This window comes from Pelophylax lessonae (assembly GCF_965119305.1).
Source record: "Pelophylax lessonae genome assembly, chromosome: 10".
Classification (NCBI taxonomy): Eukaryota; Metazoa; Chordata; class Amphibia; order Anura; family Ranidae; genus Pelophylax; species Pelophylax lessonae.
Window position 1 is genome coordinate 71,629,832 of NC_138777.1, and position 62,863 is coordinate 71,692,694.

General features: G+C 45.0%; 1 protein-coding gene across 1 annotated transcript; it reads left to right on the forward strand.

Annotated features, from left to right (window-relative positions):
* Positions 1–31,269: 31,269 nt before the first annotated feature.
* LOC309565740 (4-galactosyl-N-acetylglucosaminide 3-alpha-L-fucosyltransferase FUT6-like) lies at positions 31,270–54,674 on the forward strand (the record flags this gene model as incomplete). Its single annotated transcript, XM_082270720.1, has 2 exons — positions 31,270–31,375; positions 53,600–54,674. Exon 2 carries the CDS (start codon positions 53,607–53,609, stop codon positions 54,672–54,674), a length of 1,068 nt encoding a protein of 355 aa, XP_082126846.1. The 5' UTR covers positions 31,270–31,375; positions 53,600–53,606.
* Between the last annotated feature and the right edge of the window lie 8,189 nt (positions 54,675–62,863).

Sequence of the window (62,863 nt, forward strand, 5' to 3'; positions counted from 1 at the left end):
CCAATTTCTTTGTGGCCTCCAGGAAGTCTGTATTGCTTGAGACAGACTGGCTTCTCTGGTGGAGGAATAAAGACAGGTGTCCATTTTGCATGACCTCTGACCACAGCCTTCACCGCCCTGACCAGATACTGTACATTTTATCAGGATACCCGAATGTGAATGTACCTTGTTCAGTCTCAATAGACTGACCTTGAAGTACATCCATCCCAAGAATATTTTCAGGTAACTCTGATACCAAAACATTTGTCCAAAATCCTGGTCCCTTGCCAATAGCCAATTTCAACCGTGTCCTAACTGCTGGTGTGGTTTGCCCTCCCAAACCTTCTACCAGAGGCGTAACTAGAACCTTCAGGGCCCCGGTGCAAGAAACCATGAAGGGCCCCCCGGACCCCTGGACGGGGCCCTTTCCTTCAAGCCTGGGGCTCTTCCCACTGATCCTGGGGCCCTTTACTCTCGTTGCGGGGCCCTTTATTACAGTCCCGCAGCGGGTCCCATTCACAAGTTCTGCAGTGGGCCCCCTTCCTGCCATCTTGGGGCTTCCCTACGGTGGTGGATTGCCAGGGCCCGGTCGCAAGTGTGACCTTGGCGATCCTGGAAGTTCACCCACTGGTGTCAGTAGTTTTTATTTTTTGGTATTTTAATTGTATTTTTTATCATTTTATTTTATTTTTTACGATGTCACTGACTATGACTATGTCCATTCAGAAAAGGAAGGAGCTCCCGCAGCTACAGAAGGAAAAAGGTGGACAGTAGTTTCTCTACATGCTGCCCCGGCCGGCGCTGCCCCTCCTATACAGGTGTACAGGGGAGCCGCACAGGCCCCCTTGGAGCATGGGGCCCGGTTGCAATCGCAACCCCTGCAACCCCTGTAGTTACGCCCCTGCCTTCTACATAAATCACTTCTCCTTTGTGATGGGAATGATTTCCTTGCAAAGTGTAATTTCAGCTCCAGTATCCACTAAAGCCATGACATGTGTAGGAGAAGACGACTTTCCCCACCATACAGTGGCAGGTGCATATGGGCGCCGGTCTCCTGCTGTCACTGTACTTACTGCTATTACAGGAGACCTAACTTCCCTTCATAAAGGATAAGGAACCTCCCAATCCCCTTTTCTGATTCTCTCTAACTCCTCCCCAGGATAAAGGGATTTGGGTTTGGGTTCATGTGAAGTTTTGGGAATGGGTTTGTGGCTAACAGGAGGGATCTTTTCTGTTGTCTCTAAATCTAGGCTGATGTTATCTTCACTAGGAGTAGTGTTTCTAACCCTGGCAGTTTTCCCCACTAAATGTTTCCACCTCTTCAACATTTCTGGAGTAGAGATCCCATCTATCTAATTTTTAGGTACTCCTGCCTTTAATAGGTCCACCCACATTTGTTTCCTAGAGATAACTAGCCTGGTTTTCTCTTCACCTCCTGTCTTCTCTCCCACATTCCCTTTCTTCTCTTTAAAAGTTCTTTTCAGCCTGTTCTCTGCCTGTCTGACCTTATCTACTGCCCTGACAGGTTTTGTTTTAGTCTCCTCTAGCTCCCCCAACTGGCTTAAAAGGGTTGTTGCTTCATGTATCTTGCTGTTTAAACCCAGGCCTCCCAGCAAGGACAATAAAGGAGCCCTGAGATTAAATGGTGCGGACTTCATTAGCTTAGAGCACAGAGCAGACATGAAGGGTTCCATATCTGGACCCATCCATTCTGGAAATGTATTTAATCCGGTTATACAACCCATCTCATGTAACCTGGAAATACCCTCTCCTAATATTCTCCACGAGTAGGTATTTTCCAGGTCACTAGGACTAGCGTATACTCCCATCTCCACCTCTAGGACAAAGGGCATACCAGGATTGCAGACCAGAGCTGCAACCAAAGATCCAACAGGAATAAATAGTGATGAAAAAAGTCTGGTGCGCTAAAATGTTACCATCATGAACAAGTGATTTGTGATGACAAAAACTTGACCTTAATAAACAATGCTGATGATTAACAAAAAATATATAAATAGATTCACAGTGAATAAATATTCCTTAAAATTAGTGTGATTTTCACATAGAATAATAAAAGTCCTCCGGCTCTGGAATAGAAAGAAATGACGGGACAGAGTTTGGTGGCTCAGTATACCAGAAGGTGAACGATAAGCTGGAGACTGCAATAAATCTGGCTTTGACAGCAGGAAACAGCAACACCGCTTTGGAATTTCAGCCAAATATCAGATTGATTCAGATGCTTCTTTCTCTGCTAAAGTTAATAACTCAAGTCTGATCGGATTAGGTTATACCCAAACACTCAAACCAGGTCTTCGGATTGAGCTATATGCCAGGAGCGCCAGGAGTCCCTCTCTGTATACCACCTCAGGAAAGTCTGCAAATTAACCATGCGCCTGAAATAATTGGGATCTGGTAAGCAGCCCCTTTATATATAGGTGTTGGTCACAGCACTCCCTTTTGGTTTAAGAGGTAAGAAGCAAACCTGTAAGGTGGTGGGAAACCTTCACATCCCATTTGAAACACGGTTGTCATTACTTCTAATACCAGTTCACTCTTTCTTCATGTTCCAACTGTGGATTTTTAGTTGGACTTTATTTTGGGATTTATTGCACCTTTCACATTTGGACTTTTATTATTCTATGTGAAAATCGCACTAATTTTAAGGAATATTTATTCACTGTGAATCTATTTATATATTTTTTGTTAATCATCAGTATTGGTTATTAAGGTCAAGCTTTTGTCATCACAAATCACTTGTTCATGATGGTAACATTTTAGCGCACCAGACTTTTTTCATCAATATGGAGATATTGCTGGCAAATATGATCGTCCCATCTGAAGCAATTCAAACCATGAATTATCTGTTTTTAACTTCCAGTGACTGTGAATACTGACACAGGCAACAACAATAAATGCACAGCAAGAGTGAGGAGTGAAAACAGGAACAGCCGGGGTCACGTCCAGAAGCGGGTAGTCATCCAAGCCGGGATGAAGTCTAGAAGTGGGTAGTCATCCAAGCCGGGGTCAAGTCCAGAAGCAGGTAGTCTGCTGATGCCGGATCGTCTGCAGATGCGGAATTGAGAGCCAGGAAAGTAGTCAGCCAAGCCAGGTCATGCACAGAGGAACATAGAGAACAGAAGACTGCTAGCAGTGATGCACCTTAGATGACAAACACAAGGACAAGGACTTCAAGCCCTCAGGTGATATATATACAGTGCTTTGTGAAAGTATTCGGCCCCCTTGAACTTTTCAACCTTTTGCCACATTTCAGGCTTCAAACATAAAGATATAAAACTGTAATTTTTTGTGAAAAATCAACAAGTGGGACACAATCATGAAGTGGAACGAAATTTATTGGATATTTCAAACTTTGTTAACAAATAAAAAACTGAAAAATTGGGCATGCAAAATTATTCAGCCCCTTTACTTTCAGTGCAGCAAACTCTCTCCAGAAGTTCAGTGAGGATCTTTGAATGATCCAATGTTGACCTAAATGACTAATGATGATAAATAGAATCCACCTGTGTGTAATCAAGTCTCCCTATAAATGCACCTGCACTGTGATAGTCTCAGAGGTCCGTTTAAAGCGCAGAGAGCATCATGAAGAACGAGGAACGCACCAGGCAGGTCAGAGATACTGTTGTGGAGAAGTTTAAAGCCGGATTTGGATACAAAAAGATTTCCCAAGCTTTAAACATCCCAAGGAGCACTGTGCAAGCGATAATATTGAAATGGAAGGAGTATCAGACCACTGCAAATCTACGAAGACCTGGCCGTCCCTCTAAACTTTCAGCTCATACAAGGAGAAGACTGATCAGAGATGCAGCCAAGAGGCCCATGATCACTCTGGATGACTGCAGAGATCTACAGCTGAGGTGGGAGACTCTGTCCATAGGACAACAATCAGTCGTATACTGCACAAATCTGGCCTTTATGGAAGAGTGGCAAGAAGAAAGCCATTTCTTAAAGATATCCATAAAAAGAGTCGTTTAAAGTTTGCCACAAGCCACCTGGGAGACACACCAAACATGTGGAAGAAGGTGCTCTGGTCAAATGAAACCAAAATCGAACTTTTTGGCAACAATGCAGAACGTTATGTTTGGCGTAAAAGCAACACAGCTCATCACCCTGAACACACCATCCCCACTGTCAAACATGGTGGTGGCAGCATCATGGTTTGAGCCTGCCTTTCTTCAGCAGGGACAGGGAAGATGGTTAAAATTGATGGGAAGATGGATGGAGCCAAATACAGGTCCATTCTGGAAGAAAACCTGATGGAGTCTGCAAAAGACCTGAGACTGGGACGGAGATTTGTCTTCCAACAAGACAATGATCCAAAACATAAAGCAAAATCTACAATGGAATGGTTCACAAATAAACATATCCAGGTGTTAGAATGGCCAAGTCAAAGTCCAGACCTGAATCCAATCGAGAATCTGTGGAAAGAACTGAAAATTGCTGTTCACAAACGCTCTCCATCCAACCTCACTGAGCTTGAGCTGTTTTGCAAGGAGGAATGGGCAAAAATTTCAGTCTCTCGATGTGCAAAACTGATAGACACATACTCCAAGCGACTTACAGCTGTAATCGATGCAAAAGGTGGCGCTACAAAGTATTAACTTAATGGGGCTGAATAATTTTGCACGCCCAATTTTTCAGTTTTTTATTTGTTAAAAAAGTTTGAAATATCCAATAAATTTCGTTCCACTTCATGATTGTGTCCCACTTGTTGTTGATTCTTCACAAAAAATTACAGTTTTATATCTTTATGTTTGAAGCCTGAAATGTGGCAAAAGGTTGAAAAGTTCAAGGGGGCCGAATACTTTCGCAAAGCACTGTATACAGTATAGTCAGGTGTGCAACATCATCACTGAGCGACGCCCGGTCAGTAGGCAAGTGATGATGCAAACAGAGTTTATAAGAGACAGCAGTCTGCACATGTCCAAGATGGCTGCCAACAGGAAGGCAAGGTAAGACAAGGTAAGACCTTCTCCCAGACATGATAGCTGTAAGAAATACTGTTTCAGTGCCACTAATATGGAGGAAGTCTTTTTAGGCCTTTCGGGATTGGTTTACAAAGACTTGCGATGGTAACTGGATTTAAATAAGTGAGGACATGGCAAAGACTCGACTGCCAATTAATTCCCGATTATTCAATCATTAAAATTCATTAAAATTCTTTGAGGTTTCTCATGTTCTAGTATGCATGATTTGGAAGCAGGTGCCCTGGCTTCAACAGGGTTTCACATACTGAAGGTGAGACCCCTAGGTTGAGCCTTCATCTCTTGGTCTCCCAGCAGCTAGATCTAACTTGGCTTAATTTGGATGATACACTTGGTCACACTGTGTAAAGTCTCAAATCTCAGGAAGGAGAATAGGGGGTTCCCGGACCAACAACCATACTTGAGGATGCCACAGCCTGCAAGGCCACCTGAAAATGATTGCCCTCATCACAGATGGACGACTACGGATCCTGATGAGGAGCCTAGAGACCACTTATTCTGTTGAAAAAAAAAAAAAAAAAATATATATATATATATATATATATATATATATATATATATATATATATAGGCTAAACTGCTGACCAAACTGTATGTTAGCAGACTGGTGCTTCCACTTATGAGAAGCTCATTCTTGCAGGAATCACTTGCATTCATGTCCATAGGGGTTACTATCAGGTTGAGATCCACTGAACTGCTTGTTGGTTTAAAAACCAATCCTTGACCTTCAAGGCTTTGTATTTTAAGGGTCTGACAGGACGTTCTGGGAAGCCAGAAGGACTGGCAAAAATGAATGAGAGATATCTTTGACATAAATTGGATAATCTTGAATTCCTTTAATGAAAATAAAGATAGTAAATTACAATTGCTCAGTGGCGGCTGGTGGTCAAAATTTTTTTGGGGGGGGGGGCGCAAACAGAAAAATGTAATAGGCATTGCTTTGCGGCAAAAAACGCTGTAAAAAATTGCGTGACTTTGAGGTCGCAAAAGTGTAAAAGGGGCCTTCAGTAATTAAGGTATAGTTTGCCCCCTTTCAATGCAGAGAGACCAGCGTGCCCCCTTTCAATGCAGAGAGACCAGCGTGTCCCCTTTCAATGCAGAGAGACCAGCGTGTCCCCTTTCAATGCAGAGAGACCAGCATGCCCCCGTTCAACGCAGAGAGATCAGCATGCCCCCTTTCAATGCAGAGTGACCAGCGTGCCCCCTTTCAATGCAGAGAGACCAGCATGTCCCCTTTCAATGCAGAGAGACCAGCGTGCCCCCTTTCAATGCAGAGTGACCTGCGTGCCCCCTTTCAATGCATAGTGACCAGTGTGCCCCCTTTCGAAGCAGTGACCAGTGTACATGCCCCCCTCAATGCACAGTGACCAGCGTACATGCCCCCTTTCAATGCACAGTGAGCAGCGTGCCCCCTTTCAATGCAGTGACCAGCGTACATGCCCCCTTCAATGCAGTGACCAGCGTACATGCCCCCTTCAATGCAGTGACCAGTGTACATGCCCCCAATGCAGTGACCAGCATACATGCCCCCAATGCAGTGACCAGCAAACATGCCCCCAATGCAGTGACCAGCGTACATGCCCCCAATGCACTGACCAGCGTACATGTCCCCAATGCAGTGACCAGCATACATGCCCCCAATGCAGAGATCAGCGTGCGTGCCCCCTTCAATGCAGTGACCAGCATACATGCCCCCAATGCAGAGATCAGCGTGCGTGCCCCCTTACTTACCTGGAGCAGCAGCGGCGGCGTGCGGCTTCTGATCAGTGGCTTCTCCTCGGTCCCGGCGGGACGTCTCCTCCAGTCCTCCCGCTCCTGCCTCCTCCTCGGCCAATGGCATGGGGTTTGCCTTGCGGCCAATCAGCAAGTGCGTTTCGGATGCGCTTCCTGATTGGCCAGGAGGAGGATCGGTATGTCAATAGCGAATTTTCATTCACTATTGTCACACAATGGGTGGGCTGCTCTGCGCCCCGGGTCCACCTTTTGCATCACCCTATTAGAGCCTCTGGCTCTAATCAGGTGATGCCAAAAAAAAAAGCCTCATTGAACTCCATATGTCCGGCGCCGCTGCATGCAGATTAGGGGGCGACACCCCTGCGCCCACTGTACACCGGCCGCCACTGCAATTGCTGTCTATTTGGAGCATAACTGAGGCTCCCTAGTCTGTGTTGCCAAAACGTTTTAAGCACCTGGGAGTCACTGCAACTCTGATGCTGGACACTTTGTCCTCCATTGGTCATTGACCATGGACTAGAAGGTCATTGAGGAAAATACCAACAAAGTGAATAGATTGGTATGCCAGGTAGCTGATGAAGGCTGAAAAAATGAACTGGCTTAATCCACCACCCGAGGGACTTGTCTCATATGTGGGGTCACCTTTTCTGGTGCAGGAAGGAAATCTTCCATTACTATAGAAAACCTGGTTACAACGTTTTCAACCTTCCAGAGAGCACAACAGACTGTACGGATTACTGCAGACTACTTCTCTACCATTTCGAAACCATGGGATACAACAGATGGGATAGAGCTATGATTTGTCCCAAGCAAGATATTAATTCTGTCGCCTTCTCTGAGGGCAACTCTACAGTATTCACCTGAGTGTCCTGAACTGCTTTCAGAAATGTCATAATGCGATTAGATGACATTCTCCAGCTAATGACTTGTCCAGTTTTGATTAAAATCTGAATCAGAATTTGCCAGGACCTGGAGGATGTTAATCCACCCGTAGACTGTTGTCCAAATAAGGAACACCTGTAGTCCTTGCTTACGCAAGATGGCCCATCCTAGAAGTAATGGAAAATGTTTTGGGTATGTGGAAAGGCCAATGGTTGTTGAATGATCTTGAAATGAAATTTTCGAACAGCGAAGCAAAGATACTTGCCGAAGCATATATGTGTACACACATCTGCTAGATACAGAAACAACCTATCTGATGGTTAATCACATGGCATGAGTGATTGGTCGGAATCACTCCATACAAAGTTTTTGAAACCTAATCCTTCCTTTTGCATAATGCCGAAGTCTGCTTTCTTACTAAGAACAATGGAGAATATAATCCTTGACATCTTCTTTGGACAGATGGCTCACTGTTGAAGCGAGATTTGGTAACAATTAGAGATGGCCTTGCAGTTCGCCCGGCGGTCGGTTCGCGGCGAACTTTGCTTGTTCGCAGCCGCCAATTTTGCGAACATATGGTGTTGTTCGTGGCGGCCATATCAGTTTACATTGGGGAGAACTTTGACCCATGACACAGCCATCAGGTGGAACGGGACAGCCAATTGAAACATTTCAGCACATGGACATACCCCCTACCTTATAAATATACCTGACCTGGCGGCCATTTCACATTCTGCTTTTTCTCAGTGTAGGGAGAGGTTGGCTGTGTGCACCAGAGACAGACTCTCAGTGACAAAAATAACTCTGTATAGGTCTACAAAAGTCCTTTTAAGGGTTGGTATTTGGTATAGGTGTACTTTCTCTTTTGTCAGTGTAGGGAGAGGTTTGCTGTGTGCATCAGGGACAGATAGTCAGTGACACAAATCGCTCTGTTAAGGTCCACAAAAGTCCTTTTAAGGACTGGTCTTTGGTATAGGTGTACTGTCTCTTTTGTCAGTGTAGGGAGAGGTTTGCAGTGTGCAGCAGGGACAGATAGTCAGTGACACAAATCGCTCTGTTAAGGTCCACAAAAGTCCTTTTAAGGACTGGTATTTGGTATAGGTGTACTATTCTTTCTAATATAGAAAGCATATTATAGTGGATTTGTATTGTGCACTGTGCAGCATTGTGACTGGTATGTTGAGCGTTTCTGCAGCAATACTACAAAAAGTGACAAAAGCACTTTTAAAAAGGTATTATAACTGGTGTGATAGACCAGTGGCCCCCCAATACCACATATTGAAGTGGGGTGTTATCTGAGTATACTTTTATAAGTGTATTTGTGTCCTGCAATAATATTGCCTCTTTTGCTGAGTTAACTCTGCTACACACAGTGCCAAACTTATTGGCCAATTTTTTGTACAACTGGTGTGATAGACCAGTGGCCACCCAATACCACATATTGAAGTGGGTTGTTATTTAACAGTATACTTTTAAAACAGTGTATTTTAGTCCTGCAAAAATGTGGCCTCTTTTGCTGCGTTAACTGTGCTACACACAGTGCCAAACTCACTGGGCAAATTTTTTTACAACTGGTGTGATAGATCAGTGCCCCCCCCCCCCCGATACCACATATTGAAGTGGAGTGTTATTTAACAGTATACTTTTATAACAGTGTATTTTAGTTCTGCAAAAATTTGGCCTCTTTTGCTGCGTTAACTGTGCTACACACACAGTGACAAAAGTTACTGGCCAATTTTTTTGGAGAACTGGTGTGATAAACCAGTGGCCCCCACAATACCACAGATTGAAGCGGGGTGTTATATACCTTGTTCCACATATACTGTGCTTCTCTAGAGACTTTTGTCACAGGGTAATTTAAAAAATGACAGGCAGAGGAAGAGGCAGGACCTTACGCAGGAGTGGTAGGGGTAGGGCAGGAGCAGTAGGCCGGAGCCAAAGTGTAAAGTTTCAGAAGGTGCGTTCAATTATATTAAAGGACGCACCGGTCTTGGTTGAGTGGCTCACTCAGCCTTCCTCTTCTGCACCCTCCTCATCCTCTCTATTTGCACCCTCTTCACTCTCTGCTGTGTGCATCCCCAAAGACAACACCACCAACACCACCACCATATACACTCCTCTTGAGTCACTAGAACTATTTTCTGATCCATCAAAAGACATTTGCGATGCAGAGCCATTGTTGCCATCGGATCAGGAAGAGGAGGTAGCAACAGCCACCACTCAGCAGTCTGACAACAGTACCCAGATGAGCCCAAGGAGGTTGGTCCCCGCTGTTGCTGCCTACTCCGAGATCTCGAATGTTAGTGGTGGTGAAGGTGACGTGGATGATGACCTGTCCATGGACGTCACATGGGTGGCCACAAGAGAGGATGAGGAGGGGAGTACAGAGGGAGAGACGGACCAGCATATAGGGAGGAGAAGCAGGCGGAACTTGCATTGCACAGGAGGAACAAAGCAGACTGCAAATGTATCAGAAGTGAGCCATCAACCATGTACATCTGGTGCTCCCAGGACGCCGGCACATGGCTCCGCAGTGTGGGATTTTTTTAATGTGTCCGCTGCTGACAACAGTGTTGCCATCTGCAGCCTTTGCAGTCAACGCATAAGTCGCGGTAAGCCACTCCCCTAGGGACGACCGCCTTAAGAATTGTCCTCCACTCCACCTTCCATCATGCCGTCCTCACATTGTTCTGGAAAAAGGCAGGCTTCTGTGGCCCAAATGTTGGAGCGTAAAAAAATAATGATGCCAGATAACCCTCTTGCCCAACGTTTGACTGCTGGCTTGTCGGAACTGATAGCCCGCCAACTACTGCCATATCAACTGGTGGACTCGGAGGCCATTCGGAAATTTGTGGCCATTGGAACACCACAATGGAAGGTCCCAGGCAGGAAATATTTCTCGCAGAAGGGCATTCCAGAGCTGTATAGCCATGTTCAGTGGCAAGTGAATGTATCTCTGGCACACAGTGTCGGTGCCAAGATACAGTGCCTTGCGAAAGTATTTCGGCCCCCTTGAACTTTGACCTTTTGCCACATTTCAGGCTTCAAACATAAAGATATAAAACTGTAATTTTTTGTGAAGAATCAACAAGTGGGACACAATCATGAAGTGGAACGAAATTTATTGGATATTTCAAACTTTTTTAACAAATAAAAAACTGAAAAATTGGGCATGCAAAATTATTCAGCCCCCTTAAGTTAATACTTTGTAGCACCACCTTTTGCTGTGATTACAGCTGTAAGTCGCTTGGGGTATGTCTCTATCAGTTTTGCACATCGAGAGACTGAAATTTTTGCCCATTCCTCCTTGCAAAACAGCTCGGGCTCAGTGAGGTTGGATGGAGAGCATTTGTGAACAGCAGTTTTCAGTTCTTTCCACAGATTCTCGATTGGATTCAGGTCTGGACTTTGACTTGGCCATTCTAACGCCTGGATATGTTTATTTGTGAACCATTCCATTGTAGATTTTGCTTTATGTTTTGGATCATTGTCTTGTTGGAAGACAAATCTCCGTCCCAGTCTCAGGTCTTTTGCAGACTCCATCAGGTTTTCTTCCAGAATGGTCCTGTATTTGGCTCCATCCATCTTCCCATCAATTTTAACTATCTTCCCTGTCCCTGCTGAAGAAAAGCAGGCCCAAACCATGATGCTGCCACCACCATGTTTGACAGTGGGGATGGTGTGTTCAGGATGATGAGCTGTGTTGCTTTTACACCAAACATAACGTTCTGCATTGTTGCCAAAAAGTTTGTTTTTGGTTTAAGCTGACCAGAGCACCTTCTTCCACATGTTTGGTGTGTCTCCCAGGTGGCTTGTGGCAAACTTTAAACGACACTTTTTATGGATATCTTTAAGAAATGACTTTCTTCTTGGCACTCTTCCATAAAGGCCAGATTTGTGCAGTATACGACTGATTGTTGTCCTATGGACAGAGTCTCCCACCTCAGCTGTAGATCTCTGCAGTTCATCCAGAGTGATCATGGGCCTCTTTGCTGCATCTCTGATCAGTCTTCTCCTTGTATGAGCTGAAAGTTTAGAGGGACAGCCAGGTCTTCGTAGATTTGCAGTGGTCTGATACTCCTTCCATTTCAATATTATCGCTTGCACAGTGCTCCTTGGGATGTTTAAAGCTTGGGAAATCTTTTTGTATCCAAATCCGGCTTTAAACTTCTCCACAACAGTATCTCGGACCTGCCTGGTGCGTTCCTCGTTCTTCATGATGCTCTCTGCGCTTTAAACGGACCTCTGAGACTATCACAGTGCAGGTGCATTTATAGGGAGACTTGATTACACACAGGTGGATTCTATTTATCATCATTAGTCATTTAGGTCAACATTGGATAGTTCAGAGATCCTCACTGAACTTCTGGAGAGAGTTTGCTGCACTGAAAGTAAAGGGGCTGAATAATTTTGCATCCCCAATTTTTCAGTTTTTTTATTTGTTAACAAAGTTTGAAATATCCAATAAATTTCGTAATTGTGTCCCACTTGTTGTTGATTCTTCACAAAAAATTACAGTTTTATATCTTTAGGTTTGAAGCCTGAAATGTGGCAAAAGGTCAAAAAGTTCAAGGGGGCCGAATACTTTCGCAAGGCACTGTACATCTGACCACAGACACATAGTCTAGCAAACACGGGCAGGGAAGGTATATCACTTTTACTGCCCACTGGGTGAACCTTCTGACGGCCGTCAAGCATGTAAACCCTGGCACCCGTGTAGATTTGGTTTTACTGCCACAGATTGCATGCAGGCCTGCCTCTTCTTCTCCTCCTCCTACTCCATCCTCCCTCTCCCCCTCGGCTGACTCCTCCTTTTCCGCTGCTACCATCTCTTCCGCTGCGCCGCCCAAGATCCCCAGAACCTATTCCACATGCCAGGTGAGACATTACCATGCTGTGCTGCGTCTGTTGTGCCTGGAAGCCAAGAGCCACACTGGTCCTGCACTCCTTTCAGCTTTGCGTTCACAGGCAGATCAGTGGCTGACACTGCTCAATTTGACAGTTGGTAAAGTGGTGTGCAACAACGATGCCAATCTGCTGAGCGAGCTGAAACAGGGCAAAATGACACACGTGCCATGCATGGCACATGTTCTGAACTTGGTCGTGCAGAGATTCGTTGCCAAATACCCCAGGGTCCAGGACGTCTTGCGGCAGACCAGGAAAATCTCGGGCCATTTCAGAAGATCTTACACAGCCATGTCTTGCCTTGCTGACATTCAGCGGCGACACAACCTGCCCGTCAGGCGTCTTATTTGTGACTGCCCGATGTGATGGAACTCAACCTTGTATATTCTTGATAGGCTGCTCCAGCAGAAACGTGCAGTTAACGACTACCTGTACGAACTCTGTGGCAGGACAGGTTCTGGGGAGCTTGGGTTTTTTTCACCTCGCCAGTGGCTGCTCATGCGCAACACATGCAGACTTCTGCGGCTATTTGATGAGATCACCAAACTGGTCAGTCACGGCCAGGGCGCCATCAGTGACATCGTACCTTACGCCTTCTTTCTGGAGCGTGCATTGTGTCGTGTCATTGATCAAGCCGTCGAGGAGTAGGAGCAGGAAGATGAGGAAGTCGCAATGCTGGATGAATTCCCAGGGGGGGCTACTCCATCTGAGACAAGTCAACAACAGGAGTCTGAAGAGGAGTCAGAGAAGGATGGTGTCGGGGTGGATGAGGAGGAGCAAGAAGAGCATGCTTTAAGCCTGTCTGGGATCCCTGGTGTTGTCAGTGGATGGGGGGAGGAGAACGAGGATGACATTATCCTGGATGATGAGCTGGAGCCAGGCCACAACATTGCGTCCAGATTAGTGCGAATGGGGGCCTTCATGGTCCAGTGATTTAAGGGGGACCCCCGTATAAAAAGCATAAAGGGCAAGGACCAGTACTGGGTGGCAACGTACTTAGACCCCCGGTACAAACACAAAATGGCAGAAATGTTACCTCCATCACAGAGGGCATTCATAATGCAGCACTTCCAGGCCTTGCTGCGAGAAATGCTGCATTCTGCTTTTGCGTGCGCTGGCATAGGAATTTCCACTCACAGAGAAACAGTTGCGGGTAGCAATCCAACAGCGCCTGCATGAAGAGGGCGGTTTAAAGATGTGTTGGTCACTTCAGATATGAGATCCTTCTTTTAGCCGACCCATCGACAGCTGTACTCCGTATCCAGCTTCAGGGAACGCCTAGACCATCAGGTGTCCGACTACATCGGGTTAACGGCCGATGTGGACGCTCTGAGGAGTGATGAACCCCTGGACTACTGGGGGGGCAGGCTTGACCTCTGGCCAGAGCTTGCACAGTTTGCAATGGAACTGTTGGCTTGCCCTCCGTTCAGTGTCCTGTCCGAAAGGACGTTCAGAGCAGCAGGGGGGATCGTGACCGATAAGCGCACTCGCCTAGTTCATGACAGTGTTGACTACCTCACATTTATAAAAATGAATGAGGCATGGATCTCTGAGGAATTCAACACATGTGACCAGTAGACCATGTTTCATTTAAATTCCTCAACACAGGCCACAAATATCCGCCAGACCGCCATCCACCCACAACAATTCATGGTCCTTGTCTTCGGTAAATACAGCGGCATAAAAGGCATTTCATGTCCATTGAATGCCTAATTTTTGGGGCCTTTCATGGCCGACACTTATTTCTGTATCCTGTGAATGCCTAATGTACCTCCAGCCACAGAATACAACATTCTTAGCTCTCAGGTAAACCCATGTGGGCAAATTTTTGGGGCCTTTCATGGCTGACACTTACTTATTATCCTGTGAATGCCTAATGTACCTTCAGCCACAGAATACAACGTTCTTAGCTGTCAGGTAAATTCATGTGGGATAATTTTTGGGGCCAATACTGGCCGACACTTACTTCTGTATCCTGTGAATGCCTAATGTACCTTCAGCCACAGAATACAACATTGTTAGCTGTCAGGTAAACCCATGTGGGCAAATTTATGGGGCCTTTCATGGCCGACACTTACTTATTTATCCTGTGAATGCCTAATGTACCTTAAGCCACAGAATACAATGTTCTTAGCTGTCAGGTAAACCCATGTGGGCTAATTTTTGGGGCCTTTCATTGCTGATACTTACTTATCCCGTGAATGCCTAATGTACCTTCAGCCACAGAATACAACGTTCTTAGCTGTCAGGTAAACCCATGTGGGCTAATTTTTGGGGCCAATACTGGCCGACAATTATTTTTTCTGTCAATGCTTAATGTACCTCCAGCCACAGAATACAACTTTCTTAGCTGTCAGGTGAACGCATGTGGGCTAATTTGTGGGGCCTGTAATGGCCGGGCGACACTTACTTCTGTATCCTGTGAATGCCTAATGTACCTTCAGCCACAGAATACAACATTCTTAGCTGTCAGGTAAACGCATGTGGGCTAATTTTTGGGGCCTGGAATGCCCGACACTTACTTCTTTATCCTGTGAATACCTAATTTTTCAGACTGGAATTGAAAATCAATGGGTCTATAAACGTTCCGCCAAATTGTGGAATGGATGAGGACCCATTTTACAGATGTGTGAATGGACCCTATATGTATTTGACGTGTATTTACCGGCTGCTCTCAGTTCTGGCTTAGGAAAATAAAAAATATGTTTTTGCTGTAAAAAAAAATAAAACATTTTAGGGCAACTTTTCCAATTGCAATTCTTCTGTTATGACATTGTCCATGTGGTGGGACTATTTGTGCACAGCTAGTAAGTCTTTTGTGGCTGCAAATATGACCTAAAGGTTTTTAAATTTCGCCTCCCATTAAAGTCAATGGGGCCCGCCGCGAACTTGCGGTTCGCGGACATTTGAGAAAATTTGCGGCTGACGTTCGCGAACTGCCCCGGCCGATGTTCATCCATCGCTAGTAACAATTGCTTAAAGCTTGATAGCTTCTAAGGAACCATGGTGGGAATGAAATGAGTTTGAGGAGAGGAAAGAAAATTCCAAGGACTTCCTTATTGCACAGGACCCACAGGTCCCGAAGACCTAAAGATTTGCAATCCAACACCAACATCCACATAAAGATTTGCAATCCAACACCTACTGGACAAGCTTGGGTGAAGAGGAACTTTGCTGTTCCTAAGGAGGAGCAGACTTGGAATTAGGCAAACAAAGAAAGAAAATTATGGATTCTTTTGTTCTCTGCTATAGCTCTTCTCAGGTTTACCCTTTTACCAACTCTTCACCCTGGGCATTGGTGACTTAACCGAAGGGATTATTCTCCCTTCTAGATATCACTGAATCCAACTTTAACAGCAGTTAATTAGACTTAGAAAAGGTATATGCAGTCTGTGGGTTAAGCCATAGGGCTTGGCTGATGACAACAGAATACTAGAGGAACAGCATATTGTATCTACAGTGGCTGTACTTCATCATTGGCCACTTTAGTTTCACTCGGGGATCAAACCACGGAGACTTTATTAATGGTCAAGTTTTGCCTTCAACTTGTCTGAAATAGCCTTGGCTACTGAAGTGAACTCTAACAAAGGCCGCAAGTCACAACTTAATGATAGTATAAACCTTAATTTCCAAATCTATATTGCGGTTCCAAGGCCTCTGCAAAGGACATTGCTTCAACAATTGGCAGAATGACACATCTGGCTAGTCTGATGAAGATTCCTTTACCAACTGCCTCTGAAATAAAGGTGGGCTTTACAGAGAGAATTTTGCACCCTCTGCTAGCAGAAAGACACATCTGGCCAGTCTTATAAAGACTTCTTGGACAGTTGCTTCTGAAGCAGAGGTACACTTTAAATAAACATAGCCATTGGATTAGCCTAGTACCTGAGCATTAGCGACGTGAGCCACCCAGTCAGTTTGAACAGAGTCAAAGCATTTGTTTTTCTTGCTTCCTTGTCCACTGCTGCCTCTGATATGCAAACCTGGTATAGCAACTTCCCTTGAAAGCTATCTACGAATAACCGAGGGTGACACATTGGCCAGTCTGATGAAGACTCCTTGATCAATTGCTTCTGAGGCAATGTTGGACTTTAACCACTTTAATACAGGGCACTTCCCTCCCTTCCTGCCCAGGCCAATTTTCCCCTTTTAGCACTGTTGCATTTTGAATGACAATTGCGCGGTCATGCAACACTGTACCTACACCAAATTTATGTCATTTTCCTCCCACAAATAGAGCTTTCTTTTGGTGGTATTTGATCACCTGTGGGTTTTTTCCTTTTTGCTAAACAAATAAAAAAAGACGGGGGCGTGGCTTGGCGCGCAGACGGCATGGACGCTTAGAGAAGGAGCTCCGGGAGATCACTCGCTTCACGGCCGCAATTGAAGCTTTCTGTGAGCCTAAAATGGGAAGACCCTCTAAGCCTTCTACCAGCACAAAGCCACAGCGCCCTTCTGGCTCTGGCTCCCAACGGAATATACCCGATATCTTCCAAACTAAACAGACCCGCAGGAACACTATATCTGGAGGCAAGATGGCGACGGCGCGCCATGAGGAAGACTCGGGGGACGAATCACTAGCACCGTCGGAGGAACTGGTAAGAGACATTGACCGCTCCGAGACTCCACTTACCCTAACCGAGATGACACACATTGCTGCAGATCTTAAAAGATCGTTCACTTCAGCTATTACCGATCTGCGATCAGACCTGCTAGCACTGTCTGAACAAATGGCGGCCCATAAGAAGATAGGAGTGCAAAGGGACAGAGCCATATCCAGATTAGAGCAGGTTACTGAATCGCACTCTACCCACCTAATCACCCTTAACAGACACCTTGAGGACCTCGACAACAGAGGTAGAAGGCACAACATACGGGTCCGGGGATTACCCGAAAGTGTCAATGCTGAGCAAATAAGACCGGCCCTACAGTCTATCTTTAATAACTTACTAGAGAGGCCAGAGGACGCAGCCATTGAACTGGACAGAGCTCACAGAGCCCTTAAGCCTAGGTCGGCCGACAATGCCCCACCAAGGGATGTTATCTGCTGTGTCACCAGCTACACCCTAAAAGAAGAGATCCTCAGAAAGGCGAGACAAAATGAACTCATCACATTCAACGAGGAGACTATTTTCCTCTATCAAGATCTGTCACCGATCACTCTTAACAATAGGAGAGCCCTGCGCCCTCTCCTGAGTGCTCTCAAGGAAAAGGACATAATTTATCGCTGGCGCTTTCCATTCGCCTTACAAGCCACCTTTAAGGGTAGACAATACACCCTAAAAATGCCTAATGAATTAGCAGAGTTCTGCCACAATTTACAGATTCAGAATGTCGAGGTCCCGGAATGGTACGCAGAATTTAAGCTACCCGCACCAGCTTTAAGAGAGGCACTATCACCAGGGAAGATGACCACCCCTAAATCTACACGTAAAAAGGACAGACAAAATAGACAGCATAACAACAACCCGAGCTTCCTCTCTCCTAAATCCAAACAACCCAGATACAGGGATGATCAGGAGGACTTTTGATGAAGCTCTTGAACCCTCTACAATGTGCCGATACCCCTTCAGAATACTTTTTTCACCTCACTTTGCATTTACATGACTACCGACGCTAAGGATGACCCACCCAGAGGTCTCACTCTGCTTCCTCCCTGTGGTGCATAGCTTGCGACACAGAGAACTTGGACGCTACGTTCTCTGACTAAGGAGATTTGTGAGATCATCCGCCCCACACGAGGTCAACTGGGGAGCGGGCTCGGCACTTTGGGATGACTTGGGTGCTGACTGATCCAAGGGTCACTACGCACTCATCCAGAGATTCATCCTCAAAGTGTTAAGGAACTTCAGAGTCTAACCGAGCCTCTTAGTTGTTTGCACTCTCTCATAGTTTTTCCACATGTTGCTGACCGAACTTTACTGTTTGTTTGGAGTTGTTACACATGAGAAGAGTGCACGCATAAGAAAATGTGCGATCTAATGCAGAGTTTAGCTGGTTCACTTTGCCTTTACTAGAAGTTACTTCTTTCCCACAAGGTTCACTTTTTTTTTTACTGTTTTGGGCATACGTGAGGTTCATGAAAAGTTTTATTACTGCTCATATAATACAAGCATGTTGAACCGCTCACTGCCTTTTTCAACACTTGCGGCCGTGAGCGGGATAACATCCCGTGACTTATGTTGGTGTTCTTATAGTAGTTCCTCTATATAACCGTTGATCGGTTACCTGGTATGTGTTCATATTCATAGTTTTGTTATACGCCGTACCTGGGATCTACTAAGGTTTATACAATACACCTTCCTTGCTACTGTCACCTCCCACTAACCCCCCCTTTTCTGTGGTTTTGAACTACTTAACCATTGACACAGTTGGTCAAAGGTTGTGTTAATATAACTCCCTGACTTTTTCTTAGTCAACCCCTTCCAATCCCCCTCCTCCTCCCCTTCTTCTTCCTTAACTTCCTGCACCTCCCCTTGTCTATTCTCCTACGTTTACCCCCCCCCCCCCTCTCTTTTTTTTGTCTGTCTATCTGTCTCCTCGCCAACCCTGGTCCTACCCCTATTATCGCCATGGCCTACTCCACCTCTTTGGGCAGAGACCCTCTGCTAATTTCACATAACATTAGAGGTCTCAATATCCCAGAAAAGAGGTCACAGGTCCTGAGAGAACTCAGGAAAATCCGCCCCAGGATAGTGTTCTTGCAAGAGACACATTTTAAATCAAACAACATCCCTAACATCACAAATAATTATTTCACTAAAGCCTTTCACGCTACAAATCCCTTGGCTAAAACCAAGGGGGTCTCAATTCTGCTAAGTAGAGATGCAAATTTCATGATAACGGATCAACTGGTAGATCCAGATGGTCGCTACTTGTTTCTGAAGGGTTCATGGGCAGGCAAGCCTTTGACAGTGGCGAATGTATATTTTCCTAATAAGTCTCATATTTCTTTTTGTAACAGAGTGATTGACGAGCTGAAGGGGTTTGCCTCGGGGTGTGTAATTTTAGGCGGGGATTTTAATGTTCCATTGAGTCCCCTTCAGGACACATCAGATGGCAAAACGGCAATCGCATACAAGGTCCTTAAAAGAATCAAGCAGGCGTTGAGATCCCTTCTAATGGTGGACGCTTGGAGAATCCTTAATCCCTCCGGTAAGGATTTCACTTGTTTCTCCCCCTCACACAACAAATACTCACGTATTGATTATATCTTTATCACCCAAAAAGACCTCCCGGTTCTGCAAGACGCTCATATAGGCACCCAGACCCTATCTGACCACGCACCTACTTCATTACACATGAATTTAGATGAAAAGCAGGATAAAACTTACAACTGGAGACTCAACCCCGCACTTCTACTAAACCTCACATGGGAAACACATAAATGTGTTGTTAGAGGAGAAGTAATCAAATGGGGAGCTAGGAAAAAAAGGGAAAAACTTAAGAGAATTACGGATTTGTCCTCCACTATTGATGATCTCGAAGCCTCTCATAAACAATCCCTGGCCTCAATCAGTCTGTCGAAACTTAATGATGCAAGAAGGGAACTTCGCGACCTTCTTGACGCAGACTACAAGAGGGCCCTCTTTTTCAGGAAAAGAGTTTACTACGAGAAGGGAGACAAGAGTGGCAAATTGCTTGCCAGGGCTCTGAAGGAGGCCAAACTAGTGGAGAACATTTTCGGCATTAAAAATGAGAAAGGCGAAGTGGAACATGATACTCGCATAGCGAACATCTTCCACAAATTCTACACCAAACTTTACAACCTACCTGCACAACACAAACCTGCCCATGTCCCTCATGATAAACCGACTACCATCTCGGAATTCCTATCAAATAGCAGGCTACCACATCTCTCTGAATTGGAGACTCAATTGCTTGATAGACCCATTGAGACGCAAGAATTATTATGTGCCATCAAAAGTTTAAAACCAGGGAAGAGCCCGGGTCCTGACGGTCTAACGTCCCAGTATTTTAAATCTTTCAAAGACCTACTTTTGGTACCCTTATGTGACACCTTTAATTCCCTTTCCACACAACAGGATATACCTCCCTCCTTTCTCGGGGCTCATATAGCTGTGATCCCCAAGAAGGACATGGACCCATCTGACTGTTCTAATTACAGGCCGATTTCGCTGTTGAACGACGACGTGAAACTGTTTGCAAAAATCATAGCGAACAGGCTCCGCCCCTTATTGGCAAGAATTTTGGGTCCTGAACAGGTGGGATTTATGCCAGGCAGGGAGGCGAGGGACAATATTTCCAAAGCTCTTAACCTCATCTTCAAAGCACAACAGGGACACGTCAAGGGCCTTCTCCTCTCGACGGACGCGGAGAAGGCCTTTGACCGGGTATCTTGGGACTACATGCTATCGGTGTGTTCTCACATAGGACTTGGACCACACATGCTCGGCAGAATTTCCTCGCTATACCACCATCCCACCGCCAAAATTAAGGTAAATGGTTCGCTATCAGAAGACATCCACATTAAAAATGGCACGCGCCAGGGTTGCCCTCTTTCCCCTGTCCTTTTTATAATTTCCCTAGAACCCCTAATTAGAACAGTCAACTCCAACAGTTCTATACATGGCTTCAAGTTGAATGAAAAGGAATACAAAATTGCTGCTTATGCCGACGACCTATTATTCTTTTTGTCCGACCCACACATATCCATTCCAAATTTGCTATCAGACTTTAAGACATTTGCGTTTATATCCAATTTTAAGATAAATTATACTAAATCAGAAGCCATGAATATTTCTCTGCCAACTAAGGACAAAGACAGGGCACAAAAAAACTGTAAATTCCGTTGGGTCCACGATTCGCTTAAATACTTGGGCATATGGTTGACCCCACATTGGAAAGATTTATATAAGCAAAACTACACCCCGTTGCTAAACAAAATTGACTCAGATCTCAAGAGATGGAATGTAAAACATTTCTCCTGGTTCGGAAGGGCTGCCATTATAAAAATGGTAGTCCTCCCCAGACTTTTATACTGTATGAGTGCTCTCCCGATCAAACTTCCTCTTCTTTTCTTCAAAAAGCTCCAACAACTCCAAAGGTCCTTCATCTGGTCACACCAAAAACCTAGGATAAAATTCCAACTTATCACCCGCTCAAAAACTTCTGGCGGCATGGGCCTACCGGACTTTAAACGATACTACTACGCAATCGTACTCAGCAGGGTCATAGACTGGAATTGTCATGCTAACGACAAGGACTGGGTCAATTTAGAACACTCACACGCAGACCTACCCCTTTCCCTCTCACCTTGGATTACCAAATCCTTCTACTCGGACACAATGACAGGTCATCCACTTATTTCCAACACCTTGGAAATTTTTCATAAGTTGGCCAAACAATTTGACTTAGCCAATGTTCCTGGCCCATTATCCCCCATTTTCAAAAACCCTGAATTCCAACCAGGCCTATCCTCACCCCACCCGTTAAAAACGACTAATAACAAACCCTTACGGATAAAACACTGTCTGACGAATTCCAAAATTATCACTAAATCCGATTTGCAACTTATCTGTAATAACAATAATATCCCGTTTTGGACCTATTTACAGATACACAATTTCCTTACCACACATAAGAAAAAATCTCAATTTTCACAGGAACTCACTGCCCTTGAAAAGATTTGCCTGGCAGGTAATCCTATTAGAAAGACCACATCTCTTGCATATTCCTGGCTGCAAGCTAAACATGATGAATCTCCGGATAATTTTAAGAAGCGCTGGGAATCCGAGCTAAGCTTGACAATCTCTGACGAACAATGGAACACAGCCTGTGTCCTGGCACACAAATGTTCCATTAGTACAAAAATGCAGGAATCCTCCTATAAATTACTTACGCACTGGTATGCTACGCCAGATAAATTACAAAAATGGTTCCCGCAGACAAGCGACTTATGCTGGAGATGTGGTCAAGAGAAGGGAACACTACTACACATTTGGTGGACCTGCCCATTAATAGCTGATTATTGGACGCAAGTCTGCAATCTAATACAAGAAATCTCAGGTGCTCAGACTCACAACGACCCTGCTCGTTGCCTCCTCAATGTCCATTCCCACACTGTCTCACAATATAGGAACACCCTGACAAGACACCTATTAAATGCGGCAAAAATCCTAATTCCTAGGAAATGGAAGTCACAAGTCGTTCCTACCATAAAAGAGTGGTTAGTGGAAATCGGAAGAGTCCATGAAATGGAAAAAACCCTTACCATGTCAGACGACAGCCTTGCCAAATTCAGAAATGTATGGGCCAATTGGCAGTTGTTTACTTTATCTGACCGTTACTCGGAGCTGATGCCTGCTTGACTCTTGACTCATGAGATACTCTCTACTTGAACAGCCTATTTTACCTGTGTTGATACTATCCATGGTATGTAGAACTTTACCACTGAATGCATGACAAGTTTGAATAAGGAGCAACGTCCTACTGGGAGTTACTTTTACTGTTCAGCACTTTCCGCTCAATAACATCCCACTTTTTCCCTCTCCCTTTCCCTTCAACTTCCACATTCTACCCTTATATTCCCTCCTCAATCCACTCTCTACTTTTTCCTCTTCCTTTCTCGCCCTTCCCCCCCCCCCCCCCCTCTCATTCATACACTTTACTCGATATTAGCATCTTCTACTGCTCACTCTATTTTACTTAAGTTAACTTAATGGAACCAGTTTTGACATTATGACTTCGATGGTCACGTGGTACTGGTCGAGGTCTTCTCTATTCCTTTCATTCAGGACCGAGGACTTATATAGTTTCCTTGTTTTGCATTTTGCCATCTTCATCGCTAAATGTAATTTATTTGAATTTGCTATTTTTGTTACCTTGTTCTTGAATGGTTTACACTACAAAACTGTTTTTCATTGTACCACTTGACAATGTGCCTGTTCAACATTTATTCGTCCCTCTCTCCTAGAGGTACTGAAATGCTTTTGTTTTGTACTATTTTTGCTTTTCACTCAATAAAACCTAACTGTTTAAAAAAAAAAAAAAAAAAGACCGAAAAGTTTAAAAAAAAAATAAAAGTTTTTTTGTTTATGTTATACAATTTTGTAAATAAATACGTTTTTTCCTGCACTGATGAGCACTGATGAGACTGCACTGACAGGCACTGATGAGGAGGCACTGATGGGGTGGCACTGATGGGGTGGCACTGATAGGCGGCACTGATAGGCGGCACTGATATGCGGCACTGATAGGCACTGATAGGTAGCACAGATATGCAGCATTGGTGGGCACTGATAGGCGGCAATGCTGGGCACTGATAGGCGGCATTGATGGACACTGATAGGTGGCACTGATGGGCACTGATAGGTGGCACTGACGGGCACTAATGGGCACTGATAGGCGGCACTGGTGGGCACTGATGGGCACTTATGGGCGGCACTGATCGGCACTGACGGGCGGCACTGATGGGCACTAGTGGGCACTGATAGGCGGCACTGGTGGGCAATAATGGGCACTGGTGGGCTACACTAAAGGATGGCAATGATGGGCACTTGTGGGCAGCACTGATAAGGAGGACACTGGCGGGCAGCACTGATGGGGAGGGCAATGGGGGGGCTCCCTGAGCCCTGATTGCCATCCCTGGTGGCCATAGTGGGCATCCCTGGGGTCATAGTGGGCATCCCTGGGGTCATAGTGGGCATCCCTGGTGGATCTAGTGGCACCCCCCCCCCCCGAGGGTCTGCACTGGTAATCATTGATCTGATTACCAGTGCCGACCCCCCCCCCCCCCTGTCAGGGGAGCCGCCGATCGGCGCTCCTTTACTTGTGCCTGTCAGGCACGAACTAAGGAAAGCCGATCAACGGCTGTTCCTGTTTACAATGTGACCAGCTGTGATTGGACACGGCTGATCACATGTTAAAGAGCTATGTCAGTAGTCTCTTTACCGAGATCGGAGATGCAGGGTGTCAGACTGACACCTCGCATCACCGATCGCCGCTCTGCTCGCCCCCGGGGGGCGCCCAGAGCTGTGTTATCCTGCCGCCGTCATATGACGTCCGGTCAGGATAACACAACCACATTCCCGCCGTCATTTGCCTATAGGGCGGGCGGGAAGTGGTTAAGCAAACATATTTGTTTGAGTAGGCTTAGTATCTGACAATTAGTGACTATAGATCTTCGCAGTCAATCTGATCAAAGTCAAAATATCTGCCTTTTTTGCCTCCTTTTTTCTCTGACATGCAACTTGACATAGCATCTTGGCAGATAAGCCAGCTAACCACAAACCCAATACTGCCCAGGATAATCATGTATTGAGATTTACTTTAGCCTACCTCTCCTGGCAGTGCCTTGAAATGCATTGGTGGTTCCTTCAGGGCTAAAGAGGACTTGTCACTATTAAAGTAAACAAATTGCCTCCATTCCTATTGAGAAGTGGTGCTGATGTTGAGGGCTGGAGAGATTTGCAATCCCTTATGCCCATGCACTCTTTTTTAGGCTAGAATATACCTACCTGACCTTCACCTTAATAATTATGGCTGGTCTTTAGGTAAGCTCAAGGTTACTGGCTCAAAGCTGAGCTGAAGGATTGTAGTCATAATAAATACCTGGAAGTAATGATAAGGATATTAGCATTAAAGTGATTGTAAAGTCAATTTTTTTTCTCTTAAAATAACAAACATATTATACTTAACGCCTCGGTGCAGTGGTGTTGCACAGGGCAGCCCAGATCCTCCTTTTCTTTAGTCCGTCTTCGGCTCTCCTGGCCCCTCCCTCCTGTCGAGTGCCCCCACAACAAGCAGCTTGCTATGGGGGCACCCGAGCTGAGTCACAGCTCCCTGTGACCATTCAGACACAGGGCCCTGTTTCTGCCCCGCCCCCTGTCTTTCCTGATTGGCTAACTGACTTTGACTGAAAGCAGTGGGAGCCAATGTCACCACTGCTGTGTCTCAGCCAATCAGAACTAGAGTTCCGGACAGCCGAGGAACTCGTGGACATCGCTGGAGGAAGATGGGGATCAGGTAAGTCCTGGGGGGTGCTGGAGGATGGTTGCTGCACACAGGTTTTTTTGTTATCTTAATGCATAGAATGCATTAACCACTCTTGGACTGGAAGGTTTTGACCCATTAATGACCAGGCCAATTTTTGCAATTCGGCACTGCGTTACTTTAACTGACATTTGCGCAGTCGTTCGACTCTGTACACTAATAAATCGATGTCCTTTTTTTCCCCACAGCTTTCTTTTGGTGGTGATTGTGGCGGTGATTTTTATTTTTTGCGCTATAAACAAAAAAAGAGCAACAATTCAGAAAAAAAAAAACAATATTCTTCATTTTTTGCTATACTTTAATACCAGTCTAAACATACTTGGTGGGCGCTGGAAGCACCGGCAAAATATGAGTATCCATACTATTCTTTTTAATAAAGATATGCTTTTAAGGGTATAAGCATTATTGAATTCTTTCTGTGGCATTGCAATGGTGCTGTGGAGGAGTGAAGTAAGAAGACAAGTAGTATGTATTAGGGCTAATTGGATGCTCATCCCCAGGCTGGGGAGAGGCAAAAAGGCCTTATTAGACCGAGCTTAGATGCAAAGTCACATCATTTGAGGGGAGAACCCAACTTTAAGGGGGGGAGCACTCATCGTGGTGGCACATGGATGTGTTCATTTCACTGCACAAAAAGAGAAGGAAGAGTGAGCATCCTATACAACATGGATGTCGGTGGCAGGAAGGATCATCACAATATATTTACATAAAATTTGCATAGTTGTGGACTCTATGTTTTTAAAGAAGCATCTGATTATATCACAGGTATTAATAATTCACGTTATATATACAGTAGTATAGCACACTTTTGTCACAACTGAGGTTTTAGTAGTTGTTCTTATCTAATAATTTTTGATTGTTTTATATGACATTAGACAGAAGCATTCACGGATTGGCTAAGCAGAGCACTGAAATTTACTCTAATTACCACTAACATGTTAATGCATAGCAGTCATTAAAATCATAGCAATCATTAGTACTAAATAGTTAATATATCAGAGGCAAAGCAATGAAGGGTTAATAGATATCAGACAACTAGCACTGGCCTGTAGAGATGGGCTCAGGTGTGTTCGGGATCCCACCTGCCTGATCCCGCCAGGAAGCCAATACTGCACATGTGTCAAGGTCTTACCTTGCCTTCCTGTTGGCAGTCATCTTGGACATGGGCAGACTGCTGTCTTTTATAAACTCTGTTTTCATCAAACGACTTTCCTGGCTCTCGATTTCACATCAGCAGACGACCCCGCATCGGCAGACGATCCAGCATCGGCACACTACCCCCTACTGAAATCAACCCCGGGTTGGATGACTAACCGCTTCTGGACTTGACCCCGGCTGTTTCTGATTTTGCTTCTCACTCTTGCTGTGCATTTATTGTTGTTGCCCTAATAAACTGATTTATTTTACTTGCATCTTCATGTGGCTGGTTTCCTAGCACCTTGACAGTACACAAGGGCAATAAATCCTGATGATGCAGGTGCTCCTACGCTCCCCATGCTGGTTACTAGGCTCGATCAACAAGATCACCTTTTGGGTCACTTCTCTCAGGCGTTGCAGACGATGCTTGAACACACAGCACACCTTGCTCCTGGGGTTGCTAGGCCAGTGGTTACTCCTGCTGCTGCTCCTGTTGCCACTCCTGCCTCTGCAGCTGGAGTTGCTGTTACCAGAGGGATGAATGGTTCAGCCCTACTCCCACAGCGCTATGGGGTGAACCGAGTCAGTGTCGTGGCTTCCTAAACCAAGTGGGCATTTATTTTGACATGGTTCCTCAGGCGTTTCCCTCTGACAGTTCCAATGTGGGCTTCCTAATCTCGTTGCTCTCGGACAAGGCCTTGCCCTGGGCGAATCCCTTATGGGAGAAAGATAATCCTGTGATACTCGATTACCCGCGATTTGTTACCTCCTTTCGTAGGGTATTCGATGTGTCTGCTCACTCTGCCTCTGCTTCTCCTCTCCATTCAACAATGGATAATGAGGCTCTGATGGCTGTCTTCTCTCATGGTCTCCCCGATGCGTTGAAGGACGAGATTGTGGCCAAGGATCTCCCTGACGAGCTTGAGGCTCTCCTATCTTTCCTGATTTTGGTCAATACCAGGCTCAGGGAGAGACCATCATTTAAGGAGTGCCTGCTGAGGCCTCCTACCAGATTGGCTCCTATGTTTTCTTCCCCACCCATTCCTCCCTCACCTCCGACGCCTCCTGGGGATGGTGTGTCTGGCTGTGAACCCATGCAGCTGGGGTTCCACACTCTGTAAGGTGAACCCGGTGGCCTATGAAGGGTCCAGTTTAGGAGTGGGCACCCTTAGGTTGAGATTACGGGTCGACAACCACACCCTCTCCCTGACCTGGTACGAAGGAGCAGATAAACGTCTCTGGTCTGCCTGGAGCTTCTGACGCTGTGCAGAGACCCGTAAAGACTTGAATCTGCACCCAAGAGGAACAGAGGGCACGAAGATGATCCTCCACAGCCAGGATGTCCTGTGGCGAGAATGATTCAGGCAATACAAAGGGTTGGAACCCATAATTGGCCATGAATGGAGACATTCCTAAACTGGCACCCCATTTTGATGGACCTTTTCGCATCCTCCGTAAGGTGAACCCGGTGGCCTATGCCCTTGATCTTCCTCCTGGCATGCGTATCTAAAATGTCTTTCATGTGTCATTTTGAAGCCACTGGTTTGCAATTGCTAGATTTCTTCACTTCCTCGCCCTCGTCCCATTCCTGTGGGCAATCATGAGGAGTATGAGGTTGGCCGGATCTTGGATTTTTGTCTGTTCCGAGGTCAGGTTTAAAACCTGGTGCACTGGAAGGGTTATGGTCCTGAGAAGCGCTCCTGGGTTCCCTCCACTGATGTTCATCCTACCGCCCTTCTACGCGCTTTCCTAGTCAGGAAATTAGATTTGTAATTTTATGTCTCTAGCGCACCTAGCAGTGCTCCATGAATGTTGGGCCTCTGTATGTGGCCAGGCTGTGTAAAGGTTTCACACATGTGGTATCGCCATCTCGGGGGGAGTAGCAGCATATATTTTGGGGTATAAATTTTGCTTTGTACATGCTATGTGTTAAAAATATCCTATAAATGGATAATTTTGTGTAAAAATAAATGCGTTTTAATTTTCTTTACACATTTTCCAAAAACTTGCGGAAAAAAAATTAGATGTTCAAAAGACTCATTATGCCTCCTAGATTATGTGTTGGGTGTTTGCTTTCCAAAATTGGGTCATTTTGTGGGCGTTTCCATTGTTCTGGTGCTCCAGGGCCTTCAAACGTGTGATAGGTTGTCAGGAAATTATATGTGTAATTTATGCTGCTAGATCGCCTGGAGGTGCTACTTGGATTTTGGGGCCTCTGTATGTGGCCAGACTGTGTAAAAGTCTCTCACATGTGGTACTGCCATACTTGGGAGGAGTAGCAGAATGTATTTTGGGGTGTAGTTGCAAGTATACCTATACAGTGTGTGAGAAATAACTTGGTAAAATGACAATTTTGTGGGGAAAAAAATAAAAATAAATAAAAAAATGTTCATTTTGCAAAAAAATTCGGGAAAAAATTACTACTAAAAAACTCACCATGCCTCTCACTAAATACCTTGGAATGGCTACTTTCCAAAAAGGGGTCATTTGGGGGGTATTTGTACTTTCCTGGCTTGTTAATGTCTCAAGAAATGAGATAGGCCAGCAGTACATCAGGTGTGATCAATTTTCAATGATTGGCATTATAGATTTTAGACTCTATAACCTTCACAAAGACCAAATAATATGTACTTATTTGGGTTGTTTTTACCAATGATATGTAGCAATATAACTTTTGGCCAAAATATATGAAGAAAAATTACTAAATTTGCTACATTTTAAAACCGAAACAAAGAAAAATGCAATTTTTTTACAAAATTGTCAGCCTTTTTTCATTTATTGCGCAAAAAAAACAAAAAACCCAGTGATTATTAAATACCACCAAAAGAAATCTCTATTTGTGTGAAAAAAGGACAAAAAATGCATATGGGTACAGTAATGCATGATGTAAGAGCACTGAAAGCTGAAAATTGGTCTGGTTAGGAAGGAGGTATAAGTACCCTGTGGGTAAGTGGTTATAACTCCAGTCTGCTATGAAATCTTTGCCTTGGAGAGACCTGTCTGATGCAGTATAACTACCTTGTGTCTTGTTGCTGTGTTCAGTCTTGCCATGGTGTATGACCTGTGACATGAAACTTCTTCAACAACCTCACCTTAGTAGCAGAGTCTAGCTGTTCCTCATCCAGTTTTAAGCCTCCTACACAGCTGTGTCTTTTTCAGGTAATGAGTGTTAAACAGTGTATAACCCTTCATATGGAATTGATGATCATTAGCACCTGCTTGGTATAATTGGCTATTCATACACCTGACTCTAATCCTACAAAATCCCTGACTTTGTCAAAGTAAACAAAGTGTGCAAGTATAAAAATTGATGCTGGCTTGAAGCCAAAGGGTATTCACATCAAATATTGATTTGATTTTGATTTTTATTCTCTTTGCTCACTGCATTTTCTCATTGCAAAAGTGCATCCGCTCACTGCAAAATTGCATTTTGTGGATTGATAAAAAATAAACAGGTAAAATATATGTTTTTGAAAGCATACTTTAATTTTTTTTGTCTCACCTGCCCTCCAGTGAAGCAAAACGCAGATCGGGTTCCATTTGTTTCTTCCCCATTGTACATTTCGATTCCAGGTAAGTAACAGGAAAGAGAGATCAACGAATGGACGTTCACTGATCTCTCCCCTCTACCAAGTGTCACCTTCCATGCTTGTCTCAGGTCCATCAATGGTAGTCCAGGAAACCATGCAGGAGTGCGCACGGGGTTGGGTACTGGTTAACAGGGGTGTCAGGAAGCATTTAAGAGGCTGCACAGCCACCAGATCACTTGCATCTGAAAGCTGGCAGTCTCAGATTTACACAAAACTCCCCAAAGTCACTGACATACAGTAGTTTCTACGTTGTTGGCAGTAAAAGGGTTAATACTTTCTAAGTCACTGTCCCAGGACAAGCTTACAACAGATTAGTATTAGTATTAGATCGCCATTAGGGTTGCCACCTCATCCCTCTAAAACAGAACACATATTAATTACACAGGTTCTGTGGCTGACTAAGGGCTCTTTCACACGGGCGGTCCGATCAGATCCGCCTGTCAGTTTTTTAGGCGGATCTGATCGGATCCTCCATGCAGCTCTATGGGGCAGCGGGTGTCAGCGGAGGTCACCTCCGCTGACACCCGCTGCCATCCGCATCCGATCCTGTGCTGAAATCTGGACGGATGGAAACCCTATTTTTCCATCCGTTCAGTAATCGGAGCGGAGCGGATCTGATGAGAGCGGACAAGCGGTCCGCTCTCCTCCGATCCCCCATAGAGGGCAGCGGGTGCTGAGACACCTCCCTCTCCGCTCTGCAAGCGGAGACGGAGCTGTCATCCGCCCGGCTCAGCGGGGATCGCGGATCGATCCCCGCTGAGCAACACGGATCCGCCTGCGGAGGCGGACCGTGTGAAAGAAGCCTAAGGTGGTAATTAAAACTCACTTGGAGCCTTCTCTGCATTAAATTAGCCTCAGAACCTGTGTAATTAATTTGTGTTCTGTTTTAAAGGGATGAGGTGGCAACTCTAATCGCCATGCACTTTGCATTTTTAGGAAAGAGAGGTCAGCAGCAGCCTGTGCATTTTTTTTTTTAGAACAGGTTTACATCATAAAAATAGGGTTTGCAGTTGAGTCATTGGTGTCTTTATCCAGGTGCAACCTCCCTCCGCCCATCTAATACACTTGTTCATCTATTTCTTATAGCCAGTGCACATTACCTACACACATCCTCAGGAGCATACACTGGAGGTAAGACTTTACTTTTCACCAGTTTCATTTTTTGGTTTTAAAACTCCCACTTTGAGCATGGACATATATTTGTATTGCATTCCAAAAACAAAAAAAAAACAGCAACCTAGTATCAGTAATTTTAGGATAGGTTCAAGCCAGGAATCTGCAATGCGTTTGTAGGTGCATTTTTTTTTTTAAGGGAGTAAAGTACACTATTAATTTGAAAAAAAAAAATTCCACTGATCATGTTCATGTCTGGATCCATTTTATAGGTAAAAATTCCTTGTGAGCATAAGGATTAAAAAACAAATGATCAAACACTAATCACCCAAACCTCTGCTAACTTGATTTGGTTTTTTAGTAATTTTTTTTTAAAAGAGAGTATAAAGATAAAACACAGTGCAAAGTGTCTTTATATAAAGAATTCATACAATCTGCGGTGCTCATAAGGGAATGTAATATAAAGAATTAGCAATTGCATTTGCAAACATAATCCCAATTCATGTCATTGCAACCTAAAATGAATTTAGTTTGCTAATTACAGCCAAGTGTTTGCTAGTAATAATTTACTAGAAAAGGTCAATTTATAAACCAGCAAATTATATCAATCAATAAGAAAACATGCAATGCAATGTGAATATAAATGTTAGTTACAACATACATTGTATCCAGCTAGAGAACCCTATTTGAAAAATAGCAGGGGTTCTAGCTTACCCCTCACTTCTGTCTTAAACCATTGACAGTAGGGGAAATATTTCTAAGGGAGCCCAAGAACAACATTCAACAGGGGATCTAAAATCCTAAAAAAAGAGTGCTGGACATACATACATTTTAACCAGTTCAGCTCCCACACCTGTAAAAACCCCCAACAGATCAGAGTGATTTTCATTTCTACTATAGGTCTGTTTATTTGGAAACCGTTTTGTCATTTCTTAACAAAACAAAATAATGCATATATTGTTTTGTAAGACAAGAAAGCTTTTTTTCATAATATATCTAGTTTGTGCTTTTGGTGATGGCAAAAAAAAAAAAAAAAATCTAACAAAGCAGAGAAAAAAAAAAAAAGTTTAAAAAAAGTATTGGTTACAAAATTAGAGATTTAAAAAAAAAAAAAAAGAAAATAATTATCAGAAAAATGATAGTTAAGAGGAGAAGGGGGGGGGGGAGGAGATAAAATTCAGGCTGCTTGGATAAACTGCGGGTTAATTATTTCTATTCAACTAGAATATGCATATATTAGAACTTGCCAAACAATTACAGACAAAATAAATGTTTTCCTGTCTTAGATTCCTGAATTGTGTTTTTCTGCATAAATCTTGCAGATTCACATGGAAATATTTAGGTTTGCGAGATTGTTAATTGCATTACAAGAGGTGTCATGTATTTTTTTCTCAGTGTAAAGAAAGGTGCCCTTGACGTTTAGGATGCCGTATTCTTACATAAATGTACTAGAGTACACAGAACAGATCCTAGAAAACTTGGATCATTTACAAAACAACCTAAGCTGTACAACTGGTTAAAGCTGTAATCCTGCCTGTCTCTACACAACTGACGATGTACAATTAACCACTTTAATACAGGGCACTTCCCTCCCTTCCTGCCCAGGCCAATTTTCCCCTTTTAGCGCTGTTGCATTTTGAATGACAATTGCGCGGTCATGCAACACTGTACCTACACCAAATTTATGTAATTTTCCCCCCACAAATAGAGCTTTCTTTTGGTGGTATTTGATCACCTGTGGGTTTTTTCCTTTTTGCTAAACAAATAAAAAAAACACTGAAAAGTTTGAAAAAAAAAAAAGTTTTTTTGTTTATGTTATACAATTTTGTAAATAAATACGTTTTTTCCTGCACTGATGAGCACTGATGAGACGGCACTGATGGGGTGGCACTGATGGGGTGGCACTGATGGGGTGGCACTAATGGGGTGGCACTGATAGGCGACACTGATAGGCGGCACTGATGGGTAGCACAGATTTGCAGCATTGGTGGGCACTGATAGGCGGCACTGCTGGGCACTGATAGGCGGCATTGATGGACACTGATAGGTGGCACTGACAGGCACTGATAGGTGGCACTGATAGGCGGAACTGGTGGGCACTGATGGGCGGCACTGATCGGCACTGACGGACGGCACTGATGGGCACTAATGGGCACTGATAGGCGGCACTGGTGGGCAATAATGGGCACTGGTGGGCGACACTAAAGGATGGCAATGATGGGCACTTGTGGGCAGCACTGATAGGGGGACACTGGCGGGCAGCACTGATGGGGAGGGCAATGGGGGGCATCCCTGGGGTCATAGTGGGCATCCCTGGTGGATCTAGTGGCATCCCCCCCCAGAGGGTCTGCACTGGTAATCAATGATCTGATTACCAGTGCCGACCCCCCCCCCCTGTAAGGGGAGCCGCCGATCGGCGCTCCTTTACTCGTGCCTGTCAGCCGATCAACGGCTGTTCCTGTTTACGATGTGACCAGCCGTGATTGGAAACGGCTGATCACATGGTAAAGAGCTACGTCAGTAGTCTCTTTACCGAGATCGGAGATGCAGGGTGTCAGACTGATACCTCGCATCACCGATCGCCGCTCTGCGCGCCCCCGGGGGGCGCCCAGAGCTGTGTTATCCTGCCGCCGTCATATGACGTCCGGTCAGGATAACACAACCACATTCCCGCCGTCATTCTGTTATAGGGCGGGCGGGAAGTGGTTAAGCAATTGGTGTCTAATGGAGCCATGCTAGAAAAAACAACGCCACCAACACAATCCACACCCAACCAGGTCCTTATATTACAGAGTTGGTGGTAAAAAGAGACCATAAAATCTAATTTTACTGTGGTTGGGTAGTTTTACTTAAACTTCAATTTTGTACCCAGTACTCAAACATGAGCTGCAATTTCAAAAAAAGAAAAATTTGCACCAATGTTTTAAGCTCCTTTGTCACCAGACAAAAGGGGGAAAAAAAAGAAGTTTACACCATTTATCATAGTTGTCTGAACCTATTGCATTCGGGTGTGCACTCCAAAACCAAGGTGAATTGTGGGTGTGGCCAAATTGTGTTTACAGTGGGAGGAGCTTAAAAGGGTTTGGTTAAATTAAAAAAAAGCCTTCCTGTACTCATAAAATATGTTTTTGGTCTTCCCTCCCCCTAGTAGGTTGAACTCCTACTGATCCCATATGGTTTACATGGTTGCAGTGCAGTGCACCTTCAGTTTTCGTGTGGGTTAGTTGCACTTTGCCATTGACTTCTAATAAATCCTGTGGTTTTGGTGTACTTTCTGAAAACAAAAACTAAAAGGGTGGTTTTGGTGCACTTTCAGAAACTGCATGTAAACCATGGGACATTATAGAAGTCTATGGTAATGTGCCGCGAACCCACACAAAAACACTGGGTACACTGCGCTGCACCCATGGTGTGCAAAAACTGCACTGCATTAGTCTGAAAGCCAAGCTGATCATTTATTATGAATGACCTCTGAACTATGGTTTACTTACTACTGACCCCTGCACTCTACCTCACTTACCACTGACCTCTGAACTCTACCTCACTTACCACTGACCTCTGACCTCTACCTCACTTACTACTGACCTCTGAACTCTACCTCACTTACTACTGACCTCTGAACTCTACCTCACTTACTACTGACCTCTGAACTCTACCTCACTTACTACTGACCTCTGACCTCTACCTCACTTACTACTGACCTCTGACCTCTACCTCGCTTACTACTGACCTCTGACCTCTACCTCACTTACTACTGACCTCTGACCTCTACCTCACTTACTACTGACCCCTGCATTCTACCTCACTTACTGCTGACCTTTGAACTCTGCCACACTACTTACCTCTGAACTCTGGCTCACTTACTACTGACCCCCGAACTCTGGCTCACTTATTACTGACCCCTGAACTCTGGCTCACTTACTACTGACCCCTGAACTCTGCTTCTCTGAGTCACTTCTGAGCTCTGCATCACTTACTACAAAGTACAGAGGTCAATAGTAACACAGAGAGCAGTAGTAAGCAACCATCTTTCTCACCTCTGCACTGCTTACCTGTCTTCTTCATCCCCCTGGACATTTCACAGTACTCAGGATATTGCATCTCTGGCTGTTCTCCCCTTTCTCCTATTTGCTGGTCCTGTAGGTGGAGCTAAATTACAGCTACTCATCACGACCTGGGAATAGGAGAAGGGGGGAGGCAGTGGCGGTTCTACAATAAATTGCTCCCCGGGCGAGACTCCCCCCCCCCCCCCCCCCCAAAAAGTAAACCTGACCTGACTTGAAAGGTTTCCAAGACCGAATGCATACTCACGTGCAAGAAAATTTTAGATTGTGCTCAAGTGCCTATGTTAACAACATTCAAACTGATCCCTGTGTCCTGTAGACAACCTAGGCACAGCCTTCAAACTGATCCCTGTGTCCTGTAGATACCCTAGGCACAGCCTTCAAACTGATCCCTGTGTCCTGTAGACACCCTAGGCCCAGCCTTAAAACTGATCCCTGTGTCCTGTAGACACCCTAGGCCCAGCCTTAAAACTGATCCCTGTGTCCTGTAGACACCCTAGGCCCAGCCTTAAAACTGATCCCTGTGTCCTGTAGACACCCTAGGCCCAGCCTTAAAACTGATGTGCCTGTGCCCTGAAGACATCCTAGGCCCAACCTTAATGCTGATCCCGGTGCCCTGTACACATCCTAGGCCAAGCATCTAAACTGATTCCTGTGCCCTGTAGATATCCTAGACCAAGCCTTCAAGCTGATCCCTGTGCCCTGTACACATCCTAGTCCCACTCCCAGCCTTTAAATTGATCCCTGTTTTCCAGTAGAAATTCTAGGCCCAGAATGTACATAGCATTTATTTCCAGATCAAGTTCAAGTCCCTTTCCCTCCTGATGTTTTACCACCATTTTTCATTCACATGTCAAATGGCAAATATTTTACTGTCCACATCATTTCTGGCATTTGCAGCAAAGTGACAAGATTTAATCTTGAGTTCAGCAGCAGTTAAGGCTCTGTGTACAATCCCTGTCTGGAATGTAAGGCAGGTAGTTTCAGCCCTTTTTGTTACCTTAGAAATTTTTTAGCTGGGTTAGGTGCCCTTTACTTTAACGGTTACACTTACAGTAAAGCCTCACTTACAAAAACATAAATAAGGATATAAAGCAATTTGCTTTAATATTTTATGGTAACAAGAAGAATATATACTTTTCATGATAGATAAAGACTTCTGAAAGGGGTTCTGTTCTCAGTCAGTTTCTAGCAGCATGACAAATGATTCCGAGTCCGACCTACCCTGCTGCTGTGCTGTGCAGCCTGCACAGTGCAAGTGCGAACATAGAGGAGAGAGCGAGACACGAGAGCAACTTACCTGCAAGTATGTAGTGACTACAGACAGTACAGTGTACACAGTGTACAGTACACTACCCTCCTCGGCTCCTCCTCCTCGCCTTCCGCGCCGCCGCCGCTGCTGTGTGTGTAGTGTGTAGTACTAGTAGTACACACATGTACAGTACTCCTTGGCTCCTCCTCCTCGCCTTCCCCCCGCTAGTTCTGAGCACGCCACTGCCGCTGCGTCACTGTGTGTGTAGTGTACACTCTCCTCGGCTCCAGGCTCCTCCTCGCCTCCCCCCCCCGCTAGTTCTGAGCGCGGCTGCATTATGCACAATCCCCGCTCCAGGCAAACTCCAGCCGCCAGCTCCTTCAGCAGCAGGGGCGCCCCGGCCACCCGCAGCAAAGATGATTTTATTTTTCTCCCCCACCACCAGGTTCGTGCCACTGCCGAGTGCCGCCCCCCCACGTGATGCCGCCCCGGGCGGCTGCCCTGTTCGCCCGTGCCCAAAACCGCCACTGGGGGGAGGGGAGAGCTGAAGTTGCAGTATTCTGAGTAATGTGAAAGGTCCAGGGGGAAGAACAGAAGTTATTGCTCTTTCTGTGTCTCCCCTACAGCTGCATTTCTTACAAGGGAGCTATCGGGAAACACTGATTGTTTATGTCGGGGGAGGGGGTGGGTACTAAGGGACAGCACAGACAGTGGAGGGCAGGGCTATAGTTGACTGGGATTGGCTTATAGACTTGCCCCCACTGCCACGCCGCTTTAACACCCACCCTCTTCCTGGTATAGAGTTGATCACAATCAATCATAGCCCCGCCTCCCTACTCCCTGTGCTGTCCTTTGGTACCCGCCCTCACTCCAACATATATAAGCAAACAGCGTTTCCTCTGTAGCTGGTTATGGGAAGCACAGCTGCTGGGGAGACACAGATCAGTGTTTCTCTGGAACCAAGTGGCCAATCAGTTGGGAGACATGCGTACGGGTTGATTACGGTGTGTCCAGGCACAGCTGCCACACCCCCTGCACATACCTATGGCATATATAGGTTTTAAGCTGAAGCTTAATCTACTTTTTGACTTCCCTGCTTCCTCCCTCCCCTCCTCAAAATGCTAACTATTTTAAAATAAAACCATTCTGTTTTCATCATTTATCTTTCTGTAGATTTAGGGATTTCCTCACTGAGTCTTTTTGCATCTCTATGCAACACAGGCAGATCATGGCTGCCTGCAAGGGCTGGTAGGGTGCTGTCATAAGCGTGCACGCAGGGTGTGCCAGTTGTCTGGGCACACCCTGTGTGGCACAGATTGCCCTGTTTAGACCCCTGATTTTTTTTACCAAAGCACCCTAAGGGGGCTCCTACAAAAGTTGTAAAAAAATAACAATAAAAATGAAAACTACTGACACCATCCACTGCCCTACTGACACTGTCTATTGCTCTGCTGACACCGTCAGTAAATATACACATGTACGCACAAGCAAATATGTTTGAGCTTGGGGGTGCACACCCTAATGCAACCTGTCTGTGAAACTGAAAAAAGAGAGAAGAAGTGATTGGCGCTGCCTGGTGAGGTATTGGGAATGTAATTTATGGTTCCTGGCCTCCTGAATTAAGTTATATAAAACTATATATACTGTGATTTAAGGTATATAAAACAATAAATTGGTAAAACTAGGTCAATCTATGTGTAAAATCAATAGTGTCCCATATGTTAATCAAAACATCAAAAAATCTTAAAACATATAAAAACCAGCGTATATATACAATGCGTACAATCGGTGGGTATAAAGTGCAACAAGAAAAGTGCAATAGTGAATATCAGGAGTGCAATGATGAAATAATAAAAAATTTGTTAAAATATCCAATCATAAATAGGTAACCATATCATCACAATCGATAAATATCACCATAAAAAATAAATAAATAAATAAAATAAATATAAGTGCAATTAGAGTGCATATATATATATATATATATATAGCTGCCAAAAAAATATATATATACACGTGCAAAGGTGTAAAAAAGTGAAAATGATCAAATTGATCTTCCTGCTATACAGCTGTGCAAAAGAAACGGCAGTACAAAAATAGTGGTGTCCTTATAAATTATGAAGCAAATAAATCAAAACACAAGTGCAATCCCAGTGATTCTGGCAGATCCAAAGAAGTCCTAGATGGTATAGTCCATATATAGTGATTATGGTGCTCTATTTTCTATGCCCCGAGTGTGGTGAATGGGCAGAAGGAAGAAGTGTTCCCCTGAGCCTGGGGTCCTGCGCTTACCAGATTCCCTTACCCCTACAGGGGTAAACAGCGGGTCGATAATAAGGGATCGCTCCCATACACTGGCAATCAGGATGTTCCAAGGTCTCGGTCTCTCTCCTTACATAGTATTCAGGTGTCAGCTCAGTAGGTGTAATGAATTCCAATTCAGTACCAGGGTATGTAGAAGAAAAGGGAAGGAGCCTCCGATAGTGTAATATCATTTAAAAACACTTTATTAATAAAAGAAGGACATGTACTCACATAAAAGTGTAACCTATCGTATGCCCGTCTGGCATAGGAACCGCAACCTCCTCACTTGCGGTGCACGCTAGGGGATGGCGTGCGCATCAACCGCCGGATGTGCGTTCCAGGCCTCGGGTTCGGAAAAACGGAAATGACGTGGTCACGCTCTCTACCGGTTTCGTCTCACTGACGTCATCTGGAGAACAGATGACGTCAGTGAGACGAAACCGGTAGAGAGCGTGACCACGTCATTTCCGTTTTTCCGAACCCGAGGCCTGGAACGCACATCCGGCGGTTGATGCGCACGCCATCCCCTAGCGTGCACCGCAAGTGAGGAGGTTGCGGTTCCTATGCCAGACGGGCATACGATAGGTTACACTTTTATGTGAGTACATGTCCTTCTTTTATTAATAAAGTGTTTTTAAACGATATTACACTATCGGAGGCTCCTTCCCTTTTCTTCTACATACCCTGGTACTGAATTGGAATTCATTACACCTACTGAGCTGACACCTGAATACTATGTAAGGAGAGAGACCGAGACCTTGGAACATCCTGATTGCCAGTGTATGGGAGCGATCCCTTATTATCGACCCGCTGTTTACCCCTGTAGGGGTAAGGGAATCTGGTAAGCGCAGGACCCCAGGCTCAGGGGAACACTTCTTCCTTCTGCCCATTCACCACACTCGGGGCATAGAAAATAGAGCACCATAATCACTATATATGGACTATACCATCTAGGACTTCTTTGGATCTGCCAGAATCACTGGGATTGCACTTGTGTTTTGATTTATTTGCTTCATAATTTATAAGGACACCACTATTTTTGTACTGCCGTTTCTTTTGCACAGCTGTATAGCAGGAAGATCAATTTGATCATTTTCACTTTTTTACACCTTTGCACGTGTATATATATATTTTTTTGGCAGCTATATATATATATATATATATATATATGCACTCTAATTGCACTTATATTTATTTTATTTATTTATTATTTATTTATTTATTTTTTATGGTGATATTTATCGATTGTGATGATATGGTTACCTATTTATGATTGGATATTTTAACTAATTTTTTATTATTTCATCATTGCACTCCTGATATTCACTATTGCACTTTTCTTGTTGCACTTTATACCCACCGATTGTACGCATTGTATATATACGCTGGTTTTTATATGTTTTAAGATTTTTTGATGTTTTGATTAACATATGGGACACTATTGATTTTACACATAGATTGACCTAGTTTTACCAATTTATTGTTTTATATACCTTAAATCACAGTATATATAGTTTTATATAACTTAATTCAGGAGGCCAGGAACCATAAATTACATTCCCAATAACTCACCAGGCAGCGCCAATCACTTCTTCTCTCTTTTTTCATATTTAAATGCCCCTCTTTTAGGGTGGCATTTTTTGAAGTGGGCAGCAGCCAGGTTTGGTATCATAATAATTTTTTCCATATATACCCCCCTATCCTAAGCGCGGAACCACATAAATCCTGTCTGTGAAACTGGCTTACATCACCAGCACTGTCCATGTGTGCTGAGATGACCATTTCCTGCACATGCGCAGGAGTGATGCCATCCTGTGTCATCTAGTGAAGAAGGGCGAAGGCCATCACCCAGAAGATGCCAGCAAGGTACAGGGACTGTTAATAATTTCACTTTAAGAGGGAGAAACAAGGTAGGATTTATTTTGAAAAAATGGGACAACTGGAACAGCCAGAACACTCTGGAAGAATGCCAACTTTAGAACAGTAGCCCAGTCTCGCAGATGCAACACAACAGCAGCTCTTGCTGGGGCTCTCAGCTCAGTAGCATGTGGTCCAGTACCTCTCCCAGCAGCTTTCACTCACCACCTGGCGCCCAACAGTCCCCTACTATTTACTATTTCTCCAAACCACCCCCTGGGTTCATACACCCACTCTCCTTGCAGATCCTGGCTGAACTGTCCCCCCCCCCCATATGGGTTGTGGGCAGGGGGTTTGAACTGTCAGTGTGGCAGCCAATAGGAAGTCTTTTTGGTCCTGGCAGTACTCCCTTCCCTGTTGCTAGGGTCGGGTTCAACAGTGGCCAATCAGATTCCTAGGATGTACTAGGTCATGTATAGTCAGTTGCAGCAGAGGAGAGAGGAAAAAACACAGGCTGTGAAGCAGAGGTGGAGTGTGGTGCTGGGCAGCTTAAAGGAACCTCCAGCAATTTGCAGCACACACATTTTGGGGGTCTGATCAGATGGCCCCCAATTTTGAACCCTCTCAATTATGTCCTGAATCTTGAAGTCCACAAGTATTTAAATATGGAAGACCCAATTTTCCACAAGTTACTTGCAGCAGGGCACACATTGTCCTTGGCATTGCTGAGGACAATACTATCCTTAAGCCCCCGTTCACACCGGTTCAGCACGATTTCAAAGCCGCACATCGGTGCGATTTGCACTGCCCATTTCATTGCAGCTTTCAACTTCATTTACCAGAAGTCTATGCAAGTTACAATGAAATTGGTAAAATGTAGTGCCAGGACAATGAACGGTCCCATTGCCGGCAATTGGGGGGCGACTTGTCATGTAATTTGGAACAGTCAAATCACATGACAAGTTGCATCAGTGGGAACGGGGCCTAAAGGATATGTTCACCATAAGAATATGTTTCATATTGCACCCATATTTAGAGTATAACATGTTTCAGCTGGTGCCCCGCTCATTCCCCAATCCCCTTCCCCTGTGACAGTATGTAAGGGTTCTTCTCCCTGCACCCACTGTCACATTTTAAAAACAGCATGGCTGTGCGGGGCTTCACTCACACAGCCATGTCATTTATTCACAGGGATTTGTGAACGAGAAAACAACAAGTCTTGTCTGCCACTGTGGCAGACGGGCTTGTAGTTCTCAATGGACTGTGCTGATAAGTGCCCATTCACTTTTCCTCCAGGTTTGCAACTGAAAGTCTGTATATTGGTACGATCACAGAGCTTTTTTTTTTTTTTTTCGAATCTGCGTTTTAAGTTTGAAAGTTTCCTCCAGCTGCCTGTGTGTGCGGCACTAAAATCACTGGTGTTGTACAGAGCGGGAATGCGCACATGGAGGGAACTCCCACAGGACTCCAAAGGTCCCAGCAGGGAAACACATAGAATGGGGAGCTTGTCGGCATGGCTGGGGAAAAACTTCAAAAGTAAATGCAGAGGAGGTATTTTTATAGTGTAGCACCCTCTAGTGTGCTACTAGTGTGAGAGTAGGCAAACTATATCCTGACTCATATTTAAGCCTGTGAGTCTGTAGTTGGGTCAGGGTTATTAGAGCAGCATGACTCATACAGCTTTCTGGTGCCTCCCCCTGGTCTGAGAATGTTCTGGAAGCTGAAGGGTGGAGGCTAGGAGGGGCTGTTCTGCATATTTAGCGGTCCCTAGCCAGTCTCCAGGAAGTGGGCATGGCAGGGGAATAAGTGACCCCTAAATCATGCTGACAGGGAAGTTGGGTGGAAGATGGAGATGGAGTGCTGAGGGAGGCTGTCAGTGGCCTTCGAGGGGGGGGGGCCTCTACCTCTACCAGGGTTCAGGTGGCTGGCCTGGAAGGATCCTACCACAGAAGAAGTTGGAGGAGGCTTTCCTGAGAGGATCCAGGAACAAGGAGGACAGTGTAAGACATACTACAGCACGGTGCAGGGACACACAAGAGGGGGACTGCCACAGGTCTCACTGAAAGTTAGTGTGTGCTTAAATCTTCCATACCTTGCCTCTGGGAGATCTCTAGAGAGTCAGTTTGGGAGACTGGTGAAGAGAAGCAGCCAGGTGGGTTAGCGGAAGAGCAGCCAGGTGGGCTAGCATTTTCTGCAAGTGGTAGAGCTAAGCTCAGTATCTACAAGGGAGTAGGTACTACTCCAGGATGCAGTTCACACCACATTGTGCTACTTTCTAAATGGGACTATGAGTTCCTAGCCTGTAATGGGCTGTTGCTGAACTAACGGAGACTGTTAGATACCACAGAAGAAGAAACTGGAGTTGTACAAAGAGAGCTGTAAATAGGGAGGAAGTTGTCCCTGGTTTTGTTACTGACAAGTTTGGCATCCCATAATCCCCCTGCCTATCCAAGTCATCCAAGTTATTGTTCCCTAATAAAACATAAAACCAAAGCTCAACGACTCTTCACTGACTCTGGATGTAAGCTGAAAATGTTATGCGCAGCAGTGGGGAACCCGGTCACCTGCAAACCCTACTGGGGTAGTACTACAATATAAATTAATAGTAAGTACATTTAGGTTTTATTATCGGATTTATGGAAATAAATAGGCTTTATTGTCACTTTTACAATCTTATCCCACCACATACACCTCCTAGGGATTAGGAGGGGTGAAATACCTCAATTTCCTCCCTTTTCTTAACCACCAGCACCTCAACCCTTCTCTTCCTCCTGGGATTCCTTCTCTGACCCACAGGTCAGGGCAGTAGACAAAGGATTAGGACTGAAACAACTAATCAACATAATTGATTATAAAAATAGTTGTCAACTATTTTCAAAATCGATCAGTTGGTCAGCCGATTAGTTGGCCAGCATACAGAATGCATTATTTGTTTACATATCAGAAAATACAGTGCAGCACACATACATCTCAGTACACCATCCATATTATAGCACTACTCCCAAGGGAGCTGCTGAGTGTGGGTCCCCCCGGGTTACCGCTAACAGTAGTACCTTTTAAGCATGTTTCCCAAGTGTGAATACCTCAGACAAGAACCAGTCCAGTTTCTTTGGGGTTTTTAGGTTTATTTGAGAACTTGGATAGGAGAAGGGATGAGTGGGATGTTCCCAACAACTGAACTATGCACTAATAGTCAGGGACTCTACAAAAATGCTGCTTGATAATGGTTAACGCTTACTGACGCTGATTAGCACTGTCTGACGCTGGTCACGGCTAGGCCACTTACTACGACTTCACCTCTGACTGTGGAAAAGTCCTTTGAGCCCCCTGAGGTACTCCTTCCTAGGGTAGCTGACTTGTAGTGAAATCTGTATTGCTGAAAACTTCAGGGCCCTTCCTGGCGCCCCCTTTTTTCCCCAAACTTCAGGGCTTAAGTACTTGGCACCCCCTTTAATGTACTCTCCTGGTTAGCTGGCTCCTGGATCCCCCTTGACCTCTCTGGAGTGGTCACCTTTCCTAGGCAGACCCCTGGGCAGATCTTAAATACTCACGACACTGTTTTTCCAGAAGATCTCTGCCCAGCAGCTCCACTCGGTCCGCACACTCTGGATCCTCTGCAGCCCAGCTCAACCTCTGGCCCCTAGGCCGACTGCTCAGACCACCTTCACACTTCAGCAGGAAGAGAGACATCCGTCACCTTCTCCTGGGACTGATGCTCCCACCAAAAGACCACTCTGTCACATGCTCCCTACAGATTTACTTCCAATCCCAGGTTGTCTAGAAAACTGAAACTGAAAATAGTTGACGCTCACAAAGCTGGAGAAGGCTATAAGAAGATAGCAAAGTGTTTTCAGATGTCAATATCCTCTGTTCAGAATGTAATTAAGAAATGGCAGTCATCAGGAACAGTGGAAGTTAAAGCAAGATCTGGAAGACCAAGAAAAATATAATCAGACAGAACAGCTCGCAGGATTGTGAGAAAAACAATTCAAAACCCACGTTTGACTGCACGATCCGTCCAGAAAGATCTGGCAGACACTAGAGTTGTGGTACACTATTCCACTATAAAGAGATACTTGTACAAATATGGTCTTCATGGAAGAGTCATCAGAAGAAAATCTCTTCTACATCCTCACCACAAAAATCAGCGAACTTTGCAAATGAACATATAGACAAGCCTGATGCATTTTGGAAACCAGTTCTGTGGACCGATGAGGTTAAAATTGAACTTTTTGACCGGAATGAGCAAAGGTACGTTTGGAGAAGAAGGGGCACAGAATTTAATGAAAAGAACCTCTGTCCAACTGTTAAGCATGGGGGTGGATCGATCATGCTTTGGGGTTGTATTGCAGCCAGTGGCACAGGGAACATCTCACGAGTAGAAGGAAAAATGGATTCAATAAAATTTCAGCAAATTTTGGATGGTAACTTGATGCCATCTGTGGAAAAAGCTGAAGTTAAAGAGAGGATGGCTTCTACAAATGGATAATGATCCTAAACACACCTCGAAATCCATGGGGGATTACATCAAGAGGCATAAACTGAAGGTTTTGCCTTGGCCTTCACAATCTCCTGACCTCAACATAATTGAAAATCTATGGATAGACCTTAAAAGAGCAGTGCGTGACAAACAGCCCAGAAATCTCAAAGAGCTGGAAGACTTTTGTAAGGAAGAATGGGCAAAGATATCTCAAGCAAGTATTGAAAGACTCTTGGCTGGCTACAAAAAGTGTTTACAAGCTGTGATAATTGCCAAAGGGGGCAGTACAAGATATTAACTCTGCAGGGTGCCCAAACTTTTGCAGATGCCATTTTTTTGTTTTCTCTTATTTTGAAAGTGTAAATGATGGAGATAAATCAAACTTTTGTTGACCTATTATTAGAATGTCTAATCTGTAATTTGATGCTTTTTGGAGATTTTTCCATCTTTCCTTGGCTTCTTTATGCACATTAATACAAATTTTTACCTGGGGTGCCCAAACTTTCGATCCCCACTGTTCTTCTTCTTCTTCTTCTTTTTCTTCTTTTTCTTCTTTTTCTTCTTTTTCTTCTTTTTCTTCTTTTTTTTCTTTTTTTTCTTTTTTTTCTTTTTTTTTCTTCTTTTTTTTCCATCAATTTTTCCAGTAAGGCTTTATATTCGTTCAGAGGATTATGGTTCAGTGGAGTGTAGGCATTTCTATCTGAGAGTTGTCTCATCATTTTCCTCTTTATAATACTCGACACTCATCACTACTAGACCACCGCCCTTATCTTCTGGGCATATTACGAGCTGTTTATTTTTTCTCTAAGCTTGCTATCCCATTTCAAATTCATTGAGGATCCCGAATCTGCCTTACTTTTAAATTCTCGAGATCAGCAACCACCAAATTCTTGAAAACCTCAACAAACGTATTGTCTTTATTAAGCGGATTAAAAACTGATCTGTTCTTCAGATTAGAATGCTGGCCTCTCTCCACAACAGGGGGTCTATTGTCGGGTTTTACCAAAAAAAAATTTTTCTGAATAAGGGACAGCATGAATTTCTGTATATTCACATATCAAGAACCTTAATAAATGTGATACATAAGTGCAAATTTAAGCCTTATAATCCGTATGTCTGTATGCAATCTCCACCTCTACTGTGGAAATCAGTGCCCAATCAGCAATGACGTAACGCATATAGGGGGCTGAGCCTATCCTGCCGGATGCTGCATCCTCTCAGCTGTGTGGAGCTGTTATCATCATATATGCACTTTTCAAGTGTTTGTGAGTATCTTATTTTAATAAACTCCCTATTGATTCACCCATACCGAGAGCATTAGATCTGCTTTGCTTTTTCCCTCCTATACCTGTCATCTGCTTCTGATGAGAGTGGAACTTATTTTGGGAATCTCTATGTGTGTCCTATTGAAGATCCTCTACACCACAGGTGTCAAACACAAGGCCCGCGGGCCAAATGCGGCCCTCCAGGCTATTTCATGTGGCCCTCGCTCCTCTCCTGCAGCTGTGGCACCCCCCCTAGTCTCTGCCCCCACCTTGTCTCAGTAGTTGGCAGCAGAGAGGACAGAACTCCTTTGCCAGGTCCTGACCACCTCTGTGCAGCTGCAGAAAGGCTCTTCTTTGCCCAACCCCCCTTCTCCATCTGCAGCAGAGAGAAGGGCAGATTTCCTCCTACAGATCCTGCCTCTGTGCAGCCGCAACACCACCTTGTCTCTGCCTCCGCTGGTCTCAACATTCAGCAGACTCTGGAAGCTGACTTCAGCCCTCCTCTGGTCCTCCTCCCAGACCCTGCACCTACTTCTTTCCAGATCTACCTGCATCCTCTTCCTGGCAGTAGCACAAGGTAAGGGGTGCATTGTGATGAAAGGAAGGGTGGGTGACTCTTGGCTTATGATGGTGGGGGGCTCTTGAAATCTCATGTAAGGGGAGTGGGTGCTCTTGACATCTATACGTACAGATACAACCGGCCCTTTGAGGGCAACCATAATGCTGTTGCGGCCCGCAATGAAATTGAGTTTTGACACTCCTGCTTTACACTATCCTGTGGCCCCATTGGGGTAAAGCTGTATCTGACCTGGGTTGATTCTTGGGTCCGTGTGTAAGGTGAGAGACTTTGATTTCTGGTGGTGGTGAAGTGGAGCACATCGCGGATTGCTTTTGTGGTGATCACAGAAGATTGTTTTCTTTGAGTCACTGTTATTAAGATATCACTATGTGGACACTGGAAGCACCTGTATACATAATTTTTTTGGGACACTAAAACACTTGTGTATATATTATTTATCTTTAATTCTATGTTATATATACTTTTTCTGACGCAGCACTGTATATGGTTTTAGTTTTGTTTGTGGAGTGAATAACACTGTTTTGTGTTAGCAGCCGGACACTGTAAAATTTTGTTGCACTGCAATTTATTTTATTGCACGATTGTATTTATATTTATCACTTTTGCGCTGATAGTTTTACACTGTTAAAAACTCAGGAGTTATCCCACAAACCTGGAAAGGGGGAAAAGGGAAAGAACGAATGTAAAAATAAGTTATGGTGAAAAAATATAGCTATACATTACTCTGCTGTACAAATATACAAACCATTTTAGGTGGATGAGATGATGCATACCCCCACAAAACAAACTCGCTTGGTGGGGATTCCCAAACAAACACAATTTACATTCCCTAGCTAACTGTCTCTAAGATGAGCCCACCTGAGGAGAAATGGAAGGAAAAGTTAGTCCTCTGTATACATTTCAGAAAATACAAGACTGACTGTCTAGACAGTTGAGTGAAAAGACCCTGCTACTCAGGGCGACCTTTTCACTCCCTTCCCTGACTACCTCTGCTGACCAGTGTCTTGACTCGCCGGGTCCACTCCTGGCAGGTAGGAAGTCGGTACCCTAACACTGGCTAGCTATGCAGAGTCCTTTCTTTGAAGTAGATACAGCACCTCCAGGCTGTCTCTGAGTACTCCTTGTAGGATAATTCTCCTGCGCTCTAGTGCAATAATGGGAAGGAAGAGGTGAGTTTCCAACAAATATGAATGGGTAGGACTGAAGGTCTTGCTGCCACCTCAGGACCAAGGGTATCCGATCCAAACTGAAGAAAAAGATAACAAAAAGAGGGGCGCACCGACCTAGTGCATTACCACTAAAAACATTTATTAAAATGGTAAAAAGCATAAAATATACTCACAAACAATGTGTAATAATACACACATATCAACAATTCAATGTATAAATAAAGATGTCTCCAAGGAGGCCAGGCACTGCATGGTGCTGGATGGCGTGCGGTAGAAGTGCACGGAGATGCGTAGATTAGGCTTTCTGTCGCGTTTCGAGGGCGAACCCCCTGCCTCAGAGTCAAGAAATGCAGCATTTCTAGGCTCTGAGGAAGGGGGTTCGCCCTCGAAATGTGTCAGCCAGCCTAACCTACAGCAGCTCCATGTGGTTCTGCCGCACGCCATCCAGCACCACGCAGTGCCTGGCCTCCTTGGAGACATCTTTATTTATACATTGAATTGTTGATATGTGTGTATTATCACACATTGTTTGTGAGTATATTTTATGCTTTTTACCATTTTAATAAATGTTTTTAGTGGTAATGCACTAGGTCGGTGCGCCCCTCTTTTTGTTATCTTTTTCTACTCCTTGTAGGAAGCAGGGCAAGCCACTGGAGCCTGTGTGGCCTGCAATCCTGCTGAGTCAGGGAAGTAACAACAGGGGTCCTTCAGGGCACCCTCCACCAAAGTTCTGGATACACACTTGAATCTGTAGCAATCTGTGTCTTCTTCTCACTTAAACTGTGGAAAGCCTCCCACACAGTATTTGTAATCCGCATAGATCCTGGCCCCGTGGCCCAAGGCATCTGGCATAGCAAACATTTCCTCATGACCCTGGCCCGATGGCCCAAGGGGTCTGTAATTGAACTTGAACATTCTTTTCAACAAAACTTGTAAATTCAGCATTACATTTTCCTTAACAGTTCCTTGGTCAGTTGTGATGGCCAGCCCGCCATGAATGCACAGTTTGAAATTTTGAAAAGAGCAGTCTTCCTTTAAATGCAATAGTCAGGATGGGGAACCCGGACATAGGCTCCTTGCTCATCCTTTACTCTGATGGACCAGGCCTGACCTGATCCATCTGGGCGGCGGACTTCCACCCTGTCAATGTAAATAGAACGCCCAAAGTTCCATTGAGCCTTTTACAGCATTGAATCTTTCATTAAGCTTTGCTTCTGGAGAATCCCTATAGGGCTTGGGAATGAACAGGAAGTCCCATATGACCTCATCCCACCAGAAATCTCTGTATTTCTCAATAAGCAACATCACTTCTCTTGGAGCATAGGGGTAATCGTACCCATATTCTAGTGCCACCTTTCTCTGTATCCACCTTTGCATACGGGATAGCTGGGAAAGAGTCGTCCTGTTGCCTCTCCCAGGTGAAGAAAATGGGGTGATCGCTCGCTGAATCATGTTCTAATATGCAGCATTTTGGTCTCTAGCTCTAGCAATATTTCCCGGAGGGGTTCGATCTGGAATCTTTTCAACATAGGTGTCACAGAATCCCAATTTTTGAGCTAAGTCCCCTCTCTCCATAGCTTATTTGGCCTCCTTGTCAATAGTTACTGCAACTTCGGGACCTGGGGAGCTGCTCCCAGCTTCTGACCCCCAGTCCCACTTGTCTAATCAGCCGACCCCCAATCATCAATCCCCTCTTCTATAGAACCATATTTGTACTGGAAGGATGGAGATCCTACAGGCACAAGTCCTGCTTCTTCCTCACCACTAGTACTGGTGGGTGAGGCTGAAACAACTGCAGATTTTGCAGGCAGATGAATAGCAATGGGAGTAGATTCTGCCACTACTGTTGAGGTAGATGCATTTTCCGGCCATCCTCCGGCCGCTTGTGCTGGCATGCATCCACTCCCTAGGGAGTTCTGCAACCGAGTCTCCCTCAAAAGCCCTGAAGGCCCACTGGCTGCTGGCATGGCCTCCAGTTGCATCATCAAACACAACATGCCCCTTCCGCCTCCTCGGAGGAACTTGGATTCTGTCCCGGTCACCTCCTGAGTGAGGCCTGAATCCCAAGTGACATACAACTTCTTGGGCCGGCCCTCGCTCCTCTCTGCCGGGAGCAGCAGATAGCCACACTGCCCACACTGGACCCACACCTGCACTTTCAACGTAACAGCAGCACATTGAGGACATACCGCTCCTAGGTACTCCCGGTCACCTCCCGTGCACAGCGCGAGCCCGCCCTTTCAGGCACCATCTGGATGCCTGTGTCCCATACTAGGGATGGATTGGGCTGGTGGATCTGCTCCGGTGTCTGCCTAGCAGAGTCTTCGCAGATAGCGGCAGCAACAGCAGTCACACTCTTTTGCTCTCCCATAAACGCCATGTTTCTCTCTCCTACACGTGTCTCCCTCACAGCCACACCCGAAGGAGGGGGTATTAATAGGACTCCCTTGGTCACTCCTGAATGGCTGAAAGTTCCTGCTGTCTCCACCCTTTTCACCATGTTGGTCGATGAATCCTCCTGCTAGGCAGGTCTGCATGAAGCGCGCTTTCCCGCACGGTACAGTAACTCTTCCCCTGCCATGCTCTCTCACTCTAGCCCACAGGGAAGTAGTCGCTAAGCCATCTTCTCTATCCCCACCAGGATCTCTTCCTGTTAAGCAGTTGCACCACTTATACACCTTTACTCCTCTTCCCTCTGCTCTCCAATATCTGACAGCAGAGTACATATCATAATAAATGTGGAAGGTTACCATCATTTTGCAGACTTTACTTGGACACTTGCGTTGCCATGGGAAACCTTCCATTAAGACTTCTATCTTCATCCCACTCTCCCTGCCTCCCACAGATCCGGCCTAACACTTGGCTTGATACTTGAACAACAGTTCTGGGCACGAAAATGGACTTTCCCAACTTTTTCTTTTTCCGTTGCCAGGGGCAACCGGCCCAGTAATCAATGGCAAAATCCCGGATGAGCCCCCAAATGTAGCAGGATTTTCAGGCATTGGGCCTGATGAGGGTCTGCCATTGTTAACGGAAACTCCAGCAGCCCTTTTAAACTGAATACCCAAGTGTGAGATTGGAGTCAAAGACCAGTCTGGCATCTTTAGTTTATTTGATATTGGGGATGGGAGAAGGGAATGAGTGGGATACTCCTCTGGCTCAACTAGGTACAAATGGGACACTTTGAAGAATCCCGCTGGTCCTCCGCACTGGATCCTTTCTGCAGCTCAGCTCAGCCTTCTGTCCCCTCTCACTAGGCAAGCCACCTGGGACACCCGATTCCTCTGACAGGAGGAGAGACAGCCAAACTCTCCCTCCTGGGACTCTGCTTCCCGCCAAAGACGCTGCATCATGTGCTGAATCCTCCTCAAACTTATACCCACTCCCATAATGCTGTGCGGCAGAATCTGCCTTTCTGGGGTAGATGCAGGCTTGAGTGTGCCATTTGGCTGGGTTTCCTCCACTGTCCAATGAGAACCCTCTCATGGAGCACAGTGGGGAGACTCCCCAGTCTCAACAGCCACACCTGGGAGACATGACAGCCCAGTGGAAAATCATGGCCCTGCTGTTAGGCCGCCAAGGCCCACTATGCTTTACCTAGTACCTACCTTGTAGGGTGCTACATTTAAAAACGATTAAAAAAATTATTACGTTGATACATGCAGTACCTGGGCCCCCATACCCTTTTGATGGGCAATAACTTGCATATAAGCCTTCACTTGTTCCGTTGTTTGCGTCCCATAGAGTTTGTGGCTGAGCCAAACTTTTCCCCTGTTCGGGATTCTGGTGCAAACCAAACAGGGGGCTGTTTCGGCCCATCTCTTGTTCAGCAGCAGTCAGATATAGAAATACTAAGGTATTATGGAGCAAGAAAGGGGTACATAAAAAGCAACTTAAGGTCAGCATTCTGGGATACTAACAGTTTTTGGGCTCTGCATCTGACATTGATGGCTGCTGCTTACAGATGGAAGTGGCAGCAGATGTGATAGACTTCTTGTGGCAAAGTGTCAACAGAGAGAAATGACTTCTTTTCTGGGTTTAGGTTGAAGAAAGGGTTAACAGTTAGTTATAGCTGTTCTGTGGGTCAGAGACCCTCTCACCCAATCCCTCTGCGGCAGTCCTCATGCAGAAGCAAGCAGTCTGTATGTTGGGGGGACCCCTAATGAGGCGAAGGTGACTTAACAGTGAATCTGGTTGGTGCTTGTCCACACTCCCAATTAGCTCTGGCATGGCCCTGTCTAATGCAATTCAGCCTGGCTAGGTTCAGCACAGCACAGCTCACACACTCCTTCCTGGTTGGCGTGTTTCTTCACCAACTGCCCTGCTCCTTCTCATGCTTTCACTTATACAGTATATCGTCCCCCCCGAGTGATTATGGGCCTTGTAGTTGCGGCCCCCAGATCAGCTGTAGGTTGGATCCTCCTAGAATACTACATGTCCCAGGCTGGCAATTGTATTCAGATTACAGTTAGGCAATACCTAGTTGGCATTGCCATCTTGTGGACACCTAAAGTTCTGCAACTCAGTAACAATGCCCAATGTTACACTTACAAAAACTGTATACAGTGAGATAGTATAATGTCTTATACTGAAGTAGGTTTGGGGTTTTTTAAGAACAGTCAGGAAAATGGTTTCCTGTTTGAATTCAGCTTCACAAAGTCAATTGCTTTAAACTTTTGCACCATAAACTTTACACAACATCAACATAAATTGAGCAGCTTGTACCATTAAACTGTAGGGAACCAGCATAATGATTCTTCCTAGCTTTACTGAGTTTTTGATTTGTAAAATATCAAAAGCTTTACTTTTGTTTATGTAATGCCCAAACCAACCCAAAAAGTTTCAGATAGGCATTGGTAGGTTACCTCACCCACCAACTCTTGGAATCTCTCATGGAAAGTTTTCCCTAAAATTGTCTGGTCCTGCCCTTCCCACAACAACCCAACCAATGTGTGGCTCTCTATTATGTCTGGATTACTCAGTTATTTGTTTATTCTTCATTACAGAAAATCTATTGGTGGGAGATCAGCATTATCTTATGGCTTTTGGAATGGCAACTGCATCTGAGCATATCTAGGAAAACTGGTGGGATTATAAAGTCAGTGAAGTTGCAGAATGCAAATCACATTTTTAGCTAACAATAAAAACATAATCTGAAATATCAGTTTTAGTCGAAACTTGGCTATAATCAAACTTTTTTTCCTTTTTGAATATGTTTGGTGCTCAGATTTGTTTATATTGAACATTGTCTTTGCTCAATTTTTTTTTCAGGTATGAAATGAAGCCAGCACAACAGTCATCATTGCGTTACCATTATTTTACTTTATTTCTCATCCAAACTTTAGTTGCCTTTATATTATTCAGTTATAATCACTACAGTAATAATCCTCACATCAGAAATGAGTTTTCCATCATGCCCAATTGCACAGATTCTGCAGCTCCATCCAAGTCTGGATTGAATTTTACAATCTTGTTATGGACATGGCCTTTTGGTTACCAGTTCCCTTTAAAAGAATGTCCAAAACCCTTTGGTACGAAGTGCCTGCTTACAGCCAACCGTAGCTTTTATAACACGGCAAATGCAGTTGTTTTTCATCACAGGGATGTATGCGGATCCAGAAAGCAGATGCCACAGATGCCAAGGCCTGATGGACAATATTGGGTGTGGTTTACTTTGGAATCTCCAAGTCACAATCCAAACCTAAACTTCATGGACAAACTCATCAACCTCACTATGACCTACCGCAGTGACTCTGATATCTTTACTCCTTATGGATGGTTAGAGCGAAATGAAGCTGCTGATAACTATACAATCCCAGAAAAGTCTCATCTGGTGTCTTGGATTGTCAGTAACTGGAATCCTAATTCCAGACGAGTCAGGTTTTATAACGACTTGAAGAAATATATACCAATAGATGTTTATGGTCGACAACATCTCTCTGTAGCCAGGGAAGATACCCTTTCGGTTATCTCTAAATATAAATTCTACTTATCCTTTGAGAACTCCATACACAAAGACTATATAACAGAAAAGCTCTGGCGTAATGCTTTTTTGTCGGGATGTGTCCCCGTGGTTCTTGGCCCACCCCGAGAAAACTATGAGAGATTTGTTCCATCTGATTCCTTCATTCATGTGGACGACTTCCCCAGCGCAAAAGAGCTGGCTTCCTATCTCCTTGAAGTGGACAAAAATGATCAGAAATACCAGGCATACTTCAAATGGAGATTAAAATTGAAGCCGATGGCAGATGTTTCTTGGATTGTACATTACTGCAAAGCATGTGTAGAACTGCAAACTGCCCCTTCGTATAGAACCATATCAAGTCTTACCAAATGGTTCACATGACAAATGGAACGGAAGATATCATCTCCTGGAAAAAAAAATATTCTTGACTAAAAATCTGGACCACATATGAACTCCAATAAATTTATTAAGAAAACCTATAAAGTATAAAACCAAAAAGAACAGTAGTTTATATCCACAAGACACAAATCATCTTCTAGCTGATGTAACTATATTTACCCCTTTGTGACCAAGGGTCACTGAAGCTAAAGCCCCGTACACACGTACCGATTGTCGGCCGTAAATATGCGGCCGACGACCGATCGGCCGATTGTAGGATTATTAGTATGATGCTTCCGACAGCCGACAGCGCACTTTCGGCCGAAAAGAATCAGTCATGTAGGCATTCAAATTTTTGTTGGCCAACACCAGAACGGCCGATTGTTCGCCAGTCAGTACAGAATTCGGCCGACAATCAGCAGATTTGCAAGACTGGGCATGCTCAGAAAAGAAAAAACACACGGAAAGTTAACCATCACATGACATCACTTCTGCAGTCGGCTGTTGTTGGCCGACAAAATTCGTGTGCAGTCTTTTGCAGTTTTCAACAGACACGACAGCCCTGGACAAAAGACGGCCGATCGTTCGGCCGACGATCGGTACGTGTGTACGAGGCATTAGAGTCCCAGATCAAATTAGCCACATCAGTTAAATCAGGCGTAGTCTAAGCCCAGGTTCACACCAGTGTGACTTTGAAGCTGTGCTACTTCAGTACGACTTCAAAACCGACTATCAGTCCAACTTCATTTAACAGATGTCAATGCAAGTCGCACTGAAATCACACAGAAATAATGCAGAGACCTTTTTTCAAAATGGCTGCGACTTGAGTCGCATCATTTTGAACAGTTCTACTGGGGTGCAAATTGTTATGCGACTTTGAACTTTCAAGTTGTACAACAGGTCGCACTGGTGTGAACCAGGGCTAAATGACATTTAACCAGTGGAGTCTGTGAACTAAAAACACATGCATAAAATAATTAAATTCTTGACCATTCTCCAGAAGCCCATTTGTGAGATCAGGCACTGATGTTGGAAGGGAAGGCCTGGCTCGCAGTCTCCACAATTAATCCCAAAGGTGTTCTACCAGGTTAAAGTCAGGACTCATTGCAGGTCAGTCAAGTTCCTCCACCCCAAAACCCGTCATCCATGTCTTTATGGACCTTGCTTTGTGTACTGGTGCACAGTCATCCTGGAACAGGAAGGGGACATCCTCAAACTGTTCCCACAAAGTTGGGAGTATGAAATTGTTCAAAATGTCTTTAGTATGCTGATGCCTTAGGAGTTACCTTCATTGGAACTAAGAGGCCAAGCCGAAACCCTGAAAAACAACCCCACACCATAATCCCCCCCCTCCACCAAATGATTTGGACCAGTGCACAAAGCAAGGTCCATAAAGACATGGATGAGCAAGTTTGGGGTAGAGTAACTTGACTGGCTTGCACAGAATCCTGAGCCTAAACCCGATAGAACACCTTTAGGATGATCTAGAGCGGAGTCTGTGAGCCAGGCCTTCTCGTCCACATCAGTGCCTGACCTCACAAATGCGCTTCTGGAGGAATGGTCAAACATTCCCATAGATACACTCCTAAACATTGCGGACAGCCTTCCCAGAAGAGTTGAAGCTGTTATTGCTGCAAAGAATGGGCCAACTCCGCATTACACACAGAGTGAAATATTTCAAGCATTTCTTTCTTTCAATTTTGATAATTATGGCTTACAGCTAATGAAAACTCAAAAATCAGTATCTCAGAAAATTATATTACATAGACCCAATAACAAAAAAAACTATTTTTATGACAGAAATGCTGGATTACTGAAAAGTATGTCCATGTATAGTATAGTATGCACTCAATACTTGGTCGGGACTCCTTTTGCATAAATTACTGCATCAATGCAGCGTGGCATGGAGGCTATCAGCTTGTGGATCTGCTGAGGTGTTATGGAAGCCCAGGTTGCTTTGATAGAGGCCTTCAGCTCATCTGTATTGTTGGGTCCGGTGTCTCTCATCTTGCTCTTGACAATACCCACAGATTCTCTATTGGGTTTAGGTCAGGCACGTTTGCTGGCCAATCAAGCACAGTGATACCATGATTATTAAGGCTAAGTTTAAGCCGAATACCGATGCGGCTCACAGCAGGGGTTTGGTGCGTCCCTGTTCTCCATTTCAGGGACGATTCAGGCCCGAATTCTTGCCTGAATTTGAACCTAAAACGGAGCCAAAGACGCACATGACCTCTGTGCAATGCGCTCCATGGCCACCCTGGAGTTGTGTAAACTGGCTCCATTGAGAGTCGGTCACAATCTCCTGTCATGTGAATTGGATGTGGGGAAACCTGCATCCAATTTGCATAAATATGAACCCGGCCTAAACCAGGTATTGGTACTTTTGACAGTGTAGTAGGCAGGTGCCAAGTCCTGATGTTAAACTAAATCAGCATCTCCATAAAGCTGGTCAGCAGAGGGAAGCATGAAATGCTCTAGAATTTCCTGGTAAAGGGCTGTGCTGACTTTGGACTTGATAAAACACAGTGGACCAACACCAGCAGATTACATGGCACCCCAACTCATCACGGACTGTGGAAAATGTTGCATTTAATTTGGAAATCAAGGTCTCAGAGTCTGGAGGAAGAGAGGAGAGGCACCGTTTTCCATGAGGTCCAGTGATCTATATATATATATATATATATATATATATATATATATATATATATAGCTCAAAAATGTTGAATCAAATCAGTTATCTGGGATATTGATCTTGTCAGTTAAGTAGCAGAGGAGGTTATTAATCAGTTTCAGATGCTTTGGTGTTAATGAAATTAACAACAGGTGCACTAGATGGGCAACAATAAGACGAATTCCAAAACAGGGATGGTTTTACAGGTGGAGATTACGGACATATTTTTCCCTACTCACCTTTTCTGAGTGTTTTTCACTAGTTTTGCATTTGGCTAGGGTCAATGTCACTACTGGTAACATGAGGCGATACCTGGACCCTATAGAGGTTGCACAGGCAGTCCAACTCCTCCAGGAGGCACACCAATATGTGGCATCGCCAGAAGGTTTGCTGTGTCTCCCAACACAGTCTCAAGAGCATGGAGGAAATACCAGGAGACAGGCAGTTACTCTAGGAGAGATGGACAGGGCCATAGAAGGTAAAGTCGTGAAGGTTTTTTTTATCTTAATCTTTTTTTTATCTTAATGCATTCTATTCATTAAGATAAAAGGACTTCTGTGTGTAGCAGCCCCCCAGCACCCCTAATACTTACCTGTTCCCCCCTCTTTGTCCAGCGATGTCCACGAGTGACTCGGCCATCCTGGGACTCTCCCTCCTGATTGGCTGAGATAGACCCACGGTGCCATTGGCTCCCACGGCTGTTAATCAAAGTCAGTGAGCCAATCAGGAGAGGGGGGGTGGGACCAAAGGACAGCCCCGTGTCTGAATGGACACACAGAGCTGCAGCTCGGCTCGGGTGCCTCCATAGCAAGCTGCTTGCTGTGGGGGCACGCAATAGGAGGTAGGGGCCAGGAGCAGGAACGAGGGACCAGAGAAGAGGAGGATTCGGGCTGCTCTGTGCAAAACCACCTGCACAGAGGAGGTAAGTAGAGACACATTTTTTTTATCTTCCCAATCTAGTCCTATGGGGCCAAAATCTTCCTCAGAAGTAGTTCATATAGCTTTTGGTACATCAGGCGATGAGCCACAGGCATCTGAGCACTCATATGTGAACAGCCACCAGTAATATACATAGGATTTTGGATGTTGAACATTTTGCATCTCAAAGCTTGAAGGTATGAACGGAACCCAAATATTAGAAAAATAGTAAAAAAAAAAGCAATTTTTGTAGCTACGTTTTAAATTTTAAGCTTTTATGTTCTCTGCAGTGCACTCACTCTATGTGTTATTGATATCATATCTTGTTATTGGTAAATTGGAAGTCCAGGCTAAGCCTATCTAACCTTACCTGCTCCCATCCCCATTCTAACTCCTATACTAAGTAGACTATAGAGGAAAGATGTCTATATATATAATGACTCTAATGGCCCGTACACACGATCAGAAAATCGTATGTAAAATGTCGCTTTCGACATGATCGTATGATAATCTGATCGGTAGAGCACAGCTTTCAAGAGCTAAAGACGACAGTTCATCCGTTATTATCAGATCGACAAGCATTTTTCATTTATTCAGCACAGTAGTCATTCGAAAATACAATTACATAACTTCCAAATTTTTATTCTGTCATACGAAAATGTTCATAACTTTAGTAATCCCTTTATATTCGATATGAGATTAGCATGCAAAAAAAAAAAAAAAGAATCATTTATCTGATAATCTCATTGCGTGTACCTGGCATTAGGGTGCTCATGTACAGTCATGTGATCAGCTTCCTGCAAGGTTTCAGGAAAGAGGAGAGACACCTGACAACAGATGCCCCATAGTATGCATGTGGTGACATCCCCACACAGGCAATGCAGCCATTGTTGGTGCTGTCTCCTCTTCCCTGAAGCCAGCGCTGGGAGCAGATCATGTGTTGGAATCCTTACAATAGGTATGCATAGATATCTTTCCTTTACAGGCTAATTAGTATATGACTTAGAGTAGATAGGCTTGGCCCGGACTTCCACTTTAAGCTCCATTCACACTTGTATGACTCCAAAGTTGTGCTGACTTTGGCGTGCAACATTTTTTTTTATCTTTTTATTTGCTTATAACACATAAAACAAAATAAGTACATTGTAGGAATCATAACACCATAGAATACATAGCAAGATACCTCCACAGGGGTCTGGAAGTTCATCATGCGACATATTTCCAGCAAAGAAAGACAAGAAAATTAAAATGGCAGTACAATACGAACACCGGCACAACAACAAAATCAGGAGCCATGAATTGGTGAGCTCTCCTCAATTTAGCATTTGGACAATGAGTTTAGGTAGGGCGTTTGCCATTCTGGCCTGAGGGAGGAGGGGGCCACCCCCCGTTCTCATCCTGTCTAATCAGTCATGGGCCGTAGAGGAGTCCGCCAACCAGCTAACCCATACTTTATCATGTTTCTTGGGGCAGCCTCTATGTAGATATGTGGCTCTATAAAGAGTTATCACATCGTTTACCCGTTTTTTTCCACTGGGAGAGCGAGGGAGGAGCCCACTGCTTCCAGTGCAATGTAATATTTTTCCTGGTGTAAAACAGTAAGAGACCCATAAGAGTTTGTTCGGCCACTCTATTCACCAAATCTTCCACCAGTCCCAATAGACAAATTTTAGGTGAGGGAACAGCAGAGATGTGTAAAAGATAATTTATGACTGAAACCACCTGTGACCAGTATGTGTCAATCTCTGGGCAGGCCCAGAAATGTGAATGAAATCCCCCGATGCATGACCACAGCGCCAACACTCCAGGGAACGAGAGGCGCTATCACGTACCTGATCAGAGGCCGAGGTGCTGAGAGGGCTTCCCTTGTGGCTAAGTGCAAGGCACCCCTGGAGGTGGAGACAGGGAATGCTGTGCCCAAAGGAACAGGGGTCGCCAGCTGCGGCAAGCTCCGGTGAAGAGGTGACTGCTGTGGTAGTAGACACGTAGTGCGTGCTGAAATGCAGGTTGCCTTGAAGGTGACTGGAGGAGGTAGCCAGGCGTGCGACAAGAGCGAGGTCAAAGTCAAGCCAAGGGGTCAAACACAGTTCATCAAGCAGTAGAGGAGTCCGAACGAGCAAGCCAGGGGTCATCCACGGGAACAGCAGACTGGAGCAGAGTAGGTAAACAAGCCGGTGGTCGGAGCCAGGAGGAGAGACAAGACAGGTGAGACAAGCCGGGTCGGTAACAGGTAATCCAAGTAAACAGGAACAGGAACACAAGAAGCAGGAAACAGGAAGCTGAAGATCATCCAGCAACTAATGGCTGGAGCAGGCTGGTTTAAATAGGCCACTGGGCGTCGCTGCATTAGTGTGGGCGGAAGATCCAGTTCTCTTGTGGGAAGTTCCCTGACAGGCGCACATTTTGTTTAGGCGGTGGGGATAAGGTACGCTCTATGGGCAATCTTATACTGTACAAGGCGATCTCTGAGGGAAACAAGAATTTTGAATGGAAAGTCCCACATATCTAGCCAAACCTCGGAATCCAGGTCCAGAACATCTCGGACCCAACGTTGCCTAAGGGCAGAGGGCAGAGAGCTCGTGTCAACACACGTAGGGGAGGGGCCATACGTTGGAGTCTGTGTGCGGCTGTGAGCAACATAGTATCTCATTGAGCGGATAGCGAAACCCAGTTGGAGACTCTCGCCTGTATACCCGGGCTAATATACTGCAGTACCTGCTACAGCGTGGAGCGCTTAAAGCACCTTATAAATGTAAGTGCAATAATTTATTTTAATAAAGTATATTTTACCAAACGTTATTGGCACTATGGATAGTTTTCTCCCCATCTATGCGAGCCATGTCTGAGGGGCACAAGCACCCTGGTACCATCAAAGGAGAGGCAAGCCAGCAATCAAAGCATTTGGATTGTACACAAGGCCACCATTGACCGAGCTTTATTGCAAGGTCACACGCAATAAAGTGAGGCACCCACCTGAGGGGGGGAAGCACAATAAATTGAGGTGACATCGAGCCGGTTCACTACCAGGATATCCCTAGGTACTGGTGACTGGGACCCACTTTTCCATATAGAAGAATTTTTTTTTTGGACACTTATGATTTAGCAATTTGTTTTATTCACTGAATATGGACAAATCCAGGGGCAGACTGACCATGCGGACATTTAGGGCACTGCCCAGGGGCCCGGGGCCAGTAGGGGGCCCCATGACGCTCGCCATTTTACTATATTCAGGGAAGCTGTCAGCATGGTAGTGAAGCTGAGTATAACACGGATGGACTATTTGGTGTGAGCTGGAGCAGGCACGGGGCAGAGGAACAGACAGCAGCTCTGTGCTCCGAGGTTGTGTTACACTTTGAGCTATAGGAGAGTAAAAACAACATCTGATGTGGGAGTGCAGAGACAGTATTTCAGATTTGATGGACCAGCAAGCTGGAAGTAGAATTGAGTCGGTAAATGCTCTCTGTATAACCACTGTGACTTGCTGACATCCGTGGAAGAGCCCTGAGTGTTAACCATTGCTTAACTGCTGCAAGGAAATGCTACACTGCTGCTATCCTCTGTTCTTGCATTAAAGCATATGTAATGGCACTCAGCATACCATGCAGGAAATACACGAAGCGGAGTCTTTTATCAGGGGCCTTGGTCTCCCGCTGCTTCCTGAAGAAGAATTGCTGGCTCACCATCAACCACCGAGCCGTCCGCTCCCGGCCACCCCAGGTCACATTTGGACCCCTGCCAAGACCCTACAACGTAGGCCGCATACTACCCCACAATGACAATGACCCTCGAGATTCCCACCCTGATACCTCTGACGGCCCTACACGGACAAGTGTTTTCTTCTTTGTCTCTCCGGACTCCTGTGTTGAACTGGATTGCATTGGCTGCCTCACAGGAGCCTTTTTTGGCCGGTTTGGCTGGACTGGCTCAGTTTTTCCCCCCCATGGGGCAATTTTTTTTCAAGTTTCTGACGCTTAGTTGGTTTTTATTTTTTCTTCTGCTGGAGAGTTGGCGGGGGACCCATCCACGTTGGAATATTGTTCCCTGGAGGCTCCCGTGCCGCCCGTATTGCCCGTGGGATTCGACCCGGGCTCCCTGGGATTGTTTAATCCTTCAGGGTTTCTTCTGATGATTCTGACTGAACGTTGCTACATTATCAGATTGTTCTCTTTTACATTGTTTTTTTATATGTTTTTATTTTCTGTTGGACCTTTTTTGTCCCTGGTCCGACATGTTCATGTTGCATTTGTGGATTGGTGCCTCTGTGTTCTGTCTCCGGACGGATTGCAGACTGCATTGCTGCTCTTTCATGATGTTGTAACTCGGGGCTGTGGCATAGGGAGAGGTTGTTCTATCATTGCTTATGCTTTATATTCTAATCCTGGGATGTCATGGCTTTAAGGTTTATGTCTTATAATGTCAAGGGCCTGAATTCGGTGCAAAAGCGGTGGCTGGCAATTAAAGCATTCCGATCCTCTGGGGCAGACGTGATTTTGGTGCAGGAGACACACATCCGCCCTGGTGGATCATTTAAGTTTGCGGCGAGATATTTCCCCACGGCTTTTGTGGCCTCTGAGCGGTCAGGTAAGGCTGGGGTTGCTGT